The sequence below is a fragment of the Gallinula chloropus genome (genome assembly GCF_964237585.1).
Source record: "Gallinula chloropus genome assembly, chromosome: 25".
Taxonomy (NCBI): domain Eukaryota; kingdom Metazoa; phylum Chordata; class Aves; order Gruiformes; family Rallidae; genus Gallinula; species Gallinula chloropus.
Window position 1 is genome coordinate 5341297 of NC_140110.1, and position 70647 is coordinate 5411943.

The 70647-nt window shown below is 50.8% G+C and overlaps 5 protein-coding genes across 5 annotated transcripts; 1 reads left to right on the forward strand and 4 right to left on the reverse strand.

Annotated features, from left to right (window-relative positions):
• Positions 1 to 398: 398 nt before the first annotated feature.
• LOC311200900 (olfactory receptor 14A16-like) lies at positions 399 to 1322 on the reverse strand (the record flags this gene model as incomplete). Its single annotated transcript, XM_084275203.1, has 1 exon — positions 399 to 1322. The coding sequence occupies one exon, from the start codon at positions 1320 to 1322 to the stop codon at positions 399 to 401; it is 924 nt and encodes a 307-aa protein (XP_084131329.1).
• Positions 1323 to 19018: 17696 nt separating this feature from the next.
• Positions 19019 to 19942, forward strand: LOC311200814 (olfactory receptor 14A16-like; the record flags this gene model as incomplete). The annotated part of the gene is made up of 1 exon (XM_084275119.1): positions 19019 to 19942. The coding sequence occupies one exon, from the start codon at positions 19019 to 19021 to the stop codon at positions 19940 to 19942; it is 924 nt and encodes a 307-aa protein (XP_084131245.1).
• Positions 19943 to 27016: 7074 nt separating this feature from the next.
• On the reverse strand, positions 27017 to 27943 carry LOC311200813 (olfactory receptor 14A16-like; the record flags this gene model as incomplete). The annotated part of the gene is made up of 1 exon (XM_084275118.1): positions 27017 to 27943. One exon carries the CDS (start codon positions 27941 to 27943, stop codon positions 27017 to 27019), a length of 927 nt encoding a protein of 308 aa, XP_084131244.1.
• A 9062-nt stretch (positions 27944 to 37005) lies between these two features.
• LOC311200901 (olfactory receptor 14C36-like) lies at positions 37006 to 37941 on the reverse strand (the record flags this gene model as incomplete). Its single annotated transcript, XM_084275204.1, has 1 exon — positions 37006 to 37941. One exon carries the CDS (start codon positions 37939 to 37941, stop codon positions 37006 to 37008), a length of 936 nt encoding a protein of 311 aa, XP_084131330.1.
• Positions 37942 to 56977: 19036 nt separating this feature from the next.
• On the reverse strand, positions 56978 to 68100 carry LOC311200977 (olfactory receptor 14J1-like; the record flags this gene model as incomplete). Its single annotated transcript, XM_084275276.1, has 2 exons — positions 56978 to 56983; positions 67252 to 68100. 2 exons carry the CDS (start codon positions 68098 to 68100, stop codon positions 56978 to 56980), a joined length of 855 nt encoding a protein of 284 aa, XP_084131402.1.
• Positions 68101 to 70647: the final 2547 nt, after the last annotated feature.

A 70647-nucleotide genomic window follows, 5' to 3' on the forward strand; every position in this document is an offset into this window, starting at 1 on the left:
TGAGTGTTTCTTCTGCTGCCATGGAAAACAATCCTGGAAATTCCCCTTCTGGCATGGTGGGAAAGCACTGCCATTGCAAATAAGTAGTCGACTGAATCAGCTGAAATAAATGTGCTTGTAATTTTTTTCTAAATATAAGGAAAAAATAAAAAGAAGGGGAAAAATGGCCTTTGGAGGCAGACATGATGCAAAGAGAGCACAGTGTCTGGGTCCCACAAGACCAAGGGATACTTCATTAGGAATGGGATGAACATGGATCATGTTATTATAGCTTAGACAAACTTGAAGGCAAAAAAAGAAACCAAATCCTTTCCCTCTCCCAGCTAGAAAACCTTTCTAAATAAGGAGTGGTCGTGATGTGAGTTACATGATCTGTGATATGAGCAGTTTATTATGTTTTAGAAATATCCAGTCATCAGTTTCCACATGGCATCCTTGAGCTCCTGGTTCCTCATACTGTAGATGAGCGGATTCACTGCTGGTGGAACCACCGAGTAAAGAAATGACACTACCAGGTCCAGAAATAAGGAGGAGATGGAGGGGGGCTTCAGGTAGGCAAACACGGCAGTGCTGACAACGAGGGAGACCACGGCCAGGTGAGGGAGGCAGGTGGAAAAGGCTTTGTGTCGTCCCTGCTGCGAGGGGATCCTCAGCACAGCCCTGAAGATCTGCACATAGGACACCACAATGAACACAAAACACCCAAAAAATAAGCAGACAGCGATTACAGTGTGTCCAGTTTCCCTGAGGTAGGCATGTGAGCAGGAGAGCTTGAGTATCTGGGGGATTTCACAGAAGAACTGGTCAACAGCATTGCCATGGCAGAGGGGAAGGGAAAATGTGTTGACTGTGTGCAGAACAGCACTGAGAAACCCACTGGCCCAGGCAGCTGCTGCCATGTGGACACAAGCTCTGCTGCCCAGGAGGGTCCCGTAATGCAGGGGGTGGCAGATGGCAACGTAGCGGTCATAGGCCATGACAGTGAGAAGACAGTACTCTGTGACAATCAAAAATACAAAGAAAAAGAGTTGAGCCACACATCCTGTGTAGGAAATGGACCTGGTGTCCCACAAGGAATTGGCCATGGATTTGGGAACAGTGGTGGAGATGCAGCCAAGATCAGAAACAGAGAGGTTGAGGAGGAAGAAGTACATGGGGGTGTGGAGGTGGTGGTCACAGGCTATGGTGATGATGATGAGGCCATTGCCCAGGAGAGCAGCCAGGTAGATGCCCAGGAAGAGCCAGAAGTGCAGGAGCTGCAGCTCCCGTGTGTCTGCAAAGGGCAGGAGGAGGAACTGGCTGATGAGGCTGCTGTTGGACATACGTTTTTGCTGGCATGGAGACCTGTTCAAATAGGAAAAGGCAGTGAGAATTTAGGGAACTCTTCTCTGAGGAAAAACTGTATTCAGGAAAAGTTTTCCAGGTCAGTTTTGGAAGGGCTTGTTTTGTCCTGGCTCCAGCGTGCCACTGCTGGGAGGAGGGTCAGCTGTGGGCTCATGAGAACTCAGTCCTGCCTGGCAGCAGTCAGTAAATAGAAGGATGGTGTGATCTCAGACTAAATCCCCTGTGGATAGGAATGAGCTTTTCAGCACTGTCACTCATGTTTCACCCGACGGTAGAGCAGAACCTTGGAGTTTTGTTTTTCTCCTGCCTGTACCTAAGGAGTGTTTGTTCTGTCTGCACTCCCTGACATTGCTGCTGCAGTGCCAGTGAAACCTCCTCCTGAGTGCAGAGTGGGGAGAGCTGCTCTGTCCATCAGCCCTGGTCTCAGCTGCCCTGTGCTGGATGCTCTGTGATCACACTCTATTGTTCCCTTCAGTGCATCATGGTCTGCACTGCGGGGAATGTCAGGGAGATCCCACATCCCCACTGCCAGGATATTTCTGTGAGCATCTTGCCTGACAATGTCTCTGCTGCCTGGATCTGTGCCTGCAGCTGCTTCTCTTTGCCCATGTCACCTCCTGCTCTGTCCTCACAGACCTCATCCCACCTGCGTTGTGCTCAGCTCACCTCTGCAGAGCCCTCCTGGCATCAGGGCACTGCCCTGTGGATCTTCTGTGTGTGTAGCAGGGTTCAGGACACAGTCTGACAAGGCCTAATGACAAATGAGTTTGCACTGCTGCCTTCAAAGTTATCAATAAAAGTTCAGTTCCCACTTCCCACCGAGTCCACAAGAGCAGAAAAGTCAAAGCAAAGTCTCTTTACCTGGACTGCAAAAAGCATCCTTGATGTTCTTGAAAAGTCCCCAGGAAAGTACCAGGGATCAGTTGGCGATAGAAAGCACACTGACAGCAAAAGGACCGTACAATGTCCTTCTATGGGTCACACTTTCCACCTACAGCTTTTTTCTGCAGCGATGCTGATGGAAGCCCACCAGGCAGGCTGAGTGCTGACCCTGGCAGCAGTAGAGTCCCTGCCCTGGCAGCTGTGTGCTGGGGAAGGGACCCTGCTCACAAGGACAAACCTGGGCACCTCTGGGTGCACACACTGCTTCACACCTCTGCAGCCATGCCCAGGAGAAGACAGCTGTCCTGCCCTGTCCCTCTGATGGGGCACAAGGGCATCCCTTCCAGGCAGCACTTTCTGGTCCTAAAGAGAACCTGTCCTCCTGACAGACCCCACACACTGCCCCATGTCCCAGCTTTAGGAGATCCCTCCAGGAACAGAACCTGCATTGCCCTGCACCCACAGACATACCAGGCAGAGTGCTGTGGAGATTTCTTCTCCACTGAGCTCTCAGCATCCATCAGCTCTCTCAGCCTCACAGGTCTCCCCTCAGTGCCTACAGGCAGTGTCCCCAGCCCTGTGTGCTTGGCAGAGGAGCTGCTTCTAAGCAGAGCTGTCTCTCTGCAGCGCTGTAATGATTCATGATTTCTCTCTATCCCAGGAGCCCAGCTCACCTCCCAGCAGAGGAGCTGGTGGAGCTGTCACATACTCCATCCCCTCTGGGCTCCTTTGATGTGTCCGTACAGCTTCAGAGAACCACAAGAAAGACACTGAAGTCCTCACTGAAGTTCCCTCCCTCAACTGTCCAGCCATTTTTTCTCCTCAAACCAGAACTGGGAAGGACAATCATTTTTCCTTGTCTCTCCAATGAGACGGGACCTCAGGCAGGGAAAGGAAGGGGAGTCTTTTCCCCATTGAAAGGAAGGGAGTCAGGCGAGTCGCTTCTGGCCCCTCATCCTTGCTTTGCAGTGCTGGGGCTGGAAGAGGATGGAGTTCTGTTCTATGACTGCCAGAATCCCACCAGTTCTGGGAATCCTCTTGCCCCAGTTCTGGTGTGCACAAAATAGGCACCTTCTGCCTGGGAGATGCTGGTCCCAGCTCCCTTTGGAATTACTGGGGGTGGAGGCAAGTTGCCAACATCCCCTTCTCCATGAGAGTGGATCTCATCTGGTGGAAACTGCGTGTCACCCCCATTCACCTCTACCCAAAACTGAAGACCAGGAATGAGTCTTTGGGCGCCCATGGGAGAGGCTTCTGCTCCCCATGCTCACCTGGGTGTTTATGATACAAATCAAGTTTTTAGTTGCCGTTCTGGTTCTTCCTGACGACCCTCCTGGGCAAGACTTTAATGACAATTACTGCAGCCTACGACCACTCACTCCACACGCCCATGTATTCTTTCCTCTTCCACATCATTTTCAATGTGTGGTGCTCACCAAAGCTGCTCTATCACTGCCCTTCCTCAGCTGCATATGGAAGAGAAGATGTAAGAAAAATTCAAGATAAGGAGAGGGAGAGATCCTGCAGCGGTCACTCTCATGGGCAGAACAGACTCGCCACAACAATAAAACCCAACCAATACTCTCCTTCCTCTGACTGAGTGACACAGGGGACGGGCAATGGGGGTTGGGGTCAGTTCGTCAGATATTGTCTCTGATGCTCCTTCCTCCTCAGGGGAGGACACCTCACAGTCTCCCCTTGCTCCAGCATTGGGTCCCACCCATGGGAGACAGTCCTCCCAGAACCCCTCCAACGTGAGTCCTTCCCACATGGCTTCAGATCATCACCAACTGCTCCAGGGTGGGTCACTTGAATCCTTCAGCAACAGACTGCTTCAGCCTGGGTCCTCCACAGCCCTGCCAGCAAACCTGCTCCACCACAGGTTCCTTTGAGGTAGAACCACTGTTCCACATTATCCAGCATGGACTCTGGGGGAGCAGCCTCATTCACCATGGTCTTCTCCAAGGGTTGCTGAGGAATCTCTGATATGAGGCTTGGAAGATCATCTCCCCCTACTTGACTGACCTTGTTGTCTGGAAAGATCCTTCCATTTTCTCACTCCTTTCTCTGGCAGCAAAAAGCAGCTGCTAATTTTTATTTTCCTTTTTAAAAATATTGTCACAGGGTTGCAGTTATCAATGTTCTATTCCACACAGCCAATACATTGTCACTAGAATCACAGAATCACAGAATCACACAAGGTTGGAAAGAGCTTTGAAGATCATCAAGTCCAACCATTCCCATCCTATGCTGAACCATATCCTTAAGTACCTCATCTGCCCTTTTTTTAAACACACCCAGGGATGGTGACTCAGCCCCTCCCTGGGTAGCCTGTTCCAGCCCTGACAACTCTGTCAGTAAAACATTTGTTTCTAATATCCAATCTGTCCCTGCCCTGGCCCAGCTTCATGCCATTGCCCCTTGTTCCATCTCCTGTCACCTGGCTGAAGAGACCATTGCCCACCTCTCTACAACCTCCCTTCAGGTAGTTGTAGGTGGTGATAAGGTCTCCCCTCAGCCTCCTCTTCTCCAGGCTGAACACCCCCAGCTCCCTCAACCGCTCCTCATAGGATTTTCCCTCCAGCCCCCTCACCAGCCTGGTTGCCCTTCTCTGGACTCACTCCAGGACCTCAATGTCCTTCTTATGGTGGGGAGCCCAGAACTGCACACAGTACTCGAGGTGTGGCCTCACCAATGCCCAGTCCAGGGGCACAATTACCTCCTCAGACCTCCTGGCCACACTGTTTTTCATACAAGCCAAGATGCCATTGACCTCCTTGGCCACCTGGGCACACTGCTGGCTCATATTCAGCCTGCAGTCAACCAACACTCCCAGGTCCTTCTCTGCCTGACAGCTCTCCAGCCAGTCTCCCCCAAGCCTGTAGCGCTGCATGGGGTTGTTATATCCCATGTGCATGGGATATAACACTGCACTCTACACTTGGCCTTGTTAAACTTCATCCCATTGGTCTCAGCCCATCGGTCCAGTCTGTTCAGATCCTTCTGAAGAGCCTCCCCACCCTCAGGCAGATCAACACTTCCTCCTAGCTTAGTGTCATCTGCAAACTGACTGAGGGAACATTCAATCCCTTCATCCAGGTCATTGATAAAGATGTTGAACAGAACTGGACCCAGGACTGAGCCCTGGGTGTGCCACTCGTGACTGGCCTCCAGCTGGATTTGGTTCCATTCACCCTTTGGCCCGACCATCCAGCCAATTTTTAACCCAGCTGAGGGTCCCCCTGTCCAGGCCAGTGGCAGCCAGTTTCTCAGTCAGAATGCTGTGAGAAACCGTGCCAAAGACTTTCCTGAAGTCCAGGCAGACACATCCACAGCCTTCCCCGCGTCCATTCAGTGGGTCACCTTGTCATAAAAGGTGATCAGGTTAGTTTGACAGGATCTACCTTTTGTAAACCCATGTTGACTGGGCCTGATCCCCTGGCCATCATGAATGTGCTCCATGATCTTCCCTGGTACTGAGGTCAGGCTGACAGGCCTGTAGTTCCTCACATCCTCCTTCTGGCCCTTCTTATATATGGGTGTCACATCTGCCAGCCTCCAGTAGAGTGGAACTTCCCCAGTCTGCCAGGATTTCTGGTAGATGATGGAAAGGGGTTTGGCAAGCACATCTGCCAGCTCTCTCAGCACCCTCGGGTGAATCCCATCAGGTCCCATTGACTTGTTAGCATCTAACCGGCCAAGGAAGTCACTAATTGTTTCATCCTGAACCATGGGAATTTTGCTATTCCTCCCCTCTCTGTCAGCCAGTTCCTGAGGATGAGTACTCAGGGAATAACCATCTTTACTATAATAGACTACAGTAAAGAAAAAATTAAGGACCTCAGCCTTGTCCTTATCCCTTGTCACTAATGTTCCCTCACCATCCTATAAGGGCTGGAGATTCTCCTTGACCTTCCTCTTACTGTTAATGTACCTACAGAAGGACTTTTTATTATCTTTTACAGAAGTGGCCAGTCTGAGTTCCAGTTCAGCTGGAACCCCTCTGCCCCTCTGCCCCTCTGCCATGGCAATGCTATTGACCTGTTCTTTGAAATGCTCTGTTCACCCACCTTACATGTGTCTCACTGTTGTGAGCAATTGGTTAAAGCTACACAGTCAGGTTATTCCTTTGAAAGGCAGTTGTCAGCATTCTTGCGGTTTCTTTTCTCACAAGCCTGTTTCTCACAAGCTCCTGTTCCTGTTCCGATCTTTGCCAGCTTCCCCAGGCCTGATTATATAAGGGCATTAATGAGTCTGGGTGGGCCACAACCCCACTCTACAAAAGATAAATGCTACAGTCACCTTAATAAATTCTAGGGGTTTTGAATTTAGATTAGAATATAATTTTGATTTTAAAGGAGTTACAGACCAGTGACAGGACAAGAGGCAATGGGCATAAATATGAATATAGGAAGTGCCACCAGAGCATGAGGAGGAACGTCTTTCCTGTGAGGCTGGCAGAGCCCTGGGAAGGGCTGCCCAGAGAGCTTGTGGAATCTCCATCTCTGCAGACATTCAGAACCCGCTTGGACGCTGCCCTGTGCAGCCTGCTCAAGGTCATCCTGCTCTGCCAAGGGGTAGCACTAGATGATCTCCAGAGGTCCCTGCCAACCCCTATCACTGTGACATCATAGGAGTTGGGGTGGGGTGGAACATGGGGAGCCCCCACATTCCCTCCTGGGAGACGCCAGAGAGTCCTTAGCAGCCAAGAGCCAGAACGGACCATGGCGCCGCCACTGAGGCAGCTCCGACCGCACAGCTCCACGGCCCCCCTGGCCCACCAATTCCTGCAGACTTTTGTCCTTCCCCAAACTGTCTACCCCCCAGGTAGGAACCCACCCCGACCCCTGCAGCCGGGGTCACTTGGCTCTCGGGGCGAAGAGCAGAGACGACCACCGGCCATTGCTCCTGCCTCTCTTTCAGGATCAGCCATCACATACCAACTGCCTGGCCAGCAGCAGCCCTTCCCTGCACCCCAGGCACGCTTGGTGACTCTGGCCCCGCAGGGACCCCAGGAACAACTGGCAGGTATGGCATCCTTGTCTTCTCTGGCACCCTGACGCTCTTGGTATCTCCCACCCACGGGCACTGCCAGCATTCCTATCACCCCTGTCTCCAGAGCAGTTTGGCACAGAGCTGGGTGATATCAGCCATCAGGACTGGCTGCCTGTTGGCCTGGAGTGTCCCCCTGTTCAAACACAGCTTCCTCTCCCCCCACACAGGTCTGCAGAGGGGTCCATGCGGCTGCTTGTTCGACCCCCGGTTCATCCAGATCCAGTGGACAATCACAGGGCCGCCTCCCCCTGGGACACTGATGTTTATTCGCAACACTCCCGCGCCGGGTGCTGCCCCGGGAGTCCCGTGGGTCTTCAACACCCTCTCCGAACAGACAGTCTCTCTGACCCGCCAGGGCCAGCCGCAACACGTGACACCCAACAGCCACCAGGGAACAACCAGGATCCTGGTCCCTCCAACACTGCCAACATCCATCCCTGGCTACCACAGTGTCCAGCGGCAGCCCACCAAAACACACATCCCTGGAACAGCCACAGCTCCTGGGACACAGCCCTGCAGCAAGATCTGCCCGGGCAGCAACATCCCACCCTGCCCCTCTGCTGGTGCCAACAACCCAGCTCTTGGGGAGCTGGATGGAGACTTCTCAGTTTCCGAGGAGGGGCTTCTCAAAGAGGCTTTTAGGCTGTTTGGCTGCCCCATGGACACAGCGAGTGGAACCCAAGGCGGTCCCAGAAGCAGCCCCAAGCCTGTGGACTCAGGGTGCACCAGAAGAGAAGGGACAGCACCAGCCCCAGGCCCCTCAGTGCTGCCAACAGACACCACTGGCTACCAGCACGTTGAGGGGCAGCCTGCCCAGCTCAACACCTTGGGAACAGCCAGACCCACGGAGGCACCCCCAGGCACCAACAATCCCCCAGACAGCAATGAGTCCTCTGGAGAATCACTCTTGGACCCAGTATCAGACCTTGCAGTGTTTGATGAGGAGCTTCTCCAGGAGGCCCTAGGGCTCTTGGGATGTGCCCTGGACCCAGAAGAGGCCAGCCAGGACAGTTCTGGGAGGACCCCCATGCTGAGCCAACCTGGAGGTACTGGCAGAGAGGGGAGTTTGCTGGCCCCAGCCTCCCTGGGTCTTCCCACGACCAGCTCCAATGACCAGCCTGTCTTGGGCCAGCATGCCCAAAGCATCGTGTCAGGCACAGCAACCCCTGTGGAAGAACACCCACTGCCCCAGGACCTGCTCAGCCCAACCTACAGCTTCCCCGAGACTGCCAACACCATCCTTACATTTGAAGACACCATGAGGATGGATACCTGGGACCTGTGGGGGGAAGCAGGGATGGACCTGACACCGTCCCAGGCTGTGGACTCACAGACGTGGGGGAGGAAGGGGGACTGAGCGCCTCAGCAAATCCATCCAGCAAGCACAGGGCTCTTGCTGGCAGGACAGGGGTGCCTGAGTGGGAAGTTGAGCCAGAGCTGGAATGAGATGGAAGCAGGGGGCTGGTGATGGAGGAAGAAAGGGAGGGTGTATTTGGGTAGGGGCTGTGGAGTCTCTTTGATGAGATTTCTTTCTCTTCTTGTCCTCCATTAAAATCTCTTTGTTTTGAACTTCTCTGTGTCTCTTTGGGATGGTGAGGGGGCTCAGGAGGTACAGGCCCCACCTGGAGTATTGTGTTCAGTTCTGGGCTCCTTGGTATAAAAAGGACAGGGATCTCCTGGAGAGAGTCCAAAGAAGGGCTACAAAATGATTAAGGGCCTGGAGCATCTCCCCTATGAGAAAAGGCTGAGTAAGGTGGGACTCTTCAGCCTTGAGAAGAGAAGACTAAGGGGGGGCCTAATTAAAGTTTATAATTATCTGAAGCAAGGGATGCAGGGGGAAATGGCCAGCCCCTTTTCAGTGGTCTGTGCGGACAGGACAAGGGGCAGTGGCTGCAAGTTGGAGCACAGGAAGTTCCGCACCAACATGCGGAAGAACTTTTTCACAGTGAGGGTGGCAGAGCCCTGGGACAGGCTGCCCAGGGAGGTGGTGGAGTCTCCTTCACTGGAGATATTCAAGACCCTCGTGGATGCCTATCTGAGTGATATGTCCTAGGGAGCTGCTTTGGCAGGGGAGTTGGACCCGATGATCTCTCGAGGTCCCTTCCAACCCCTACAATTCTATGATTCTATGATTCTATGAAATTCTCCAACGTGAATCGTTTCCCACAGGGCTTTATCTATTCAGCAGCTGCCCTGGCGTGGGTCACTGCTATGGGTGCAGTCATAAATCACAATGTCTCTCAGTCCCAGTCCTCTGTGGGGTCACCAGCCTCCCCCCGCAAACCTGTTCTGGTGCAAATCTCTCTGTCACTCATCTCTGTGTCTCTGATTCTCATCATGGCTGCAAGTGCTGGCAGGGGCTTGTTCCAACGTAGGGTCACAGTGTCTTCTCTATGTCTCCACCTGCTCCATCCAGCGTGGAGCCCCTCCACGGGCTGCAGGTGGGGTCTGGGCCTTTTCCATGGGTTTCTCCATGGGCTGCAGGGGCATCTTTCTCTCCGGCATTTGGGGCTCCTCCTCCCCCGCCCTGTTCTGGCCTTGGTGTCTGCACAGCTCTCACATCTTATCCCTCCCTCCACTACTGGCAAAATGCAGCTGCTTCCGGGTTGTTTTCTCCTCTATGTGATTCTCAGAGGCGCTCGACTATCTTTGGGGCTGCGACTTTGGCCTTCAATTGCTCATTGTTTATAGTTCAGACTGGCAGAAAACTCTAACTGCTGCTTAAAGAAACTGTCTCAGCAGCACAGCCTCACAAAACTGCAACAGGTGGGTTTCCCATGGTCACCTCCTCATGTCTTTGCCATGGTCATGCAGAGAGAACCACAGGATGCCTCATAGTGTGGGATTCTTTCTGGAACAGGGGAAGGCCTGCTTCAGATGGGTGAAATTGTTGTCTGCCCAGGTGGGCAGTAGGACATATCCTCTTTGAGTTGCCACACCTCTCAAAACAACTTATCCACAGCTGAGACAAGGGAGGAACAAAGACTTTCTTCAAATAGATGGAGTTGGCCAGACACCTCAGCCACTGTCAGTGCTCCTTCCTTTCCCCAATCTATTACTGCCAGTCAGATGGCATATGATGCTGATACACTCCACACAGAATTACGCCACATGGGTTAGGAACATTGGACTTCATCAGGATTGGTGGGTAGCTGCAGATCATCAGGATCATAGTAATTCATCTATGATGAGGGGCTAATCCCCTCAAATACTGCATACTCTGCTCTGTGGTCATCCACTTGCCTGGCCAAAACATGACATCTTCACTGAACGGGTACCTTTCCCCCACACTTGACAGAAGGGGCCTCCAGAGGCTGAGGGCTTGAGACTTCTTTCCAATCACCTTGTCAATGACTCCTTCTCTGAACAGGGATCCCAGCTGCTTGGTCTCCCTGCCTTCAAATTCCAGGCTGTGTGCCCCATTGTCTCAGCATCAGAGTAGCCAGGTGATGATGTGCTTCCCTGGAAGGCAGCTGAAACCTTTTCTCATTTCTTCCAGCTCACTTATGTACAAGGATCAGGTTATAATGCTCACTCCTGGAGGAGAAACAGACAGACTCTCTGTGGGCTGGGAGGAGGAGAGTTTACTGACAAAATCACGGTGAAAAAATGATAACAGCACATTGCAAACTACACTCACATCCAGTGATAACACAGAGTACTTTACTAACCAAAGGATCACAAGGTGCTGCACAATGCAAGGATCAACCAAATGCCCCAGCCACATGCAGACTGCCCTGAAGGAACCCAGGAGTGCCCCTCCCCAACCAGCCCCTTTTATCGGGGAGTGATGTCAGGTGGTGTGGAAAACAGCCTGGGCACACTCAGCTCAGCTGTGCTAACTCAGGTCACCACTGCTGGCTGCTTGGGGAAGTTAACTCTTGCCTGTCCAGAAGCAGGACAGCTGTGCATTTAATCTCCTCTGTCTGTCACATATTTCTACCTGTGCAAAGTCAATTGTCCGTGTATGAAATCATCATTCCGACAGTGTGTCTTCACACCAGTGCTTCTGGTTGCTCTCTAGATTTCCCTTCCCCTTCCCCCTGGACCATTCAGACACCTCTCAACCATCCAGCTGCTGCTCTGAGTTTCAGAGAGTTAAACCCTTGCCTTTCTGGCAGTTGTCTGACTCATTCTGTCTTTAGCCAGCTCTTGAGTTGTGGTGATTTCACAGTCTCCTTCCTCACTAGAACATCTCTCACAGGGTTAAGCTTTGTGACACATGAACCTCATTGGTGGCAGATTGCACTTGGCACAGAGTGAGGAGTGTTTGATTTAATGGTGAATCTTGTCAGGTTTCTTGTGTTGGTGGGAAAATAACTCCCTGTGTGCTGCCTGTGTGCAGCCAGTTCTCTAAGGAAAGCAGGGGAGCTGGTACAGAGGGGCTGTAATGCCCCACTGTGGAGTGCAGCAGAGAGACCTGATGTAAGGACAAGGGATGCAAGTCCCAGTTGGCTGGTGAGAGTCATGGTGGGCTTGTGGAGATGTGCAGCAAGGTTGTCCCCACAGAGTCAGTCCTCAAGGGACCCTTTTTCAGACCAGTCCAGACCTCCTTAGGAGGCACCCTGGATCAATCTCAGTCAGAGGTTGTCACCTCTCCTCTAAAGTGAAAATAATAACCTACACCCTTAAAAAGAAATCAATTTTACTCTGAGCTCCCTTTGAAACAGCTTCAATGATCTGTACATCTCTTGAAGACCTGAAGATAATTACATGAAGAGACATAGCTCGTTAGGGCTTGCTTTTTAATTTTAATGAGCCCTGGATTGCATTTGGTGGTGAGTCCTTGAAGCTCAGGTACTGAGAGGAGATTACACAAAAAACTCCATGTCAAAAGCAGAAGCCAAAGTACCCTGAAGTATTAATGAGTCCCACTGAGAGCCATTGCTGGCTGAGCCTCCCCAGGGACTCGTTAGAACAGGTAATTGGAGGCCATGTTGGCTGGTAGGCAAAGGCAATGTACAAGCAGCTGAGATGCTGAGCAAGCCCTGGGTTGGTTTGATGAAACATAAAGGCCAAGCCCTGACCGCCAGCCCCAGGAAAGACAGGTTCTGCCTCTCAGGCATTGCTCAGGGCTCTTCGTGGGGCAGCATGGGGTGTGTAATGCTGAGGGAAGAACAACAGGATGAGAGTTTCTCCTCATTGTTGGTCCAAAGCCCAGCTAGAAATTCATCTGTCCTCCATTTAAATAAAAGAAAGACCAGGGAGACCCTCCATCCCCTTTCAGATTCAGGAGAAAACATTGTTGAAAGATGAGGACATGGCTGAGGTGCTTAATGAAATCTTTGCCACTGTCTTTAGTAATAGGAGCAGTTGAACAGAGAGAATCCAATTCCCTGAGCTAGAAGACAGGGACAGGGAGCAGAATGACCCCTCCTCAGTCCAGGAGGAGATGGCCCTGCTGCACCATAAATATGTGCAGAGATCTGTGGGGCTGAATGGGATGCAGCCAAGGATGCTGAAAGATCTGGCAAGGGGGGTTCACCAAGCCACGTTCCATCAGTCCTGGCTGACTGGATCAGTCAACATAACCCCCTATATAAGAAGGGACAGAAGAATGATCAGGGAAATTACAGGCCTGACAGTTTGACCTCAGTCCCAGAGAAGCTGATGGAGCAGATCGTCCTGAGCAGCATTATCCAGTTCATGAGGAACTCCCAAGTGATCAGGCCCTGTCAGCTTGGGTTCATAAGGGCAGGTCCTGTTTGACCAACCAGATCTCCCTCTATGACAGGGTGACCTGCTTCTTGGACAAGGGAAGGGCTCTGGATGTTGTCTACCTTGACTTTAGCAAGGCCTTGGACACAGTTTTCCAGAACTTTCTCCCAGAGTGTTTCACTGCTTGTGGTTTGGAACCTGTGGTGGTTCAGCCTCAAGCAATGGCTGAGCACCACATGCTGCTCGCTCACTCCCAGAGGACAAACAGACAGAGCCTCTGTGGGTTGGGGTAAGGACAGTTTACTGACAAAAGCACCATAAAATTTGAACAATATCAGCCCAAATTGCACTCACACTCAGTGACAGTACAGAGTACCTTACAAACCCAACAATAACAGAGTGCTGCACCATGCCAGGACCACCCCTCCCCAACCAGCCCCTTTGATGGGGAAGTGATGTCAGTGTCCTGGTTATGGCTGGTAAGGAGTTATTTTCTTTTCTAATAGCAGATGGAATGCCATGTTTGGGAGTTGGGAGGAGAGCAGTGCTGATAACACCCTGATGTTTCTGGTTGTTGCCAAGCAGTCAAGGACTTTTCAGTTGTTCCTATTTCCCTCCTAAGGAGAAGGAAGGGGACACAGCCAGGACAGGTGACCCGAACTGGCCAAAGGTGGTATTCCATATCAATTACATCATGCTCAGCATAAAAGGGGGGCTGTTGGAAGGAGGAGGAGGCAGTTCCAGGACGTGCAGTTCTGGGGATGGTACAGATTTCTGGACACCTCTTGGCTGCACGGCCTGAGTTGTGTGGTTTGGTGACAAATTGCATTGTGTATCACCAGTCTCATATATTTAGCTACAAAGTCCTGTTATCATTGTTATATCTCTTTTTCTGCTATTCTAGTAAAATATTCTTATCCCAACCCATGGGGATTTTTTTACTTGGATTTGGAGTTTTTTTCCCTTTTCCTTCCCTCTCCCTCCACCCCAACTTGTTCCCCAACGGTCTTCCCTTTAAAGAACAAGTGACTGTGAGGTGCTCGGCTCTCAGCTGGGGCAAAACCACATCTACTAAAATCCAAAACAAATCTATTCCTAAAAACATGAAAATTCTTATATTAAAGTTATATTAATTGTCTCTTAAGCTGCATCTCCATCAATCTATTCACCATGATTACATTTCATTGAATCATCAGGGTCAGCAATACAATGAAGAAGATGATCACTTGGTTGCTGCTTAGAAACATCCATCAATTTCCACAGGGCATCCTTGAGCTCCTGGTTCCTCATGCTGTAGATGAGGGGGTTCACTACTGGTGGAACCACTGATTAAAAAATATGTCTAACAGGTTAAGTGGTCTGTGGAGGCTGGACAAGGGGCAATGGCTTCAAGTTGGAGAATAGGAGATTCAACACCAAAATTGGAGAAGATATTTTGACTGTGAGGGCGACAGATCCCTGGGACAGGCTGCCTAGGGGGATTGTGGAATCTCCTTGTCTGGAGATATTCAAGACCTCTCTGGACACCAACCTGTGTGATCTGTCCTGTGGAACCTGCTTTGTCAGGGGGGTTGGACTTGATGATCTCTAGAGATCCCTTCCAACCCCAATTCTGTGAATCTGTGAATCTGTAAATAGGGAGGAGATGGAGGTGGACTTCAGGTAGGCAAACATGGCAGTGCTGACAAACAAGGAGTCCACTCCCAGGTAAGAAAAGCATATGGAAAAGGCTCTGTGCCATCCCTACTCCAAGGGGATCCTCAGCACAGCCCTGAAGATCTGCACAAAAGACACCACAATGAACAAAAAAACCCCACCCAAATGCCAAACAAGCTCAGACCACAATTTCCCTGAGCATGGCCCATGAGCAAGAGAGCTTGAGGATCTGGGTGATTTCACAGAACTGGTCAGCAACATTGCCCAGGCAGAGTGGAAGTGAAAATATATTTGCTGTGACAATATATTTATTAAGGAAATAAAAATTATCTGTTGCTCTTTGCTATCAGATAAAAGAGCAAAAATCTATAAGGGACTTGGCAGACAACACGATCACTGATGTAGGGGGAGAAGGTCCTCCAAGCCCGGCAGTAGAGATTCCCTGCAGTTTGTGGAGAAGACCATGGTGAATGAGGCTGGACCCCCTCAACCCATGCTGGATGATGTGGAACAGTGATTCTACATGCAGCCTGTAGACCTCACCATGCTCAGGCAGGTGCAGACACCTGAGGGAGGCTGTGACCTCATAGGAAGCCTGTGCTGGAGCAGGTTTGCTGGCAGGGCTGTGGAGGACCCAGGCTGGAGCAGTCTGTTGCTGAAGGATGGCACCCCATTAGAGTGACCCACCCTGGAGCAGTTGGTGATGATCTGAATCCATGTGAGAAGGACTTGGAGGGGTTCATGAAGGACTGTCTCCTGTGGGTGGGACCCAATGCTGGAGCAAGGGGAGACTGTGAGGAGTCTTCCCCATGATGAGGAAAGAGCAGCTGAGACAATGTGTGATGACCTGACCCCAACCCCCAATCCCTATCCCCCTGTGCCACTCAATCAGAGGAAGGAGAGAACTGGATGGGTTTACTGTTGTGTCAAGTTTATTCTACCAGCCTCCACCTTCAAAACAGTTAAATGTAGAGAAATACTTCCCAAGCAAAATGTGTGTGGGCTAAGAAAGGTTTTGGGCACCTCCCCAGCGTGGGGATTAGAAGAACCAGTAACCTTGGGCTTCAAGGCTTTTCAGTTGAATGGAGGGGTCCTAGCCTTTCCTGACATCACTTTGCAGCTCTATCAGCATCAAGTTTCACAAATGCTCAATACCCAGCAACAGCACCCAAACAACATCTGTGAGGGATGAAGGATCTTACTGGCCTGAAAACTCCCTCACTAGGAGCACCAGTAACCTTGGGGCTCAGGGCTTTCCTAGCCAAGGGAATGGTCATAACAGTGTCTGACATCATCTTCAAACTCTACCAGCGCTTGACCTTTTGTTACATCTTCTCTTCCCTGTGCAGCTGAGAAGGGGGAGAGATAGAGCATCTTTGGTGAGCACCACACATTCGACAAGGTATGGAAGAGGAACAAATCCATGGGCATGTGGAGTCAATAGTAGTAGGCTGCAGTAATGATCATGACACTCTTGCCCAGGAGGGCAGCCAAGTAGATGCCCAGGAAGAGTCAGAAGTGCAGGAGCTGCAGCTCCCATGTGTCTGCAAAGGCCAGGAGGAGGAACTGGCTGATGGAGCTGCTGTTGGGACATCTGCTGACTCTGGGTATGGAAAAGTGTTGCAGAAGTAAAAGACAGGAGTGAGGAGAGATTTCTAACAAGGAAAACTAAAATCTTGAATTGTCTCACAAACTCCCAGGTGTGCATGAGGAGCAGAAGCCTCTGGCATGGGCTCCCAAAGAGTCACTCCTGGTCTTCAGTTATGAGTACAGATGAATGGGGGTGACATACATTTTCAATCAGATGAAGTCCACTGTCATGGAGGAGGGGACCTTACAAACTTACCTACATCCCCCGTAATTCCCATGGGAGCTGGGACCAGCAGCTCCCAGACAGAAGGTGCCTATTTTGTGCACACCAGAACTGTGGAAAGAAGAATCCCAGATCCAATGGCTTTGAGGCACACACAGGCCAGAGCTGTGTTCCCTTCCAGCCCCAGGGCTGCAAAGCAAGGATGAGGGGTCTGGAGTGAGTCGACTAACTCTCTTTCTTTCACAGGGGGAAAGAGTCCCCTTCCTTTTGCTGCCTGGTGGTCCTGCCTCATGGGGAGACACAAAAAAGATAATTGTCCTGCCCAGCTCTGGTTTGATCAGGAGAAAGGACTCTGCAGGACAGGATTTCTCCCCAGCCAAGGGAGGGAACATCAGAGAGGACTTCAGTGTCTTTCCAAGTAGATTCCCTGGAGCTCCAGGGAGGAGCCCAGAGGCAACAGAGGGTATGATGTCTTCACCTGCTCTTCTCCCGCTGAGCTGGGCTCGGCTCCTGGGACAGTGGGAGCTCAAGAATTATTACAGCGCTGCAGAGAGACAGCTCTGCCCAGGAGCAGCTCCTCTGCCAAGCACACAGGGCTGGGGACACTGCCTGTAGGCACCAAGGGGAGACCTGTGAGGCTGAGAGAGCTGATGGATGCTGAGAGCTCACTGGAGGAGAAATCTCCACAGCACTCTGCCTGGTATGTCTGTGGGTGCAGGGCAATGCAGGTTCTGTTCCTGGAGGCATCTCCTAAAGCTGGGACATGGGGCAGTGTGTGGGGTCTGTCAGGAGGACAGGTTCTCTCTAGGACCAGAAAGTGCTGTCTGGAAGGGATGCCCTTCTGCCCCATCAGAAGGAAAGTGCAGGACATCTGTCTTCTCCTGGACATGGCTGCAGAGGTGTGAAGCAGCGTGTGCACCCTGGGGTGCCCAGGGCTGTCCTTGTGAGCAGGGTCCCTGCACCCCAGGGACTGTGTGCTGGGGCAGGGACTCTGCTGCTGCCAGGGTCAGCAAGAAGCCTGCCTGGTGAGCTACCATCAGCATCGCTGCAGAAAGAAGCTGTGGGTGTAAAGTGTGTAGCACAGTGTAGGGTCCTTCTGCTGTAAGACAGTGCTGCATGGGTCAGCTTTGCTCCCAGCTCCAGCTGATCCTTATAAAAATTCGGAAGGGACTATGAAGAATGACATGAAGGAGGCATTTTCCTTCCTGACAGTGTCTTTACTTTGACATTTCCTCTCTTGTGGACTTTCTGACTGTGGTAAATGAGAAGTTATTTCTCCCAAAGGGGTCTGCAGAGAAGACCTCAGTGCAGGGCAGTTTGGATGAGGTCGGTAAGCACAGAGCTGGAGGTGACATAAGCAAAGAAAAGCAGCTGCAGGGACAGCTCCAGGCAGGAGAGACATGGGCAGGGAGTTGAGAAGGAGCTGCTCCCAGAAATGTCCTGGTAGTGGGGATTTGGTACCTCCCCAACATCCCCCTCAGAGCAGACACTTTCCCACAGTGACCCCCTGGTTTGTGCCACCCAGCTCAGAATCAGAGCCTGGAGTTCCAGGATTTTAGACTGAGTTGTCTCCTTGGCAGCCCCTGAAAACCTCAGAAACCCCTGAGTGCCTGTCTGTCTGTCCTTGTCCTTCCAGTGTTGGCTGGAACATTTGTTGCTGTTTCCCCTCCTGTCCTTGTTGCTTTTGTACCACCATTACCCAGGGGTTCCTGCTGGGCTGCAGCTGCCTCCCAAAATGGCACCGCTCTCCTACAGACTCTTGTGCCTCAGAGAGGAGCCCCATGCTTGGCACTGAGGGCATGGAAATGCTGCTCATCGCCTGTGTTTGGCCAACTGCAATGAGCCCTGTGTGTCCCTGGCTGGGAGAAGGGAGATGAGATCTTCCTTGGGTAGGATGAGACCTCAGGAGGGCTTTGGAGCTCTGCCCTGTGAGACTGGATTCCTCTGCTCTGTATGGGGTCCAGTTTCTTATGCGGGGAACTGCAGGGTGTGATCACAGAGTGTCCAGCACAGGGCAGCTGAGACCAGGGCTGATGGACAGAGCAGCTCTCCCCACTCTACACTCAGGGGAAGGCTTCACTGGCACTGCAGCAGCAATGTCAGGCAGTGCAGACAGAACAAACACTCCTCAGGTACAGGCAGGAGAAAACCAAAGCTGCAAAGCTCTGCTCTGCCATAGGGTGAAACTGGAGTGACAGTGCTGAAACTGCAGCAGCAATGTCAGGCAGTGCAGACAGAACAAACACTCCTCAGGTACAGGCAGGAGAAAACCAAAGCTGCAAAGCTCTGCTCTGCCATAGGGTGAAACTGGAGTGACAGTGCTGAAAAGCTCATTCCTATCCACAGGGGATTTAGTCTGAGATCACACCATCCTTCTATTTACTGACTGCTGCCAGGCAGGACTGAGTTCTCATGAGCCCACAGCTGACCCTCCTCCCAGCAGTGGTACGCTCCAGCCAGCACCAAGCAGACCTCCCAAAAAGGGACCTCCTGAATATAGAGTCAATCTGAGGGCATTCACTATGAATTGGAAGAGGCCTCATATAAGAATTCACGAAGTTCTCACTGCCTTTTCCTCCTTGGACAGGTCTCTACACTTGATGGCAGCAGATGGCCAACAGAAGCTCCATCAGCCAGTTCCTCCTCCTGCCCTTTGCAGACACACGGGAGCTGCAGCTCCTGCACTTCTGCCTCTTCCTGGGCATCTGCCTGGCTGCTCTCCTGGGCAATGGCCTCATCATCATCACCATAGCCTGTGACCACCACCTCCACACCCCCATGTACTTCTTTCTCCTCAACCTCTCTTTTACTGACCTTGGCTGCATCTCCACCACTGTTCCCAAATCCATGGCCAATTCCCTGTGGGACACCAGGGCCATTTCCTACACAGGATGTGTGGCTCAACTCTTTTTCTTTGTATTTTTGATTGTCACAGAGTACTTTCTTCTGACTGTCATGGCCTATGACCGCTACGTTGCCATCTGCCACCCCCTGCACTACGGGACCCTCCTGGGCAGCAGAGCTTGTGTCCACATGGCAGCAGCTGCCTGGGGCAGTGGGTTTCTCAATGCTGTGCTGCACACAGCCAACACATTTTCACTGCCCCTCTGCCATGGCAATGCCCTTGACCAGTTCTTCTGTGAAATCCCCCAGATCCTCAAGCTCTCTTGCTCAGATGCCTACCTCAGGGAAACTGGACTCACTGTGCTCAGTTCCTGTTTAGTTTTGGCATGTTTTGTGTTCATTGTGGTGTCCTATGTGCAGATCTTCAGGGCCGTGCTGAGGATCCCCTCGCAGCAGGGACGGCACAAAGCCTTTTCCACCTGCCTCCCTCACCTGGCCGTGGTCTCCCTCTTTGTCAGCACTGGTGTGTTTTCTTACCTGAAGCCCCCCTCCATCTCCTCCCTATTTCTGGACCTCTTATTGGCATTTCTTTACTCGGTTTTTCCACCAGCAGTGAACCCCCTCATCTACAGCATGAGGAACCAGGAGCTCAAAGACGCCGTGTGGAAACTGATGACTGGATGTTTCTAAGCAGCAATAAACTGCTCATTTTCTTCTGCATATCGCTGGTCATTTAACTCATGTTAGGACCAGTGTTTATTTAGTAGTTTTTAATTGGCTTTTTTCCTTTAATTTTGTCTATGCTGTAATTAAATATTTCTCATTCATCCCATTCCTCCTGCAGTATGTCCAGGTCTTGGTGAACCCAGACATTACAGAAGAAATATGTACTTCCCCTGTACCTGCATTACCATAAGTCTGTCTCTGTTATCTCCCTCATCATTCGTTTTTTTCCATCTCTCCTGATGATATGGCCGTGCCTAAGGACAGCTTTTCAGCAGACTGGTTGGATGTATGAACTTCAATTCCTCACAGGTTACCAACTCTGATCGCTCTTTGGTCATTCAGATGCTGCTCAACTCTCCAGGTTCTGCGTTGTGCTTCAGAGTTGGAAAACATCCCATCTTTCAGAAGTCTAATGAAGTTCTCTGTAATGTCCAGGATAGAGTTAATTTTCCTTCTAGCTGCCAGTGGAATGCAAACTATGGGAGCAGGGATGAGAACAGTGCTGATAGAACATGGATGTTTCTAGTTGTTACCAGGCAATCAAGGACTTTTCAGTTGTTTGTATTTCCCTGCTAAGGAGAAGGTGATCTGAACTGGCTGAAGAGGGGATTCCATTCCAATTACTAGATGCTCGGCATAAAGGCTTGATTGGTGGTGGAAGGAGGAGGCAGCTCCAGGATGCACGGATTTGGGAACGGTCCATTTTTGGGATGACTCTGAGCTGTATGTTCTGAGATTTCCAGTTGGGTGAGAAACCACACTGTGTATCACCAGATTTGTATATTTCATTATGAAGTCCTACTGTTGTTTCTCTCTCTTTGCTGCTCCAGTAAACTGTCCTTTTCCCAATCTCGAGGTTATGGATTCATTGGTTTTCCTTCTCCCTCCCTTTCCCCCTCCCTCAATTCCTCCCTCCCCACACCCTCTTAAAGAATAAGCAGCTGCTTGGTGCCTGGCTCTCAGCTGGGGCAAAACCACGACATGTCAGAAATTCAGTCTGTCAATAGCTAAGGTTATGGGACTGCTGGTGTGCTACCTGCAGAGGTTTCATGCCAGGAACACCTTTTCTTCAGCAGCTATTACAATACGTCTTATAAGTTGGAAGGTGGATCCTGGTAGAGACGGAAAATTATGTCAAGGAATATTAGGGTCATGTCCGTTGTAAGAATCTGCAGCTTCCTGTCCACTCCCTGGGAAGGCTTCAGGCCAGGAACATCCTTCGTCCCTCACACCTTTTGCTTGGGACATACTGCTGGATGTTTAACAGGTTGAAAGGTGGGTGTTGGTATAGCTGGAAAGTGCAGCACCATATTACTGGCCTAAACCTCCCCTTTCCCTCCTCAAATGCCCACATATCCAGTCCCAGCACCTCGCTAACACATCCCCACGCTCACTCCCAGCACCCATGAGTTCCCCTGCAACCCCAGCTCCCTCAGCACCCCCCTAGAACTCCTGGTAGGCCCCCCAGCATGCCATTGTCACCCAGCCCTCCCTTTTTCACTCCCAAAAGTCCCCAAATCACCCCAGAGCCCCCCTACAATCCCCAAATTTCATCTCAGCACCAACTGGTTCCTCCCATCCTCATCCCCACGTTAACTCACCTAGCCCATCTTTTATACCTCCCAGCACCATATTACCCCCACCCCCCCCAAACCTCCCTTTTTCATTTCCAAATCCCTGCATATCTCACGCAAGTGCTCCCATACACCCCCCTCCTTCATCAATCACGGGTACCCCTCCATGCTTTGACCCCCCTCTCAGCCTACCCTTAACCCCACCCAGAACCCTTGGTGGCCCCCCACCTCCCTGGTATGCTTTTCAAACCCCCCTTCCCCTAACAAATCTCACCATGCCCCCCCCAGCACATCCTACGCCACCTCCATGCCATTGCAGCACATATGCTGGAATGCTATGTGCCATGCCTCCTTTATGCACCCCAGCACTCCTTGGTGGCCCCCCAACACCCTCATAAACCCCACAACCTACTCTTTTCACCCTCAAATACCTCGATATCTCCCCCTATCATTCCCGTATGCCCCCATGCCCCCCCCCCCCAGAAACAAAGGGTTCCCCTACAACTACTTAAGACCCCTCAACCAAACCTTAACTCCCCAGCACCATCTATACCCCATATTACTCCCCCAAACCCTCTCCTTTTAACCCCCAAATCCCAACAGATCCACCCACAACAACCCCTATAACCCCTACAAGCCCCTCCCCTGAAAAATTAAGTGATCCCACTCTGTCCCCAGCCTCTTTTTAACTCCCCCCAAAATCTTTTATACCCCTAAACACCATATTATCCCGCCCCAAATCCCACTGTAGTGAGGGAGGTAATATGGTGCTGAGGGTGTATGGAAGTGAGTGGGAGAGAAGGGTCTCTTTTATGTCAGGGCTGAGATCAGCCATGTTCAGAATCGTATTGGCCACCTTGCTTTGCCTCATCCTTCTTACACCGACTTGTTTTGCTCCTGGAAATGAGCTGTTGCTCCTGAGCCTGGCTATCTGCAGACAGGGAAGGGACTGGCATGGATAGACATAAAGCAGGTGTGTTTGGAATAGCAGCTACACACAGAGGAAAGGGGATGAGGAGAAAATGCCTTTGTCCTGCAGTGTAAAAAGCCCAACACCAGCCCCACCCCCCAATAAAGCAAGGAAATGGGAATAGCACTTCTGAAGGTAATGGAGACTTTGCAACAGATGAAGGAAGTACTGTCACAGAATCACAGAATCACAGAACATCCAGACTTGGAAGGGACCTTGAAAGATTGTCTAGTCCAACCCCCTGCTAGCAGGATCACCCAGACTAAATCACAAAGGAACACATCCAGACAGGTTTGAATGTCTCCCGAGGAGGAGACTCCCCAACCTCTCTGGGCAGCCTGTCCCAGGGCTCTGTCACCATTACAGTGAAAGTTTCGCCTTACATTCACATGCAACTTCCTCTGTTCCAGCTTGCACCTCTTGTCCTTTGTCTTATTGCTGACCATCACTGAGAAGAGCCTGGATCCATCCTACTGACACTCACCCTTTATATATTTATAAACCTGAATAAGGTCAGCCCTTAAGTTTCCTCTTCTCCAAGATCAAGAGGCCCAGCTCCCTCAGCCTTTCCTCATAAGGAAGGTTTTCTACTTTTGGAGGCCCTGAGCTGGGCTTTTTCAAGGAGTTCTCTGTCCTTATTGAACTGAGGGGCCGATAACTGGACCCAACATTCCAGGTGCAGTCTCACCATGGTGGAGGAGAGGGAGAGAAGGACATCTCTTGACCTACTAATCACACCCCTTCTAATACACCCCGGGATGCCACTGGCCTTCTTAACCAGGAGGGTACATTGCTGGCTCATGGTCATCCCATTGTCCACCAGGACCCCCAGGTCCCTGTCACCTATGGATCTCTCCAACAGGCTAGTCCCCTACCTATACTGGTGGATCTTCTTGGGGATCTTCTTCCCCTGATGCAAGACCCTACACTTGTCCTTGTGAAATATCATAAACTTCTCCCAGCAAGTAGTAGTGCCAAGAACAACTCCAAATATACAAAAGAGTCGTGGGGCAATCACAGTCCTGCCCTGCTGTCGTGCACTGGGGAGCTGGAACAAGATTCCTCAAGTTTGACCCAAATGAATTTAGCCCTGATGAAGTTTGTGGGGTATACCAAACTCATCAGGGAAAGTAGACACTTGGGAAGGGATTGTTATCTGGCAGGAAGATATGGGCAGGCTGGAAGAGTGGGCAAGGTCAAGTGTGGGGTCTAGGAGCTGGGAAAGTATAATCCAGGAGCACAGCACTGACTGGGATCCACCTGGCTGGAGAAGAGCTCTCTGGAAAGGGACCTGGGGGTTCCTGTGAACAAGCAGCTCACTAGGAAGAAACAGAGTGCTGCTGCAGCAAACAACTCCAAGGTGCCTCAGCATGGGGATCACCAGCAGACATAAAGAAGTCGCTGTCCCACTCTACTCAGCACTTGTCAGGACATGCCTGGAATTCTGGGTGCAGTTTTGGTCGCTCCTGTAAAAAGAAAGAAGTTCTGTCCAGTCTGGAGAAGGTCCAGAGAAGGGCCACAAATGAGTCACAGGAAATAGCTGAGGAATAATGGGTGCAAGTTCCTGCTGGAGAGACTCCCACAGGACATAGGAAGAAACTTTTACCCTGAGAACCAGGGTTTGCACAATGTTCCGTGGGAAGTGATGGATTCCCCAACACCAGACATTTGTAAGAGTCAGTGGGATGGGGTGTGGGGCCAGTTGGTCTGTGTGGTGCTTTTCTTGAGACTGAGCCCTTGCCAAAAATGGTTGGACCAAATAGTCCCTGAGTTCCCTTTCAGCCTGGTACTCTGTGATTGTCTGAGTCTAGTAACATCATCACTGTCCTCCAAAAGCATTCTCATGAGTTGAGCCCTCCTATATTGACCCTCAGACAGCTACAACAGTGGTTCTGTTCCAAGAAGAGGGGGAGCAGACTGTGAGGACATGAGGATTCTTCCAGTGGCCCACTGCAACATCATTTAGAAAGGATCTCTTGGTTTTGTTTCTTATTTCTCACCTTCTATAACATCTGTTGCTGTCCCTTTGTTAGTGGCACCACAAGTTGGGCAGCCATCTGCAAGCACACAGGAACCATTAACAAAGTGGAGCGTCACTTCAAACAAACCTTGAGAAACTCTGGGATTAGATTTGAATAAAAACATCAAGAAGATTCCCATCCAGAAGAGATCTTCTTATTCTGATCTTAATTATCTGGCGTGGAATTAATTTCCATGTGGTCACCCCCATGAGGTGAAACCATGAGAAAAGGTTCCAGCACAACACCCCCACATCAAGGCAGCTCAGACATGACAGGTGGAGAACTGGCTGCAAGGAGAAGAATTTGGTCATTCCAGGGGAAGCCACAGCAGTCTGAGGTGCTGAACAGGAATCTGGCCATGAGCACACGGGGCTGCACTGTCAGGAGTGTGGCCACGCAGACAAGGGCTGTTCTGATCCATCTGGACTCAGCACCAGTGAGGCCAAGTCTGGAGCAGTCAGTCCCAGTGTGGGGCTCCCCGGTCTGGAGGAAGGGGAGGAACTGTCATGTTGTCAGATAAAAGCCTGCCTAGATATGGCATGGGGTCTTGTGTGGAGAGACTGAGAGACCTGGGCTTCTTTAGCCTGGGGAAGGGGAGGCTGAGGGAAGCCCTTTTGTGCTACATTAAAGAACGTAAGAAAGGAAGTCAAGGTGAAACTGCAGCTTTGAAGGTCAGAGTGGACGTGAGGATAAAGGAAAGCCACTCTGAGGGCAGTGCTGTGGTGATAAAAGTCACTCAGAGGAAGTGTGGACGAGCTGGTGGCTTTGTGTTTGTGGGAACAGCTAGTGAGGAGGGAGAGACAGCAGTACAGGCAGGGACATCATGGAGTGAGACCAAGGTGGGGAAGGGTGTTGGGTGCCTGCAGCCTGCAGGGAAACAGCACAGGCGTGGGGCAGTGTGGCATGGGCTGTGGTGCAGATGGCCAAGGGTGGCAGCCAGGCCTTTGACTCCTTGACTAGTGCTGATAGCCCTGCAACAGAGGCCTCAGAGGAGACACATTGTCCTGACAGCCATGGAGTATCATTGCCTCCTTGCACCCACCCCAGGGGAGTACACCATGTATCATACCCCTGTCTGTCCCTTGGCATCACATCCCACATCCCAAGGAAGAGCCCTGAGAACCAGGTGAGGGTGGTGGGGGCCAGGATCTCCCTGCCCAGGGGCTGGGGATCAGCACTTGGCATTTCTGTTTCATCAGACCAAGCCAGGGTGTCCTCAGCATCAGAGCTGCCTGTGCTTTGCCTGGGTTTGTCCTCATGGCCTCCAGTTGTCTGCTCTAACGAGCCCATGGGGAGGCTTTGTCAGTAATGGCTCATACTAGGGCATGTTAATTCTTCAAGGTACTTTGGGCATTACTCCTGACTTCGATAACTGGAGAGGTTTCTTCACTCTCCTCTTGGTATCTCAAGTCTGTGGACTCAGAAGAAAACACACCACGGGGCTCATTAATCACACAGAAATCCCTACAAGCATGGCTCTTCAAGTCATTTCCTTTAAAAAAATAGACCTTGTATAACTAATTGGAGAGGTTTTATTTGAGTGATGAAAATTTCAAAGGAGTTTCACAATGGAGGATTTTTTCACAGGAAAAAATGTTTCTGTCACATCTCAGGTCATTGAAGACAGTTCAGCAGCATGCTGCAATGGGGGCTGGTCCAGAGGTCTCCTGAGGACATCTGGACAGGCAGGAAAAGCAGTCTCTTCAGATCAAAACCTGTCTGGAGAACCTTGCTCTTCCCCAAGCCCAGCAGTTCCCTCCCTGGCCTCCTGGGACTCCCAACACTTTTCCTGGCATCATCTGTGCTCACAGGCACAGACAGATTTCTCTGACAACAAACAGCAGTTACACATGACACAGTTTAATACCCATGAAATCTCTCTCCTCAGCTGCCTGCTACGGCCAAGCAGCGTGTGTAGGGGGTCAGCTTCCAGAGGAGATTCTCTCCCAGAACAGTTTCAATCAGGTACATAGAAAGGTCACTTATCAACACAGTGACTGCCTGACACAACAGTTCGTTGGACTTCTGAGAGATGGGACATTTTCCAACTCACTGAAATTCAAAGCAGAAATCAGAGAGCTGAGCAGCATCTGAATGTCCAAAGAGCAAGTGGAGGTGGAAATCTGTGAGCAAAGTGAAGTTCAGACGTCCCACCAGTCACCAGAAAAGATGTGCCTAGGCATGGCTGTGCCATCAGGAGAGGTGGAAACACCTGAATGACCAGAGAGATGAAGAGGCAGACTGGAGGTGATGCAGGCAGAGGGGAAGGGGAGTGTTTCTTCTGCTGCCATGTCTGAGTTAAACAAGACCAGAGATACTGCATGAGGAATGGGATGAAGGTGTTATTGTATCAGAGACAAAATGGAAGGAAAAAGCCCCACAGCACCTAGAAGTCCCTACTAAATACAGACTGGTCCTAATGTGAGTTACATGGCCAGCGATATGCAGAAGAAGATGAGCAGTTTATTGCTGCTTAGAAACATCCAGTCATCAGTTTCCACACGGCATCCTTGAGCTCCTGGTTCCTCATGCTGTAGATGAGGGGGTTCACTGCTGGTGGAAACACTGAGTAAAGAAATGCCAATACCAGGTCCAAAGATAGGGAGGAGATGGAGGGGGGCTTCACATAGGCAAACACACCAGTGCTGATAAACAGGGAGACCACGGCCAGGTGAGGGAGGCAGGTGGAAAAGGCTTTGTGCCGCCCCTGCTGCGAGGGGATCCTCACCACAGCCCTGAAGATCTGCACATAGGACACCACAATGAACACAAAACACCCAAAAGCTAAACAGGCACTGACCACAATGAGTCCAGTTTCCCTGAGGTAGGCATCTGAGCAGGAGAGCTTGAGGATCTGGGGGATTTCACAGAAGAACTGGTCAAGGGCATTGCCATGGCAGAGGGGCAGTGAAAATGTGTTGGCTGTGTGCAGCACAGCACTGAGAAACCCACTGGCCCAGGCAGCTGCTGCCATGTGGACACAAGCTCTGCTGCCCAGGAGGGTCCCGTAGTGCAGGGGGTGGCAGATGGCAACGTAGCGGTCATAGGCCATGACAGTGAGGAGATAGTACTCTGTTGAGAACAAAAATAAAAGGAAAAAGAGTTGAGCCACACATCCTGTGTAGGAAATGGCCCTGGTGTCCCACAGGGAATTGGCCATGGCTTTGGGAACAGTGGTGGAGATGCAGCTAAAGTCAAGAATAGAGAGGTTGAGGAGGAAGAAGTACATGGGGGTGTGGAGGTGGTGGTCACAGGCTATGGTGATGATGATGAGGCCATTTCCAAGAAAAGCAGCCAGGTAGATGCCCAGGAAGAGGCAGAAGTGCAGGAGCTGCAGCTCCCGTGTGTCTGCAAAGGGCAGGAGGAGGAACTGGCTGATGGAGCTGCTGCTGTTGGACATCTGCTGCTCTCAGGTGGGGGGACCTGTCCAAGGAGGAAAAGGCACAGCGGGAATTTAGGGAACTCTCCTTTCAGGAAAAACACTTCCAATTCTTAGAGAATTTTTCTCAGATTGACTCCCTGTATTCAGGAAGATTTTTGCAGGTCCCTTTTGGGAGGTCTGCTTTGTGCTGGCTTGAGCGTGCCACTGCTGGGAGGAGGGCTGGCTGTGGCTCTCAAGAACTCAGTCCTGCCTGGCAGCAGTCAGTAAATAGAAGGATGGTGTGATCTCAGACTAAATCCCCTGTGGATATGAATGAGCTTTTCAGCACTGTCACTCCAATTTCACCGAGGGCAGAGCAGAGCTTTGGAGCTTTGATTTTCTCCTGACTGAGAGCTGAGGAATCCAGTCTCACAGGGCAGAGCTCCAAAGCCCTCCTGCGGTCTCATCCTACCCAAGGAGGATCTCAGCTCCCCGCTCCCAGCCAGGGACACACAGGGCTCAGTGCAGCTGCCCACACACAGGTGATGAGTGGCATTGCCACGGCCTCTGTGCCGAGATGTCTCCTGCATGGGGCTCCTCTCTGGGCCACAAGAGTCCCTGGGAGAGCGGTGCCATTGTGGGGGGCAGCTGCAGCCCAGCAGGAGCTGCCTGGAAAACCTCAGTCCTAAAGATGGGGGTCCTGAAGTGAGGGTCAGCTCAGTGCCAGCCCCACCAATGGACATGATCAAAGCCCCAGGTAATGGTGGGACAAAGGCAGCAAGGACAGGAGGGGATACAGCAGGAAATGCTGCAGCAAAAGCTTTAGGGTCAGGAACAGACAGACAGGCACTCAGGGGTTTCTCCTCACTGCTGGTTTGGCTGCCAAGGAGAACACTCAGCCTGAAACCCAGTAACTCTGGGTGCAGAGTCTGTGCTGGGTGGCAGAAACCAGGAGGTGGGTGTCGGGAAGTGTCAGAGAGGTCCCAAATCCCCACTGCCAGGGCATTTCTGGGAGCAGGTCCTCCCTCCCTGACAGTGTCACTGCTGCCTGGAGCTGTCCCTGCAGATCCTTCTCTTTGCCCATGTCACCTCCTGCTCTGTGCTCACAGACCTCATCCAACCTGCCCTGTGCTCAGCTCTGCTCTGCAGACCCCTCCTGGCATCAGGGCACTGCCCCAGGGAACCTCTGTGTGTGCAGGGCTCAGCCCAGGCTCCAACAGCTTCATGAGAATCAAGTTTTCACTGCATGTTCTCAAGGGGAGAAATAAGTTCTCATCTACCACACTCAGCACAGCCCACAGGAGAGGAAAAGTCAAAGCAAAGACTCTGCCTTTGGAGAAATATTCTCTTTGGCATTTCTCAAGGATCAGCTCTGGCTGGGAGCAAAGCTGACCCAGGCAGCACTTTCTTACAGCAGAAGGACCTTACGTTGCCCTTCCCTGGGTCACTGCTTTAACCCAGAGGTGCTGTCTATATCCCTGTGGAAAGCCCAGCAGGCAGGCTGAGTGCTGACCCTGGCAGCAGCACAGTCCCTGCCCCAGCACACAGACCCTGGGTCACAAGGACCCTGCTCACAAGGACAGCCCTGGGCATCCCTCAGCCATGCCCAGGAGAAGACAGCTGTCCTGCCCTGTCCCTCTGATGGGGCAGAAGGGCATCCTTTCCAGGAAGAACATTCAGGTCTGTCCTCCTGACAGACCCCACACACTGTTCCATGTCCCAGCTTTAGGAGATCCCTCCAGGAACAGAACCTGCATTGCTCTGCACCCACAGACATACCACGGACATACTCACAGGTAGAGTGCTGAGGATATTTTTCCTCCAGTGACCTCTCAGCATCTGTCAGCTCTCTCAACCTCTCAGGTCTCCCCTTGATGCCTACTGGCAGTGTCCCCAGCCCTGTGCACTTGGCAGAGGAGCTACTCTGTGGCAGAGCTGCCCCTCATCATTGCTGTAATGTTTCATCAGCTCCCACTGTCCCAGGAGTCCAGCCCAGCTACAGCAGAGGAGCAGGTGAAGGTGTCACGTACTCCTCGGCTCCTCTGAGGTATTCCTGAAACTCCAGGGAACCAACTTGGAAAGACACTGAAGTCCTCCCTGCCATCTGCTCTCTAGTCTGGGGAGAAATCCTTCTGTCCAGCAGAGTCCTTTCTCCTCATCAAACACGAGCTGGGCAGAAGAATCACGTTTCCTTGTCTCCACATGAGACAGGACCCCCAGACGTTGACGGGAGGGGGACTCTTTCCCCTTGGGGAGGGGATGCAGCTCAGGCCCATGGCTGCCTCAATCCAACCAAAGCTGGGATTCCTCTTCCCACAGTTCCAGTGGGCACAAAAGAGGCACCTGCTTCCTGGGAGCTGCTGGTCCCAGCACTCATGGGAATTAATGGGGGGGAGGCCAGGAAGGAGGTGTTCAAACACCAAAACCCGATGAAACCTGAAGGGCCAGAGGTGTTCCAAGAGATGTGCAGGGAGATCCAAGGTCAAGGAATCACAGAACATTAGGAGTTGGAAGGGACCTCAAAAGATCATCTAGTCCAACCCCCCTGCCAGAGCAGGATCACCTGGACTAAACCACACAGGAACACATCCAGGTGGGTGTGAATGTCTCCAGAGGAGGAGACTCCACAACCTCTCTGGGCAGTCTGTCCCAGGGCTCTGGCACCCTCACAGTGAAAGAGTTTCTCCTGACATTCACATGGAACTTCCTCTGCTCCAGCTTTTACCCATTGACCTGAATAAGGCCACCCCTCAGCCTCCTCTTCTCCAAGCTAACGAGGCCCAGCTCCCTCAGCTCAGAGGAACTGGCCAGCATTGCCCCTCTGCAGAAAGAGGACCAGCTCAGAGGACATTGGGACAGGCTCCTGGAATGGCTGCATGTGAAACGTGGCCAGGCAGGATCCAAGGATTCCCACAGGGAGGCACATGCCAGGGGGTGGCCTGTCACTGGGAAGCTTGCCCCACCTGGCTCGGGGCCTGTGAACAATGCTGCCTGCGGCTAGAGCGGCACCCCATGGAAGAGACCCCCCTCCAGCTGAGAGAGAAAAAGACCCTTTGGGAGGCCTGGCAAATCGACTCTATTGGAGCTCTTGGGAAGGCAGAGGGGAAACAAGAGTATTAGTGGGAGTGGAAATCATTTCTGGCCTAGTCCAAGCCCAGGCATTTCCAGGAGCAGCAGGAGAACACCCAGGGTGGGCCCTGACCAATTGGTTTCGCTTTCTGCCAACCCCCAGTCTGCTCAGTCAGCCCAGGGCAGTCATTTCACTGCTGCCAAGGGGCAGGAGTGGGCCAAGGAAGGAGGAGTAAGGAGGGGATTTCACACCCCGTGTTACCCCCAAGCTAATGGGATAGTGGGGAGAACTAATGGGCTTTTGAAAGGGTTTTTAAAAGCTCATCTGGGGAAACGTTTGTGCCCCCCTCTTCAGCCTGGGGTGGCAAAATGGATTTATAACTTTAGGCCAGCAGGTGCCCAACGCTTTTAACCTGACAAATGGTTGGGGATGTGGGAGCCCTTCAGGATTTAAAGACTGGCCATGGACCTTGAAACAATATCCCTGAAATGGCTCCAGGGTGATCTAAGTGACATAACCATTGGTCATGATTCATTCTATTGGAATGAGGAAGGAAAACCTTGGAAAACCCCAGTTCCAGAAAAGGGGGAATATTGTCTGAATTGGAATGACAACAATGGAGGTTTTGTGGGTCACAGTGTTTGTGACTGGACCTTCAAGTGTGGAAATCCTTGTGTCTTCCCTGGTTGTTAACCCATTAATTGTACAACTTATAATCACTCTTTTCCTGTCAGAGGTGACATGTTATGGTGCATGTTGAGCAACACCACTGGTGAGCAAAACTCATCTCTCAGTGGCTAAATTGGGCATGGGTCAATGAAATTGGTCATAAGAAATGCTTTGATAGCTTTTGGTCTAATAGGAATCTTATGGGAGTTGAGATATTGAGGGAATCCAACCCTTTGGCTTGTGGCAAAACCCTGTTGGCATAACCAGCCAGGAATTCACCATTCAGTGTAACTATAGCAATTGGGTAGGAGCATGGTGATGCAATCTTTGGATTAATGGAATAAAATCAAATAATAGAATTAAGCATCCTTTGGGTTTAAAAAACACCATTTATTTTGAAACTCCCTGTAGTTCTGATTTAAGTTTCAAAGGGAATGGACCATTTGGCTTTAAATGTCATTACTGGATTGGGGGCCACCATGCTTATTGAAAATGACCAAATAATTGGAGCAGAACACGTTATGTAGGTTATATACACCCCTTCTTTTTGTTGTTGTTGTGTCCAGACCAAAGTGGAAACAGTTTGGGAATTAAGGTCTATGACGACCTCAGTTGGTATCGAGGGTCCCTTGGTGTTTCTACAGCAGGTCATTGCAAAGTGTCTGGGTCACACAGGACCAAGAGATGCTGGATTAGGAAAGGATGGAAGTGAACCATGTTATTACAGCCTAGACAAACTAAGAGGAAAAAAACAACAACTAAAAATGCTACTAAATACACACGGGTCCTCACGTGAGTTACATGGCCAGCTCTGTGCAGAAGAGGATGAGCGGTTTATTGCTGCTTAGAAATATCCAGTGCTCAGTTGACACATGGAATACTTGAGCTCCTGGTTCCTCATGCTGTAGATGAAAGGGGTTGACAGCTGGTGGAAACGCTGGGTACAGAAATGCCATTCCCAGGTGCAGAAGGCAGGCAAACACAGCATTTTGAGGATAGTGCTGTGATGCAAGAAGTCACTGGGAGGGCGTGTGGATGAGCTGGTGGCTTTGTGTTTGTGGGAACAGCTGTCTAGGATGAAGAGACAGCAGTACAGGCAGGGTCATCGTGGGGTGGGAATGAGGTTGGAAAACGTGTTGCATCCCTGCAGCCTAAAGGAAACATGCAGAGGTGTGAGGCAGTGTGGCATGGGCTGTGGTGCAGAAGGCTAAGGGTGCCAGCCAGGGTGAAAGGGCCTGATAGGTCTTTTCCCCCTTGGCTCTTGCTGACGTCCTGACACAGAAGCCTCAGGGAAGACACATTGTCCTTGTGGCCATGGAGCATGGTTGACTCCTTGCAGTCACCCCAGGGGAGGTCACCATGTGTCACAGTCCTGACCTTCCACTTGTGTTACCTCCCCACATCCAAAGGAAGAGCCCTGAGACACAGGTGAGGGTCAGGATCTCCCTGCCCAGGGGCTGGGGGTCAGCACTGGCATTGCTGCTTCATCAGACCAAGCCAGGTTGTCCTCAGCATAAGAGCTGCCTCTGCTTTGCCTGTGTTTGTCCTCATGGCCTCCAGTTGTCTGCTCTAAGGAGCCCCTGGGGAGGCTTTGTCAGGAATGGCTCCCAGTGGGGCCTGTTAATGCTTCAAGGTACTTTGGGCATTACTCCTGACTTAAGTTCTTGAGAGGTTTCATCATTCTCCTCTTCGTGTCTGAGGTCTCTGGACTCGGAAGAAAAGACACCATGGGGCTCATTAATATCCAGAAAGCACTTACAAGCATGGCTCTTCAACTCATTTTCATTAAAGAGCTCAAGACTTCTACTACTCGGATGGTTTTTAGGTCCTTAGTGATGAAGATGTCAAAGGAATTTCCCATGGAGGACGTTTCTCCAGTCACAGGTATTTTCTGTCATGGCTCAGTTGATAGAAGAAGTGACAGCAGCATTCTGTGATGGATATGGGTCTGCTAAGGAGATCTGGACAGGCAGGAAAAGCAGTCCCTTGAGATCCAACCCTGCATGCAGAACCTTGCTCTTCCCCAAGACCAGCAGTTCTCTTGCTGACCTCCTGGGACTCCCAACACTTTTCCTGGCATCATCTGTGCTCACAGGCACAGACAAATTTCTCTGACCACAAACAGCAGTTCAACATGATCCAGTTTAATAACCATGAAATCTCTCTCCTCAGCTGCTGCTACGGCCAAGCAGCACGTGAAGGGGTCAGCTTTTAAAAGGGATTCTCTCCCAGAACACATAGAAAGGTCACTTATCAACACCCTGAACTTCTGACAGAACAGTTCATTAGACTTCTGACAGATGGGACGTTTTCCAACTCTCAGAAGCTCAAAGAAGAAACCAGAGAGTTGAGCAGCAGCTGAATTACCAAAGAGGAAGCAGAGGTGGAAACCTGTGAGCAAAGTGAAGTGCATACATGCAGCTAGTAATGGGGAAAAGGTGTCCTTAGGCATGGCCTTATCATCAGGATAGGTGGAAACACCTGAATGATGAGGGAGATGAAGAGACAGCCTGGTGGTATGGCAGTTACAGGGGAAGGTGAGTATTTCTTCTGCTGCCATGGGTACAGTTCCAGAAAATTCCCCTTCTGTCATGGTTAGAAAGCGTTGCCATTCCAGACAAGTAGCCAAGTGATAGAACACTTCTGGTATGTAATATTCAGAAGGTGCAGTAACAGGTTTGTGGGTCAAGATACAGACAGGGAGAGATCAGGCACAGTTACTCTCACGGGCAAAACAGACTCAACAAAAATTTAATAGTAAAATCTAATTGATTACCCCAGCAAAAGAGAGTGGATATATGAGAAATAAAACCAGATTTTAAAAGACCTACCCCCACATCTCCCTTTTTTCCCAGTGTCAACTTCACTCTCTAATTCTCTCCCTTCTCACCCTGAGCAACACAGGGACCAGGGAATGGCTCTCTTGGACCAAGAGGAAACTTCTGGCAGCTTCTTGCAGAAACCACCCCTGCACACAAATCAGCCACCAAGCCCTTGCCTCACAAACCCAGAACAGGATGTATCACTGTACTGGGTCTGGATGAGATGGGTTTAATTTTCCCCTCGGGAGCCCTCTGAGGACTGTGTATTGGTAGCTGGTGAGGTGCTGGGGACACACCACTGTGTGGCTGTGACTGCGCAGTGCTGGCACACATCAAAGCTGTCACTCCAACACCTCCCCTCCCCTCAGTGGTAGGCTGGGGATGAGTGAGATCCTGGCAGGGGACACAGTCAGGAGAGCTGAGCTATTCCATACCTCTGATGATTCCAGACTCTTCAGTATCTTTGCTGGGGACATGGACAGGGGGATAGTGTGCACCCTCATAGGATTGCCAATGCACTGAGCAGTGTGGTGAGGTTGACACAGGAGGGAAGGGATGCCATCATGAGGGACCTAGACAGGCTGAAGAGATGGCCCCGTGTGAAATGAAGTTCAACAAGGCCAAGAGCAAGGTCCTGCACGTGCGTTGGCACAATCCCATGCACAACTGCTGGCTGGGTGGAGAATGGATTGAGAGCAGTCCTGATGAGATGGATTTAGGGGTGTTGATGGATGACAAGCTCAACATGAGCCAGTAGTGTGTGCCTGCAGCTTAGAAGCCAAGCATGTCCTGGGCTGCATCAAGAACAGCGTGGCCAGTACATCAAGGGAGGTGATATTGCACCTCTACTCCGCTCTTTTGAGACCCCCACCTGGATTACTCCGTCCAGCTCTGGGTTCCCCAGTACAAAAAAGATGTGGACCTGTTAGAACAAGTCCAGAGGAGAGCCATGAGGATGATCAGGGGGCTGGAGCTCCTCTCCTATGAAGACAGGCTGCAGGAGTTGGGCTTCTCCAGCCTGGAGAAGAGAATGCTCCATGGAGACCTATTGCAGCCTTCCAAGACCAAAAGGAGCTACAGGAAAGCTGGACTGGTTACAAGGGGGTGTGGATAGAGGACAGGGAGAATGCTTTTTACCTGAAAGAAGGTGCATTAAGATTAGATACATGGAAATGAGTCTTCACTGTGAGAATGGCGAGGCCCTGGCCCAGGTTTCCCAGAGAAGCTGTGGATAGCTCTGGGTCAAGGACAAGGAGTTTAGGCTGAAAGAGGGTAGGTTTAGATTAGATGTTGAGAAGAAATTCTTTACTATGAGGGTGGTGAGGCACTGGCACAGGTTGCCCAGAGATGTTGTGGAAGCCCCATCCCTGGAAGTGTTTAAGGCCAGACCAGGTGTTCTGATTTAAGCCCAGCTGGACTTTAAGCACCAAGCAGCCACTCATTGACACTCAACCCCCACGAGGATGAAAGGACAAAGTAAAAACCTCCAGGTTTGAGATACAAACTGATTATTACAATAAAGAATGTGATGGTGATGATGACAACAACAATATACAAGAGAAAGAGCAAGACAAGAACAAGACTAAGAACATCCAAATAATAATATTCATCATAGTAATATTTACTTTATCCAAATTGATTGATTTCACATGTGATGGAATCTGCTTAGTGAACTCTCTGCCTTAATCTCCAATCCACGAGACTTTTTTTGCATTTCTCTCTGCCTGTCTAGATGTGGACTTCTCTCCTAGTCCTTTGGTGTCTTTCTGTGGAGGGACAAATAACCTCTCCAAGTGGAGAGAGAGGTCAGTGCTGGAAATGGTGGTCATTTCTGGCAGTTTGGTGATGATCACGTCTGGCTTAAGGCTGACTTGTGGACCTGGATTCTTATTTATTGTCTCTTCTGCCTTCCTCCCCATCCCACACACACATACTCCCACCTTCTGTCAAGAGCGTGAGTGCAAAGATTGGCTGAGGTACTTAGGGGGGTGGTTTAGATAGTAATATAGGTGTAAGGGGGATGGTTGGATTGATGATCTTGGAGGTGTTTTCCAGCCTTAATGATTCCCTGACTCTGTAATCACTCTGGGGCAGCTTCTCCTGGGTGCCCAGAGAAGACGGGAACAGACCTGACCCTGCTCTGCTGGTGTTTCATGCCTCCTTCAGGAAGCCTGGCTGTGTGAGGACACTGCCATGTGCCTCCACAATGCACCCACTTTAGGTTTTCTCACCAGAGCATTTTCCTGGGCACGTCCTTGAGAACAATGTTGCAAGCAGATCTAAGCCTTCAGGAAATTCCAGAGAAGTGCTGAGGGAAAGAATCAAGTCACTTCTGGGTCCTGTATTTTGTTTTAAAACCAGCGAGTGCAGCTCGTATCCTGTGCAGCATCTGGGTCACACAAGACATGGAGATACTGAATTAGGAATGGTGGGAATGTGAACCACATTATTGCCACATAGAAAAGCTAGAAGAAAAAACAGAACCAAATCAAACTACTGTGAGTTCCACAGTCAGTGATATACAGAAAATGATGGGCAGTTTATTGGTGCCTAAAAAATTCTGTCATCAGTTTCCACATGGCATCCTGGAGCTCCTGGTTCCTCATGCTGTAGATGATGGGGTTCACTGCTGGAGGAACCACTGAGTACAAAACTGCAACCCCCAGATCTAGGGATGGGGACGAGCTGGAGGGGGGCTTCAGGTAGGCAAACATGGCAGAGCTGAGGAACAGGGAAACCACAGCCAGGTGAGGGAGGCAGGTGGAAAAGGCTTTGTGCCGTCCCTGCTCTGAGGGGATCCTCAGCACAGCCCTGAAGATCTGTACATAGGACACCACAATGAACACAAAACACCCAAAAGCCAAAGAGAAGCTAAAAGCAATAACTCCAATCTCCTTGTGGTAGGTCTGTGAGCAGGAGAGCTTGAGGATCTGGGGGATTTCACAGAAGAACTGGTCAAGGGCATTGCCATGGCAGAGGGGCAGTGAAAATGTACTGGCTGTGTGCAGCACAGCACTAAGAAACCCACTGCCCCAGGCAGCTGCTGCCATGTGGACACAAGCTCTGCTGCCCAGGAGGGTCCCGTAGTGCAGGGGGTGGCAGATGGCAACGTAGCGGTCATAGGCCATGACTGTGAGAAGAAAAAGGTCTGCTGAAATGAGAAAGACAAACAGAAAGACTTGGGTAACACATCCTGAGTGAGAGATTGCCCTGGTGTCCCATAAGGAGTTGGCCATATTTTTGGGCACAGTGGTGGACATGGAGCCCAGGTCTATGATCGAGAGGTTGAGGAGGAAGAAGTACATGGGGGTGTGGAGGTGGTGGTCACAGGCTATGGTGATGATGATGAGGCCGTTGCCCAGGAGAGCAGCCAGGTAGATGCCCAGGAAGAGCCAGAAGTGCAGGAGCTGCAGCTCCTGTGTGTCTGCAAAGGGCAGGAGGAGGAACTGGCTGATGGAGCTGCTGTTGTTGGACATCTGCTGCCATCCAGTGGAGAGACCTGTCCAAGGAGGAAAAGGCACAGTGAGAAGTTAGGGAACTCTTCTCTGAGGAAAACAGTTTCCAATTCACACTGACTCTCTGTATTCAGAAAGACTTCTGGCAGGTCCCTTTTTTGAGCTCTGCTTTGTGCTGGCTTGAGGGTGCCACTGCTGGGAGGAGGGTTGGCTGTGGGCTCTGGAGAACTCAGTCCTGCCTCGTTTAAGCAGAGATTTCTTAGAGGAAACCCACTCACCATTTCCCATAGTAATCCCCCTCCCTGAGATGAATGAGAAATCTGTCAGATAATTTCTCTCCCTTACCAACTGAATGACATCATGTCTCACAGCTTGTGGACCTAGTTCCCATGTAGACTCTTCCAGGGCAGGACACTCAGCGTTGGTTCCAGAGCAGAAGCTGATCCATACTGACACTCAAATATTAGAGACCAAAAGCACCACGAAGGGCTGGGGGAACAGGAAAGAAAATGGCAATGCTCTAAAAAAACAAATGAAGCAAGAAGGGCATGCTGTGCAGCCTTCTCCTTACCCTGCTGTGCAATCATCTCACAGACAGGGACACTGGAGGGCAGTCGCTTTTGTCTGCTTTGTTCTGTGGCTGTTGTAGGACACAGGCACTTCTCCTAGATTTGAGGTTCCCCTGCTGAGGCTGTGACTCATGGCCAGATCCCATAGCCCTTGGGCAATAGGCTCTGCTGGGTGGGAGAGGAGACCTGGTTTGGCTCCGCAGAAGGCACCCTTTGATTGCAGGAAGGTGACCAACTTGTCCCTCCCATGGAGTTTGCAGTAGTTCATTCCCTGCCCAAGTCTGTCTCTGCTGCCAGGAGCTGTCCCTGCCAGGAGCTGGGCCTCTGTCCCCATGTGTCCTCCATGGAATGGCTCACAGACCCCATCTCATCTCTGACATGCAGACCCCTCCTGGTAGCTGGGCACTGCCCAGCCCAATCCCTGTTCCTGAAGCAGCTAAGGAGAAGATCAGAGATGTAGTAACAAGAACTGGGGTCTCCATTCCTTCTCCACAAAGGAGAAAGAAATTGCCATTCCACACTACCCACCCAGCCTCCTTCTCTTTCAGGTCAATGCTGCCTTGATGCTTTTCCTCCAAAGGACCCTCGGCCAATGTCTTGGGCTTGATCTGGAGCTGGGAGCAGCCCTGGCTCATACATCACCCTCTGTAAGCAGGAGGAGTTTGACACAAATTTCTCCTGCATGCCAGCTATAGGATGGACCAGGTCTGGCAGATCCCTCCAGGATGTGCCCTGCGACCAAAGACTTACTGTGGACAGGATGTGGAGATTTCTCCTCCAGTGAACTCGGTGCCTTTTCCCACTCCTGGCTGTCGGTAACTTCTCTCTGCACTGCTTGTCTGCCCTCGCTGCCTGCAGGCAGAGCTCTCTGCCCTGTGGTGTTCTGACAGGAGCTGCTCCTGGGCAGAGATGTCTCTGTGCAGCACAGCCTGTTTGCCATGAGCTCCCTCCATCCCAGGTGCCAGCTCAGTGCAGCAGCAGAGGAGGAGCCCAAGGCAGCCCTTTCTCTGCACCTGCCACTCCCTGGAGATGTCTCTGGCTCTTCAGGGCTGACAGATCTGGAAAGGCAGCAGGATCCTGCATGGGGAAAACAATCTGAAGCCTTCTGAAGTCACCCCTGAAAGTTCCTCCCTGTGCACTGAGCAGGGTCTACGGGAGGTTTCAGTGCTCCCCTCAGGAAACTGCTACGCCTGTCCCACTGTCAGGCAGACAGGTGGCAGTGACAGGCAGGGCATCATTTGATGGTTGTGGGGCAGGGATTCAGTGGAGTCAGTGCAGGCATCTTGGCTTTCATCTATGACCCTGAAGCTGTAGGGGGATTGAGCTCCTGTGCCCCCCCAAACCCCACAGGAGGTGGGATTCCTCTTGCCTCAGCTCATCATGCACAAAATCATCTCAGAACATTTCAAGTTGGAAGAGACCCACAAGGATCATAGAGTCCAACTCCTGGCTCTCTTCAGGGCTACATAGAACTAATTCATAGGTTTAAGAGCACTTTCCAGATGTTCCTTCAACTCTGACAGTCCAGGAGCTCTTCGTCTCAGCTGCCAAGCTAGTGAATGGAGATGGAGGCCAGGAGCTGGTCCTTCAGGTGAAGGTGATGCCCTTTGAGGTACACAAGTGGTCAAAGGCACATGCAGGTGACTGAGAACTGTAATGGAGCCATTGTGAGGGAGAGAGTTGTGTCTGGGGACCTTCAGGAGGGATCTCATGACCAGGAGTACTGCTGGGAATCAGAGGCCACATCAGCTGGTCTCTGTGATGCCCATGCAGGGAGGTTTCCAGGTCTCAGCTCCAAAAAGTGTCACACCCCTGGGCACAGTGTAGGTGGTAGTTTCACTTTGGGCAGGAGGTCAGGCTGCAAATCCCCAGCAGTCCCCTTGCCACCCACACCTCCAGCAGCCTGTGCCCTGAAATGTGCCCTAGAAGAAGAGATCCAGCTGAAGGAGAAGGTGTTTTGATCGTAGGCTTATGGGAAACGTCAGAGAGGAAAGCACCTCCAGAGAGCTCTAGTCCATCATGCACCTCAAAGCAAGGCCATATCTGAGGCCAGACCAGGTTGGCCAATAAAGGACAGTACTCACTCCAAGCAGGAGCCTGGAATCTACACCACTGTAACAGAGACAAGGCATGTCACCAGCTCCCAGAAGACAAGCATTGGGAAGACATCACCATTTGGTCCAGCACTGGTTTCCACTGGGACAGTTCTTTCTGGTTCTCACTCTGCCCCACCAGTGAGACCTAAGGGTGAGCAAGAAGTGGGGACGGGGACACAGCCAAGACAGCTGACCCCAGCTGACTCAAGGGATATCCCACACCACACAACATCATGCTCATCAAAAAGATGGGAAAGAAGGAGAAAGAAGGAGAAAGTGAACTGCCCTGGAACAGGCCTGAGCATCTCACCAAGGTTCACCCAAGGTTCAGAGAAGCATGGCTCTTCTTCCCCTGTCCTGGCATGTTCTCCTGAGCCACCCAGGAGTTTTGTGTGCCAAGAGAATCAAAGCAAAGCCTTGGGACTTGGGGGAATCCCAATTTCCCTGCTGAAAGGCAGGTTCTCAGTGCCAGATTCAAGCCTTCAGAGAGAGGATCCATAAAATAACATCCCCTTGCCTTTGGTCTCCTCTCAAACCTGACTAAGTGATGGGAAGAAGAAGGAGAAAGCAGGTCAAGGCCACTTCTTCAGCCCCCATCCAGCTGAATTCCAGGGGTGTAAATGGAAATTAACTTGGTTTAATTGACATCTGATGGATTGACATCTGGAGCCACAATACAGGTAGGACATGGAGCTGTGGGAGTGAGTCCCGAGTAGGTCCACAAAGCTGATCTGAGGGCTGGAAAACCTCTCCTATGAGGACAGGCTGAGAGAGTAGGGCTTGTTCAGCCTGCAGAGAAAAGGCTCTGGGGAAACCTATTGCAGCTTCCAGTACCTGGAAAAGCTTGATACCCAGAGAAGGTTGCCCAGAGAAGGCTGTTGTCAAGAGAAGGTTACCAAGAGAAGGTTGCCCAGAGAACCTTGCCCAGAGAAGGTTGCCCAGAGGATGTTGTTGCCCAGAGAATGCGGTTGCCCAGAGATTGTTGCCCAGAGAAGGTTGCTGCCCAGAGAAGGTTGTGCAGAGGAGGCTGTTGCCAAGAGGAGGTAGCCCAGAGAAGGTGGTTGCCCAGAGAAGGTGGTTGCCCAGTGATTCAGTGAAATGTAATAATGCTGAATAGATTGATGTAGATGTACCTTGAGATAATGAATATAACTTTGTGTATTTTAAGAATATATTTGTTTTGGATTTCAGTAGAATTTGGCTGTAACTGTGTGAGCTGTTTGGTGAAAGCGGCTACAAAACTGAACCAGAACAGTGCAACAGCCTTGAAACTAGAGAAAGTGGAGATAGGGGAGTGATAAATAATGTGACTAACGACCAATTCAGAGACAGAGGATATGTTGTTTTCAGCAAAAAGGGGTTCCTAACTAGTTGGTGCAGGAATGTGTTTTTGAGCTCAGGCAACCATGGAGAAACTGAAAAAGCATGTGCTAAGAGCGAGGAAGACTTCCAGCCTTCATCCTTGAAGACCACCAGAAGACCCTCTAAGTGTCCCTGAGCGTGCTCTACCTGGGAGGAGTGAATGTAAATCTGCATAACCCTGCCTTTTCCTAGAAATGATAATGAGTATGTGTAACTAATCTGTATCAAGATGAGAAATTTGGCTTTAAATGGCACACACACTCGGAGGATCGATCCCCTGTGTGCCCAGAGCTGCCATAAAGAATCCCTGCTGAGCAGTCACCAAGGCTGGTGAGTTTGGCTTCCAGCTTTCCGAGGCATCAGGAGGTGCTGCTGTACGTTTAACAGGTTGAAAGCTGGACGCTGGGAGAGCTGGAATATTTAGCACCATATTACTCCCCTAAACCTCCATTCCCATATAACTTCCCCAAAGCCCCGACTTTTCCCCTCCAAATCCCACCATATTTCCCCTCAGGCACCCCCACTACACCTCTCACACCCTCTTACTACAATAAGTGCCTCCCCTCCCTCTCCAACCCCTTCTTAACCCCCCAGAACATTTTATACCCTCCCAGCACCATATTACCCCCCAGATCCCACTCTAGTGGGGGGTTATTATGGTGCTGAGGGGGTCTGCAAGTAAGTGCTTGGCAGGAGAAAGGTCTCTTTCATGCCAGTGCTGAGACCAGGCATGTTCCATCTCGTATTGGCCACCTTGCTTTGCCTCCTAATTCCACTGACTCGTTTTGCTCCTGGGAATGAGCCTGTTTATCCACAGACAGTGAAGGGACTGGCATGGATAGAAACAAAGCCTGTGTGTTTGGAACAGCAGCCACAGAGGGGAAAGGGGATCAGGAGAAAATGGTTTTATCCTTACCAATGAAAAGCCCAACACCAGCCCACCTTTGCAGCCTGTCAGGATCCCTCTGGATGGCTCCTTTCCTTCTGTTGTGTCACCCACACCACTCAGCTTGGTGTCATCCGCAAACTTGCTGAGGGTGCACTCAATTCCATCATCCATGTCACTGATAAAGATGTTAAAGAGCACCGGTCCCAAGACAGACCCCTGGGGGACACCGCTTGTCACCGGCCTCCACCTGGACACAGACCCATTGACCACCACCCTTTGGCTACGGTCTGTTAACCAGTTTCTTATCCACTGGATGGTCCACCCATCAAATCCACTTCTCTCCAATTTAGAGATAAGGATGTGGTGGGGGACTGTGTAACAGGCCTTGCACAAGTCCAGGCAGATGACATCGGTTCCTTCCCTCTATCCCCCAATGCTGTCACTCCATCAGAGAAGGTCACCAGACTGGTGAGGCACGACCTTCCCTTGGTGAAGCCGTGCTGGCTGTCCCGGATCACATGCTCTTCCCTCATGTGCTCCAACATGTCATCCAGTAGGATCTGTTCCATGATCTTCCCAGGCACAGAGGTGAGGCTCACCAGCCTGTAAATCCCTGGCTCTTCCTTGCTCCCTTTCTTATAAATGGGAGTGACGTGACCCTTTCTCCAGTCCCCAGGGACCTCTCCTGACAGCCACGACTTTCAAGTATGATGGAGAGCGGCTCAGCAACCACATCAGCAGCTCCTTCAGGACCCTGGGTCTCGGACTTGCTCTGCTGTTACAGTGAGGGGGGATTTAATCCCCTCAGTTCCCACCTAGAGGTGCAGAGATGCAAGGTTCTGGGAGTTGAGAATGATGAGAATCCTGGCTTCCAGAGAAAACCGAGGCAAAGAACTCATTCAGAACCTCAGCCTTCTCCACATCAGTTGCAAGCATTTCTCCTTTCTCATTCACCAAAGGGGGTAACGCTCTCTTTGGCCTGTCTCTTCTGGCCAATGTACCTGTCAAATCCCTTCTTGTTGTTTTGAACATCCCTCATCAAGTTCAGTTCCATCTGCGCCTTGGCTTTCCTAATCCCAGCTCTGCAATTGCCAACAGCATCCCTGGATTCTTCCCAGGCAACACACCCTTGTTTCCAGAGCTTGTATTTGCCTTTCTTTTCCCTCAGTTTTGGTCCTTGCTTAGCCATGCTGGCCTCCTTCGCCTCCTGCCGACTTTCTTATTCAGTGGGACAGAGAGCCCTTGAGCTCTCAGAAAGGCATCCTTAAAGAGTCGCCAGCTGTCCTCAACATTTCTGTCTCTAAGGACCACCTCCCAGGAGATCTTGGCCAACTAGTCCTTAAACAGCCTCAAGTTCGTTCTTCTGAAGTTCAGGGTCCTGATCCTACTCTTTGCCAGGCCCACATTCCTCTCTCCTCAGCTGCCTGCTACGGCCAAGCAGCGTGTGAAGGGGGTCGGCTTTCAGAGGAGATTCTCTCCCAGAAAAGTTTTAACCAGAGATATAGAAAGTTTACTTATCAACACATAGACAATCTGACAGAACAGTTTATTAGACTTCTGAAAGATGGGAAGCTTTCCAACTCTCTGAAGCTCAAAGACAACACCAGAGAGCTGAGCACCATCTGAATGACCAAAGAGCAAGCAGAGGTGGGAAGCTGCGATCAAAGGGAAGTGCACACGTCCAGCCAGGCTGCTGAAAAGATGCCCTTAGGCATGGCCATGTTATCAGGAGAGGTGGAAACACCTGAATGACGAGGGAGATGAAAGAGACAGACTAATGGTAATGCAGGTAGAGGGGAAGGTGAGTATTTCTTCTGCTGTCAACAGTGCACTTCCTGGAAGTCATGATGGGAAAGCATTGCCATTTCGGACGAGTAGTCACGTGATTCAGAAGATGAAAATGTGCTTGCAAAATTTTTATAAGTGTAAGCGAAATATTAAATGAAAGAATTTTTTTTCACCTTTTCTTTGGGAGCCTTTGCTGGACATTTAGCAGTTTCAAAGGTGGTTAAGGGAGTTAAATCCATCTGGTGATGGATTTACAAAGGTGGTGTTACCCAGGGCTAAGTGCTAGGACCAATCCTCATTAATATCTTTATTAATGATCTCGATGATATGGTCAAGTGAACCCTCAGTAAATTGGCAGATGACACCAAATTGTGTGGGAGTGTTGATCTGCTGGAAGGCAGGAAGGCTCTGCAGAGCAACCTGGACAGGCTGAATCGATGGGCAGAAGGCAGATTTATGGGGTTGACAAGGCCAAGTGCCAGGTCCTTCACTTTGGTCACAATAACCCCTGGCAACCCTACAGGCCTGAGTTGCTGGAGAGCTGCCTGGAGGAAAAGGATTTGGGGGTGTTAGTGCAGAGCTGGCTGAACATGAGCCAGAAGTGTGCCCAGGTGGCCAAGTAGGCAAGCAATATCCTTGACTGTTTCAGGAATAGTGTGACTAGCAGGAGTAGGGAAGTGATAGTTCCATTATTCTCAGCTCTGGTAAGGCTGAACCTCAAGTACTGGGTGCAGTTTTGGGCGCCTCACTACAAGAAAGATGTGGCAATACTGGAGAGTGTCCAGAGAAGGGCATGTATTGGAAAAGGCTGCCCAGGGAAGTGGTACAATCACCACGCCTGGACCTATTTAAAGGGCATGTAGACTTTGTGCTTGAGGACATGGGCTAAAGGTGGATAAGGTGGGGTTAGGCTGTGCTTGAACTTGATGATCTTAAAGGTCTATTCCATCCTAAGTGATTCTATAGTACCCTTCCAGGAAATCCTTGTTCTGTCTTGGTGGGAAAGTATTGTCATTTCAGACAGGTAGTCGAGTGATTCAGGTGATCAAAATGTGTTTGCAAATATTTTATAAAAGGCAGGAGAAAAATAAAGAAAATGTTGTGCACATTTCAAGGCAGACATCCAGCTCAACATTACACAGTGTCTGGATCACACAAGACCAGGAGATACTGCATTAGGAATGGGATGAACAGGGAACATGTTATTATGGCTTAGACAAAATAGAATGAACAAAAAAAATTCAAAACCAAACTGAACAAAAAACTACAGAACCTAGTAAATAAGGACTGCTCCTAATGTGAGCGAGATGGCCACCAACACACAGAATAAGATGGTCAGCTGGTTGCTGCTTATAAATATTGAGTCATCAGTTTCCACAGGGCATCCTTGAGCTCCTGGTTCCTCATGCTGTAGATGAGGGGGTTCACTGCTGGTGGAAACATTGAGTAAAGAAATGACACTAACAGGTCCAAAAACAGGGAGGAGATGGAGGGGGGCTTCAGGTAGGCAAACATGGCAGTACTGAGAAACAGGGAGACCACAGCCAGATGAGGGAGGCAGGTGGAAAAGGCTTTGTGCCGCCCCTGCTGCGAGGGGATCCTCAGCACAACCCTGAAGATCTGCACATAGGACACCACAATGAACACAAAACACCCAAAAGCAAAACAGACACCAACCACAATGAGAGCAATTTCCCTGAGGTAGGCATCTGAGCAGGAGAGCTTGAGGATCTGGGGGATTTCACAGAAGAACTGGTCAAGGGCATTGCCATGGCACAGGGGGAGTGAAAATGTATTGGCTGTGTGCAGCACAGCACAGAGAAACCCACTGCCCCAGGCAGCTGCTGCCATGTGGACACAAGCTCTGCTGCCCAGGAGGGTCCCGTAGTGCAGGGGGTGGCAGATGGCAACGTAGCGGTCATAGGCCATGACTGTGAGGAGATAGTACTCTGTTGAGAACAAAAATAAAAGGAAAAAGAGTTGAGCCAGACATCCTGTGTAGGAAATGGCCCTGGTGTCCGACAAGGAATTGGCCATGGATTTGGGAACAGTGGTGGAGATGCAGCTAAAGTCAAGAATAGAGAGGTTGAGGAGGAAGAAGTACATGGGGGTGTGGAGGTGGTGGTCACAGGCTATGGTGATGATGATGAGGCCATTTCCAAGAAAAGCAGCCAGGTAGATGCCCAGGAAGAGGCAGAAGTGCAGGAGCTGCAGCTCCCGTGTGTCTGCAAAGGGCAGGAGGAGGAACTGGCTGATGGAGCTGCTGCTGTTGGACATCTGCTGCTCTCAAGTGGGGGGGACCTGTCCAAGGAGGAAAAGGCACAGCGGGAATTTAGGGAACTCTCCTTTCAGGAAAAACACTTCCAATTCTTAGAGAATTTTTCTCAGATCGACTCTCTGTACTCAGGAAGATTTTTGCAGGTCCCTTTTGGGAGGTCTGCTTTGTGCTGGCTTGAGTGTGCCACTGCAGGGAGGAGGGTTGGCTGTGGGCTCTGGAGAACTCAGTCCTGCCTGGCAGCAGTCAGTAAATAGAAGGATGGTCCGATCTCAGACTAAATCCCCTGTGGATAGCAATGAGCTTTTCAGCACAGTCACTCTAATCTGACCTGATGGCAGAGCAGAGCTTTGGAGCTTTGGTTTTCTCCTGCCTGTAGCTGAGGAGTGTTTCTCCTGTCAGAACTCCCTGACATTGCTGCTGCAGTGCCAGTGAAACCTTCCCCTGAGTGCAGCGTGGGGAGAGCTGCTCTGTCCATCAGTTCTGCTCTCAGCTGCCCTGTGCTGGACTCTCTGTGATCACACCCTGCTGATCCCTGCAGAAGAAACTGGACCCCACAGAGAGCTGAGGAATCCAGTCTCACAGGGCAGAGCTCCAAAGCCCTCCTGCGGTCTCATCCTACCCAAGGAGGATCTCAGCTCCCCGCTCCCAGCCAGGGACACACAGGGCTCAGTGCAGCTGCCCACACACAGGTGATGAGTGGCATTGCCACGGCCTCTGTGCCGAGATGTCTCCTGCATGGGGCTCCTCTCTGGGGCACCAGAGTCCCAGGGAGAGCGGTGCCATTGTGGGAGGCAGCTGCAGCCCAGCAGGAGCCCCCTGGAAGTTCAAGTCCTACAGATGGGGGTCCTGAAGTGAGGGTCAGTACAGTGCCCAGAGCCCCAACAATGGAAATGCCCAAAGCCGCAGTAATGGTGGGACAAAGGCAGCAAGGACAGGAGGGGAAACAGTGAGAAATAGTCCAGGCAAGGCTGGAAGGACAGGGACAGACAGACAGACAGGCACTCAGGGGTTTTTAGTCACTGGGGTTTGGGTTGCCAAGGAGAAAACTCAGCCTGTAACACTGGAACTCTGAGTGCAGAGTTTGTTCTGAATGGCAGAAACCAGGGGATCAGTTTGAGAAAGTGTAAGCACTGCTGGGGATGTCAGGGAGGTCCCAAATCCTCACTGCCAGGGCATTTCTGGGAGCAGCTCCTTCTCCCTCCCTGACAATGTCTCTGCTGCCTGGAGCTGTCCCTGCAGCTGCGTCTCTTTGCCCATGTCACCTCCTGCTCTGTGCTCTCAGAACTCATCCAGCCTGCCCTGTGCTCAGCTCTGCTCTGCAGACCCCTCCTGGTATCAGGGCACTGCCCCAGGGAACCTCTGTGTGTGCAGGGCTCAGGAGATGCTCTGACAAGTCCTAATGACCAATGAGTTTGCACTGCCTGCTGCAAAGTTACCAAGAAAAGCTCAGCTCCCACTTCCCACCCAGCCCACACTACCCAAAAATTCAAAGCAAAATCTCTTTACCTGGAGTGGAAAATGCATCCCTGGTGTTAATGAAAACTCACTGGGAAATTCCCAGGGATCAGCTGCAGCTGGGATCAAACCTGTCCTACACAGCTCACTTGGACAGCAGAAGAACCTTATACTGTCCTTCCATGGGTTACAATTTCCACCCACAGCTTCTGTCTGCAGCGTTGCTGCTGGAAGCCCAGCAGGCAGGCTGAGTGCTGACCCTGGCAGCAGCAGAGACCCTGCCCCAGCACACAGTTTTTGGGTTGCAGGGACCCTGCTTGCAAGGACAGCCCTGGGCCCAGGAGAAGACAGCTGTCCTGCCCTGTCCCTCTGATGGGGCACAAGGGCATCCCTTCCAGGCAGCACTTTCTGGTCCTAGAGAGAACCTGTCCTCCTGACAGACCCCACACACTGTCCCATGTCCCAGCTTTAGGAGATCCCTCCAAGAACAGAACCTGCATTGCCCTGCACCCACAGACATACCAGGCAGAGGCTGTGCAGATTTCTCCTCCAGTGAGCAATCAGCATCCATCAGCTCTCTCAGCCTCACAGGTCTCCCCTTGGTGCCTACAGGCAGTGTCCCCAGCCCTGTGTGCTTGGCAGAGGAGCTGCTCCTGGGCAGAGCTGTCTCTCTGCAGTGCTGCTGGGTTGCCATGAGCTCCCTCCATCCCAGGAGCCTGGCCCAGCTCAGCAGGAGAAGACCAGTTCTTCTAGGCTCCCTCTGGTGCCTCAGGCCTCATGGGGATCATTCTGTGTTCTCATCTCTGATGTTGCCTCCCTCAGCTGGGGAGAAATCCTTGTGTCCATCAGAGTAATTTCTCCTGATCGAACCAGAGCTGGGCAGGAGAATCACCTTTCTGTGTCTCCCCATGAGACAGGACCCCCAGGCCTGGAGCAGGCACGGAGTGATCTCTTTCCACCTGTGAAAGGAAGGGGTTTAGGTGAGCATTTGGGCATTTCTCAGGGTTTCCAGAGAACAAAATCAGGGGAAAGAAATCCACAAAGCTTTGCTCTGCAGGTGGGGGAAGTGGAAACCACAATCCAGAAATGATCATAGATATTAATAAAGATAGACCTGCTGCTGCAAGGACAAACTGACATCTGGAGAGCTCACAACAGAGCCCTATGCAGCCAGTGAAGAGTGCCCCAAGTTCTCACTGCCTTGTTCTTCTTCCACAGGGCTTCCTGCAAAGAGGCAGAAAATGGGCCATGGTAGCTTCATTTCCAACTTCCTCCTCCTGCCCTTGGCAGACACAGGGGAGCTGCAGCAGGTTTCTCCATGCTGTGCTGCTCACAACTAATACATTTTCCCTCCCCCTCTGTAAGGGCAATGCTGCTGACCAGTTCTTCTGTGAAATCCCCCAGATCCTCAGCCTCACATGCTCAGATGCCTACCCCAGGGAGATCGGTCTTCTTGTATCCAGTACCTGTTTGGTTTTGGGGTGTTTTGTGGGATACCTGGCAAGGTTACCTTAAGGTTTCTCATGCTGCTAGTAGGTTATCTACGGAGATTTCAGGCCAGGATTGTGTTTTGCCCTCATCCCTTTTTTGGGGACCTATGTCTGGACGTACAGATCTTTCAAAGTTGGACACTGGGAGAGCCTGAAAATGATGTCAGGCACTGTTAGAACATTGTCTTGGTAAGGAGAGACCTGAGCCCCAAGATTTCTGGGGCTGCTAGTGGGCTAACCAGGGAGATTTCAAGCCAGGAACATCTTTCAGCCCTCACCCCTTTTCCTTAGGAGCTATTGCTGGACATGTAGGAGTTTCAACTGTGGACACTGGTGGAGCCCAAAAACATCAGGCAATCTTAGGACCTCTCCCTTGGTTAGCAATGCCCTGATCCTAAAGGTTACTGGGGCTGCTTGTCCACTCCCTGAGGAGCATTCAGGGCAATAACATCTTTAAACTCTTGCTGTTTTGTTTGGGAGGTGTTGCTGGAAGGTTAGGAGTTTCGAAGGTGGATGCTGGTAGAGCCTGAGGAGGCGTCAGGCAATGTTAGGAGAGTTCCCTTGGCAAGGAACGATCTGAGCACCAAGATTCCTTGTGTTTCACATCTGAACACTGATGAGGGTTCATGCCAGGAAAATCCTTCAGCCCTCGCTCCTCTTGTTAGAGACCTGTTGCTGGAGGTTTAGCACTGCCGAAGGTGATTGCTGGTAGACGGAAAAATGACATCAGGCACTCTAAAGGCTGTTGCCTTGGCTAGGAATGCCCTGAGCCTCAAGGTTTGCTGTACTGCTATTCTACTACCTGGGGAGGTTTCAGGCCACAAACCTTTTTCAGCCCTGACACCAATTTGTTTGGGAGCTATTCCTGGACGTTTCTCAGTTTCAAAGGTGGGCTCTTGTAGAATTTGGAAATGAAGTCAGGCAATCTTAGGGCTGCTCCCTCTTCTAGGAAAGCCCTGAGCCCCAATGTTCCAAGGGCTGCTAGTGGGCTACCTGGGGAGGTTTCAGCCCAGGAACATCATTCATCCTTCATAGATTTATTTGGGAGCTATTGCTGTATGTTTAGAATTTTTAAAGGGGGACACTAGTAGAGCCACAAAATGACACCAGGGACTCTTCAGACCATTCCAGAGGTTAGGAAAGTCCTGACCCCCAAGGTTACTGGGGCTGCTAGTGGGCTACCTTGGAGGGTTTCTGGCTAGGAAACTTTTTCAGCCCTTGCTAATTTTTTTTGGTGATCTACAATAAAGATTTTGGATTCTCCCTGTCCCTCCTTTTCTTAATAGTTCTATAAATACATGAATAACAATATTACTGGTACAAATAATAGTTCTTTTATATATTAATTAATATTAAGTATAAATATTAATACCAATGTTAATATTATTATCAATATCAATATTGATAATTCATAATAATTATATAAATATATTAATGACAAATGGAGTGACAGTGAGAATCTCGAATGTTTATTCGACTCAGGGGGACCAATGTAATAGAGGGTGAAGAAAAGGCTGAGGAACTTAGTGCCTTTTTTCCCACAGTCTTTAGCAGTAAGACCAGTTGTGTCCTGATTCCCAGACCCCTGCGTGGAAAAATGGAGATGTGAATCGGACCGAAGCTCTCATAATCCCAGGGGAATTGGTTAGTGACCTGCTCAGCCACTTAGATCTGTACAAGTCAATGGGTCCGGATAGGATACACCCGAGGGCACTGAGGGAGCTGGTGGAAGTGCTCCCCAAGCCACTTTCCCTTATTTACCAGCAGTCCTGGCTGACCAGGGTGGCTCTACCCGACTGGAAGCTGGCACATGTGACACCCATCTACAAGAAGGGACAGTAGGAGGTTCCCAGGGAACAAAATGCCTGTCAGCCTGACCTCGGTGCTGGGAAAGGTGATGGAACAAATCATCTTGAGTCCCATCACGTAACACATGCAGGCACCCAGGGGATCAGGCCCAGTCAGACTGGGTTTAGGAAAGGCAGATCGTGCTTGACCAAACTGATGTTTTTCTGTGACAAGGTGACCTGCTCTTTGGATGTGGATGTGATCTACCTGGACTTCAGTGACACCTTCATCACTGTCTCCCACAGCATCCTGCTGGAAGAACTAGCTGCCCATGGATTAGATGTGTATACTCTGTGCTGGGTTAGAAGCTGGCTGTACAGCCAGACCCAAACAGTTGTGGTGAAGGGAGTTAAATCCAGTTGGCAGCAGGTCACACGTGGTGTTCCCCGGGGGTCAGTGCTGGGGCCAGTTCTCTTTAGTATCTTCATTAATGATCTGGCTGAGGGGATCAATTGGACCCTCAGTAAATTTGCAGATGACATCAAAGTGTGTGAGTGTTGATCTGCTGGAAGGCAGGAAGGCTCTGCAGAATGACTTGGACAGGCTGAAAAAATGTCCTCCATTGGGAAATTCCTTTGAAATCCAAGGAATCACTAAGGACCCAACTAAAATCCAAGTAGTTGTAGAAGTGCAGTTTTATAATGAATGTTACTTGAAGAGACATGTTTGTAAGGGCCTTCTGGATATTAATGAACCCCATGGTGTCTTTTCTTATGAGTCCACAGACCTCAGATACCAAGAGGAGAGTGAAGGAATGTCTCCAGAAGTTCAAGTCAGGAGTAATGCCCAAAGCACCTTGAAGCATTAACAGGCCCCACTGGGAGCCATTGCTGGCAGAAACTCTCCATGGGCTCAATAGAATAGACAACTATAGACAAACACAGGCAAAGCACAGGCAGCTCTGATGCTGAGGACACCCTGGCTTGGTCTGATGAAACAGAAATGCGAAGTGCTGACCCCCAGCCCCTGGGCAGGGAGATCCTGACCCTCACCTGTGTCTCAGGGCTCTTCCATGGGATGTGGGGAGTGTGACACCAAGGGAAGCATAGGGTTATTACACATGGTGGCCTCTCTTTAGGTGGGTGCAAGGAGGCAATGATGCTTTATGGCCATGAGGACAATGTGTCTCCTCTGAAGCCTCTGTGGCAGGGACATCAGCTATAGCCAAGGGGTTAAGACCTCATTTCTATCAGACCATTTCAGCCTGCCCAGCACCCATGGCCATCTGCACCACAGCCCATCCCACACTTCCCCTTGCCTTGTCTAGTTCACCTACAGACTGCAGGCAACCACACCCCGTTCCCCACTTTGATTTCACTCCCTGATGTCCCTGCCTGTACTGCTGTCTTTCCCTCCTCACCAGCTGATGCTGGAAACACAAAGCTGCCAACTCATCCACACTTCCTCTGAGTGACTTCTAGCACCACAGCACTACCCTTAGAGTGACATTTCTTTATCCTCATGTCCACTCTGACCTTCAAAGTCACAGTTTTACATAGACTTTCTTATGTTCTTTCCACACAGAACGAAGTGGGCTTTCCCTCAGCCTCTATTCCCCAGGCTAAAGATGCCCTGGGTCTCTCAGCCTCTGACCTTCAAAGCTGCAGATTTGCTGTTGTGCTGGAACCTGTTGTGGTTTCACTCCAGCCAAGCACCACACAGGTGTTCCCTCTCTAAGAGGATGTGTTTGGAAATTGAGGAAGGGGAAAGGGAGTGAAAAGGAAACCAAAACAACCCAATCCTTTTGAATTGGGATAAGGACAGTTTACTGGGACAGCAGAGAGAGAGAAACAACAGTAGGACTTTGTAGCAAAATATACAAAACTGGTGATGCACAATGCAGTTTCTTGCTGAACCGCACAGCTCAGACCTCACAGCTCAGAGCTGTCCTGAAACTAGACAGTGCCCAATCCACGTGTCCTGGAGGGGTAGCCTCTTCCTCCCACCAGCCTCTCGTCATCTGCTGAGCATGATGTAATTGACATGGAACACCCTCTCTGACCAGGTTGGGTCACCTGTCCTGGCTGTGTTCCTTCCCAGTTCCCTGGGTGCCCACCACCCTCTCGTTAGCAGAGCAGCATGAAGAACTGAAAAGTCCTTGATTCTTTGGACACAACAAAATCATCCCTGTATTATCAGCACTGCTGTCATCTGAACTCCTAAACACAGCATTCCACCCGCTGCTAGAAAGAAACCAGCCCACCTTTGTAGACAACAAGTGCAACACAACGGTGGGCTCACTCCTGCAGTCGTACAGTATGGATGATCCTGTTGGTCAGCTATGGTCAGCTGGGCCTGTTCTGTCCCCTCCCAGGTACTTGTGCACTCCCAGTTGACTCATTTCTGGAGCAGAATTAGAAAAAAGGCCTTGATGCTGTGCAAGCCCTGCTCAGCAAGGAACTAGCACATTAATATAGACTTTTTTGCTTATAAATCAAATCCACAGAACTACAGTGACACCAATATGAAAATTAATTCTATTCCAGCAAATATAACACCAGGAATAGAAGATCTGGCAGAGGAGCTGGCAGATGTGCTTGCCAAACCCCTTTCCATCATCTATCAGCAATCCTGGCAGACTGGGCAAGTTGCACTGGACTGGAGCCTGGCAAATGTGACACCCATATATAAGAACGGCCAGAAGGAGGATATGGGGAACTACAGGCCTGTCAGCCTGACCTCAGTCCCGGGGAAGATCATGGAGAGGGTCATCTTGGGAGCTGTCATGCAGCACGTGTGTGATGGCCAGGGGATCAGGCACAGTCAACATGGGTTTACAAAAGGTAGATCCTGTCAAACTAACCTGATCACCTTCTATGACAAGGTGACCCACTTAATGGACAAGGGGAAGGCGGTGGATGTGTCTGCAAGGACTTCAGGAAAGCCTTTGACAGGGTTTCTCCCAGCATTCTGACTGAGAAACTGGCTGCCACTGGCCTGGACAGGTGGACCCTCAGCTGGGTTCAAAACTGGCTGGATGGCTGGGCCCAAAGGGTGGTGGTGAATGGAACCAAATCCAGCTGGAGGCTGATCACGAGTGGCACCCCCAGGGCTCAGACCTGGGTCCAGTTCTATTCAACAGCTTTATCAATGACCTGGATGAAGGGATTGAATGCTCCCTAAGTAAGTTTGCAGATGACACTAAGCTAGGAGGAAGTGTTGATCTGCCTGAGGGGAGGGAGGCTCTTCAGAGGGATCTGAACAGGCTGGACCGATGGGCTGAGACCAACGGGATGAAGTTTAACATGGCCAAGTGCAGAGTCCTGCACATGGGACAGAACAACCCCATGCAGCGCTACAGGCTGGGGGGAATTCTGGCTGGAGAGCTGTCAGGAAGAGAAGGACCTGGGGGTGTTGGGTGACAGCAGGCTGAATATGAGCCAGCAGTGTGCCCAGGCAGCCAGGAAGGCCAATGGCATCTTGGCTTGTATCAAAAACAGTGTAGCCAGTAGGTCTGGGGAAGTGATTGTGCCCCTGGACTGGGCATTGGTGAGGCCACACCTTGAGTACTGTGTGCAGTTCTGGGCTCCTCACCATAAGAAGGACATTGAGGTCCTTGAGCAAGTGCAGAGAAGGGCAACCAGGCTGGGGAAGGGGCTGGAGGGCAAATCCTATGAGGAACGGCTGAGGGACCTGGGGATGTTTAGCCTGGAGAAGAGGAGGCTGAGGGGAGACCTTGTCACCACCTACCACTACTTGAAAGGATGATGTAGAGAGGTGGGCGATGGTCTCTGCAGCCAGGTGACAAAAGATAAAACAAGGGGCAATGGCATGAAGATGGGCCAGGGCAGGTTTAGATTGGAGATTAGAAAAAAAAAAAAATACTGAAAGAGTTGTCAGGGTCTGGAACAGGCTGCCCAGGGAGGGGGTTCAGTCACAATCCCTGGATGTGTTCAAGAAAAGGGTAGATGAGGTACTTAGGGATCTGGTTTAGCTTAGGATGGGAATGGTTGGACTTGATGATCTTCCAAGGTCTCTTCCAACCTTGTGATTCTGTGATTCTGTGACTCAGAAGAAAAGACACCATGGTGCACATTAACATCCAGAAAGCCCTTTCAAGCATGGCTCTTCAAGCCATTTTCATTAAAGAACTCAAGACTTCTGCAACTACTGGGATTTCGGTAGGTCCTTAGTGATGAAGGTTTCAAAGGAATGTTCCTGAAGGACCTTTTTTCAGTCAAGGATACTTTCTGTCATGGCTCAGTTGATAGAAGAAGTGACAGCAGCATTCTGTGATGGATATGGGTCTCCTAAAGTGATCTGGACAGGCAGGAAAAGCAGTCTCTGGAGATCCAACCCTGTCTGGAGAACCTTGCTCTTCCCCAACCCCAGCAGTTCCCTCACTGGCCTCCTGAGACTCCCAAGACTTTTCCTGGCATCATCTGTGCTCACAGGAAGGGACAGATTTCTCTGACAACAAACAGCAGTTCAACATGATCCAGTTTAATACCCATGAAATCTCTCCCCTCAGCTGCTGCTACGGCCAAGCAGCGTGTGCAGGGGTTCAGCTTTCAGAGGAGATTCTCTCACAGAGCAGTTTGAATCAGATACATAGAAAGGTCACTTATCAACACACTGACCTTCTGACAGAACACTTCATTAGACTGCTGAAAGATGGGATGTCTTCCAGCTCTCTGTAGCTCAAATCAGACAACAGAGCGATTATCGGCATCTGCAGGACCAAAGACGAAACGGAGTTGGAATCCATTGATCAAAGTGAAATGCATACATCCAGCTAGTCTGCTGAAAAGATGTCCTTAGACATGGATGTATCATCAGGAGAAGAGGAAACACTTGAATGATGAGGGAGGTGAAAGAGACCACAAACAATAAAGCAGGTAAAGGGAAAAGTGAATATTTCATCTACTGCCATTGGTATATTACCTGGAAATTCCCAGGTAGTCAAATGATTAAGCTGATAAAGACAGTAAATATTTTTCAAATATGAGAAAAAATAAAAGAATGAAAAAGTATGGCACTTTCCAGGCAGACATGATACCAAGTAAGCACAGCTTTTCATTACACATTCTCTGTGTCACACAGGACCTAGAGATCCTGCATTAGTAATGGGTGAACGTGAACAATGTAATTACAGCTTAGAGAACCAGGCAGGTGAAAAAAAGCAAACCCAGAACTAAAAAAAAACTAAAAAAAGGGAGTGGTGATAAGGTGAGTTACATGGTTGGTGATACGAGCAGCTGCTGCTGCTTAGAAACATCCAGTCGTCAGTTTCCACACGGCATCCTTGAGCTCCTGGTTCCTCATGCTGTAGATGAGGGGGTTCACTGCTGGTGGAAACACTGAGTAAAGAAATGAAACTAACAGGTCCAGAAAAAGGGAGTGGATGGAGGGGGGCTTAAGATTGGAAAACATACCAGTGCTGAGAAATACGCAGACCACAACCAAGTGAGGGACACATGTGGAAAAGGCTTTGTGCCGCCCCTGCTGCGAGGGGATCCTCAGCACAGCCCTGAAGATCTGCACATAGGACACCACAATGAACACAAAACACCCAAAAGCAAAACAGACACCAACCACAATGAGAGCAATTTCCCTGAGGTAGGCATCTGAGCAGGAGAGCCTGAGGATCTGTGGGATTTCACAGAAGAACTGGTCAAGGGCATTGCCATGGCACAGGGGGAGTGAAAATGTACTGACTGTGTGCATCACAGCATTGAGAAACCCACTGCCCCAGGCAGCTGCTGCCATGTGGACACAAGCTCTGTTGCCCAACAGGGTCCCGTAGTGCAGGGGGTGGCAGATGGCAACGTAGCGGTCATAGGCCATGACAGTGAGAAGACAGTACTCTGTGACAATCAAAAATACAAAGAAAAAGAGTTGAGCCACACATCCTGTGTAGGAAATGGCCCTGGAATCCCACAAGGAATTGGACATGGATTTGGGAACAGTGGTGGAGATGCAGCCAAGGTCAAGAAGAGAGAGATTGAGGAGGAAGAAGTACATGGGGGTGTGGAGGTGGTGGTCACAGGCTATGGTGATGATGATGAGGCCATTGCCCAGGAGAGCAGCCAGATAGATGCCCAGGAAGAGCCAGAAGTGCAGGAGCTGCAGCTCCCTTGTGTCTGCAAAGGCCAGGAGGAGGAACTGGCTGATGGAGCTGCTGCTGTTGGACATCTGCTGCTGTCAAATGTGGAGACCTGCCAGAGGACGAAAAGATAATGAGAATTTAGGGAACTTTTCTTTCAGGAAAACCTCTTCCAGTTCTCAGGGAATAGCCTCAGATTGACTCTCTATATTCAGGAAGACTTTTGTCAGGTCCCTTTTGGGAGGTCTGCTTTGTGCTGGCTTGAGTGTGCCACTGCTGGGAGGAGGGTCAGCTGTGGCTCTGGAGAACTCAGTCCTGCCTGGCAGCAGTCAGTAAATAGAAGGATGATGTGATCTCAGACTAAATCCCCTGTGGATAGCAATGAGCTTTTCAGCACTGTCACTCTAATCTGACCTGATGGCAGAGCAGAGCTTTGGAGCTTTGGTTTTCTCCTGCCTGTAGCTGAGGAGTGTTTCTCCTGTCAGAACTCCCTGACATTGCTGCTGCAGTGCCAGTGAAACCTTCCCCTGAGTGCAGCGTGGGGAGAGCTGCTCTGTCCATCAGCCCTGCTCTCAGCTGCCCTGTGCTGGATGCTCTCTGATCACACCCTGCTGATCCCTGCAGAAGAAACTGGACCCCACAGAGAGCTGAGGAATCCAGTCTCACAGGGCAGAGCTCCAAAGCCCTCCTGCGGTCTCATCCTACCCAAGGAGGATCTCAGCTCCCCGCTCCCAGCCAGGGACACACAGGGCTCAGTGCAGCTGCCCACACACAGGTGATGAGTGGCATTGCCACGGCCTCTGTGCCGAGATGTCTCCTGCATGGGGCTCCTCTCTGGGGCACAAGAGTCCCTGGGAGAGCGGTGCCATTGTGGGGGGCAGCTGCAGCCCAGCAGGAGCTGCCTGGAAAACCTCAGTCCTACAGATGGGGGTCCTGAAGTGAGGGTCAGCTCAGTGCCAGCCCCACCAATGGACATGATCAAAGCCCCAGGTAATGGTGGGACAAAGGCAGCAAGGACAGGAGGGGATACAGCAGGAAATGCTGCAGCAAAAGCTTTAGGGTCAGGAACAGACAGACAGGCACTCAGGGGTTTCTCCTCACTGCTGGTTTGGCTGCCAAGGAGAACACTCAGCCTGAAACCCAGTAACTCTGGGTGCAGAGTCTGTGCTGGGTGGCAGAAACTAGGAGGTGGGTGTCGGGAAGTGTCAGGGAGGTTCCAAATCCCCACTGCCAGGGCATTTCTGGGAGCAGGTCCTCCCTCCCTGACAGTGTCACTGCTGCCTGGAGCTGTCCCTGCAGATCCTTCTTTTTGCCCATCTCACCTCCTGCTCTGTGCTCACAGACCTCATCCAACCTGCCCTGTGCTCAGCTCTGCTCTGCAGACCCCTCCTGGCATCAGGGCACTGCCCCAGGGAACCTCTGTGTGTGCAGGGCTCAGCCCAGGCTCCAACAGCTTCATGAGAATCAAGTTTTCACTGCATATTCTCAAGGGGAGAAATAAGTTCTCATCTACCACACTCAGCACAGCCCCCAGGAGAGGAAAAGTCAAAGCAAACACTCTGCCTTTGGAGAAATATTCTCTTTGGCATTTCTCAAGGATCAGCTCTGGCTGGGAGCAAAGCTGACCCAGGCAGCACTTTGTTACAGCAGAAGGACCTTACATTGCCCTTCCCTGGGTCACTGCTTTAACCCAGAGGTGCTGTCTATATCCCTGTGGAAAGCCCAGCAGGCAGGCTGAGTGCTGACCCTGGCAGCAGCAGAGTCCCTGCCCCAGCACACAGACCCTGGGACACAAGGACCCTGCTCACAAGGACAGCCCTGGGCACCCCTCATCATGCCCAGGAGAAGACAGCTGTCCTGCCCTGTGCCTCTGATGGGGCAGAAGGGCATCACTTCCAGGCAGCACTTTCTTGTCCTATAGAGAATCTGTCCTCCTGACAGACCCCACACACTGACCCATGTCCCTGCTTTAGGAGATCCCTCCAGGAACAGAACCTGCATTGCTCTGCACCCACAGACATACCACTGACATACTCACAGGTAGAGTGCTGAGGATATTTCTCCTCCAGTGACTTCTCAGCATCTGTCAGCTCTCTCACCCTCTCAGGTCTCCCCTTGATGCCTACTGGCAGTGTCCCCAGCCCTGTGCGCTTGGCAGAGGAGCTACTCTGTGGCAGAGCTGTCCCTCATCATTGCTGTAATGTTTCATCAGCTCCCACTGTCCCAGGAGTCCAGCCCAGCTAGAGCAGAGGAGCAGGTGAAGGTGTCACATACTCCTCGGCTCCTCTGAGGTATTCCTGAAGCTCCAGGGAACCAACTTGGAAAGACACTGAAGTTCTCCCTGCCATCTGCTCTCTAGGCTGGGGAGAAATCCTTCTGTCCAGCAGAGTCCTTTCTCCTCATCAAACACGAGCTGGGCAGAAGAATCACTTTTTCTTGTCTCCACATGAGACAGGACCCACAGAAGATGACGGGAAGGGGACTCTTTCCCCTTGGGGAGGGTAAAATGTATGACAAGTGACTAGATGCACCTCATCCTTGCTTTGCAGTCCTGGGGCTGAAAGGGGATGCAGCTTGGGCACATGGCTGCCCCAATCCAACCAAAGCTGGGATTCTTCTTGCCACAGTTCCAGTGGGCACAAAAGAGGCACCTGCTTCCTGGGAGCTGCTGGTCCCAGCTCTCATGGGAATTAATGGAGGGTGGAGGCCAAGAAGGAGGTGTTCAAACACCAACACCTGGTGAAACCTGAGGGGCCAGAGGTGCTCCAAGAGACGTGCAGGGAGATCCAAGAACAGAACGTTAGGAGTTGGAAGGGACCTCAAAAGATCATCTAGTCCAACCCCCCTAACAGAGCAGGATCACCTGGACTAAACCACACAGGAACACATCCAGGTGGGTGTGAATTCTCCAGAGGAGGAGACTCCACAACCTCTCTGGGCAGTCTGTCCCAGGGCTCTGGCACCCTCACAGTGAAAGAGTTTCTCCTGACATTCACATGGAACTTCCTCTGCTCCAGCTTTTACCCATTGACCTGAATAAGGCCACCCCTCAGTCTCCTCTTCTCCAAGCTAACGAGGCCCAGCTCCCTCAGCTCAGAGGAACTGGCCAGCATTGCCCCTCTGCAGCAAGAGGACCAGCTCAGAGGACATTGGGACAGGCTCCTGGAATGGCTGCATGTGAAACGTGGCCAGGCAGGATCCAAGGATTCCCACAGGGAGGCACATGCCAGGGGGTGACCTGTCACTGGGAAGCTTGCCCCACCTGGCTCTGGGCCTGTGAACAATGCTGCCTGCGGCTAGAGCGGCACCCCATGGAAGAGACCCCCCTGCAGCTGAGAGAGAAAAAGACCCTTTGGGAGGCCTGGCAAATTGACTCTATTGGAGCCCTTGGGAAGGCGGAGGGGAAACAATAGTATTAGTGGGGGTGGAAATCATTTCTGGCCTAGTCCAAGCCCAGGCATTTCCAGGAGCAGCAGGAGAACATCCAGGGCGGGCCCTGACCAATTGGTTTCGCTTTCTGCCAACCCCCAGTCTGCTCAGTCAGCCCAGGGCAGTCATTTCACTGCTGCCAAGGGGCAGGAGTGGGCCAAGGAAGGAGGAGTCAGGTGGGGATTTCACCCCCCGTGTTGCCCCCAAGCTAATGAGATAATGGGGAGAACTAATGGGCTTTTGAAAGGGTTTTTAAAAGCTCATCTGGGGAAACGTTTGTGCCCCCTTCTTCAGCCTGGGGTGGCAAATGGATTTATAACTTTAGGCCAGCAGGTGCCCAACGCTTTTAACCTGAGAAATTTTTGGGGATGTGGGAGCCATTCAGGATTTAAAGACTGGCCATGGACGTTGAAACAATATCCCCAGAATGGCTCCTGAGTGATCTAAGTGACATAACCATTGGTCATGATTCATTCTATTGGAATGAGGAAGGAAAACCTTGGAAAACCCCAGTTCCAGAAAAGGGGGAATATTGTCTGAATTGGAATGACAACAATGGAGGTTTTGTGGGTCACAGTGTTTGTGACTGGACCTTCAGGTGTGGAAATCCTTGTGTCTTCCCTGGTTGTTAACCCATTAATTGTACAACTTATAATCACTCTTTTCCTGTCAGAGGTGACATGTTATGGTGCATGTTGAGCAACACCACTGGTGAGAAAAACTCATCTCTCAGTGGCTAAGTTGGGCATGGGTCAATGAAATTGGTCATAAGAAATGATTTGATAGCTTTGGGTCTAATAGGAATCTTACAGGAGTTGAGATATTGAGGGAATCCAACCCTTTGGCTTGTGGTAGAACCTGGTTGGCATAACCAACCAGGAAGTTACCATTCAGTGTAACTATAGCAATCAGGTAGGAGCATGGAGAGGCATCCTTTGGATTAATGGAATAAAATCAAATAATTGAATTAAGCATCCTTTGGGTTTAAAAAACACCACATATTTTGAAACTCCCTGTAGTTCTGATTTAAGACTCAAAGTGAAATGACCATTTGGCTTTAAATGTCATTACTGGATTTGTGGCCACCATGCTTATTGAAAATGACCAAATAATTGGAGCAGAACATGTTATGTAGGTTATATACACCCCTTCTTTTTGTTGTTGTTGTGTCCAGACCAAAGTGGAAACAGTTTGGGAATTAAGGTCTATGACGACCTCAGTTGGTATCGAGGGTCCCTTGGTGTTTCTACAGCAGGTCATTGCAAAGTGTCTGGGTCACACAGGACCAAGAGCTCCTGGATTAGGAAAGGATGGAAGTGAACCATGTTATTACAGCCTAGACAAGCTAAGAGGAAAAAAACAACAACTAAAAATGCTACTAAATACACACGGGTTCTCACGTGAGTTACATGGCCAGCTCTGTGCAGAAGAGGATGAGCAGTTTATTGCTGCTTAGAAATATCCAGTGCTCAGTTGACACATGGAATACTTGAGCTCCGTGTTCCTCATGCTGTACATGAAAGGGGTTGACAGCTGGTGGAAACGCTGGGTACAGAAATGCCATTACCAGGTGCAGAAGGTAGGCAAACACATCATTTTGAGGATAGTGCTGTGATGCAAGAAGTCACTGGGAGGACATGTGGATGAGCTGGTGGCTTTGTGTTTGTGGGAACAGCTGTCTAGGATGAAGAGACAGCAGTATGGGCAGGGTCATCGTGGGGTGGGAATGAGGTTGGAAAACGTGTTGCATCCCTGCAGCCTAAAGGAAACATGCAGAGGTGTGAGGCAGTGTGGCATGGGCTGTGGTGCAGAAGGCTAAGGGTGCCAGCCAGGGTGAAAGGGCCTGATAGGTCTTTTCCCCCTTGGCTCTTGCTGATGTCCTGACACAGAAGCCTCAGGGAAGACACATTGTCCTTGTGGCCATGGAGCATGGTTGACTCCTTGCAGTCACCCCAGGGGAGGTCACCATGTGTCACAGTCCTGACCTTCCACTTGTGTTACCTCCCCACATCCAAAGGAAGAGCCCTGAGACACAGGTGAGGGTCAGGATCTCCCTGCCCAGGGGCTGGGGGTCAGCACTGGCATTGCTGCTTCATCAGACCAAGCCAGGTTGTCCTCAGCATAAGAGCTGCCTCTGCTTTGCCTGTGTTTGTCCTCATGGCCTCCAGTTGTCTGCTCTAACGAGCCCATGGGGAGGCTTTGTCAGGAATGGCTCCCAGTGGGGCCTGTTAGTGCTTCAAGGTACTTTGGGCATTACTCCTGACTTAAGTTCTTGAGAGGTTTCATCATTCTCCTCTTCGTGTCTGAGGTCTCTGGACTCGGAAGAAAAGACACCATGGGGCTCATTAATATCCAGAAAGCACTTACAAGCATGGCTCTTCAACTCATTTTCATTAAAGAGCTCAAGACTTCTACTACTCGGATGTTTTTTAGGTCCTTAGTGATGAAGATGTCAAAGGAATTTCCCATGGAGGACGTTTCTCCAGTCACAGGTATTTTCTGCCATGGCTCAGTTGATAGAAGAAGTGACAGCAGCATTCTGTGATGGACATGGGTCTGCTAAGGAGATCTGGACAGGCAGGAAAAGCAGTCCCTTGAGATCCAACCCTGCATGCAGAACCTTGCTCTTCCCCAAGACCAGCAGTTCTCTTGCTGACCTCCTGGGACTCCCAACACTTTTCCTGGCATCATCTGTGCTCACAGGCACAGACAAATTTCTCTGACCACAAACAGCAGTTAACAATGATCCAGTTTAATAACCATGAAATCTCTCTCCTCAGCTGCTGCTACGGCCAAGCAGCACGTGAAGGGGTCAGCTTTTAAAAGGGATTCTCTCCCAGAACAGTTTCAATCAGATACATAGAAAGGTCACTTATCAACACCCTGAACTTCTGACAGAACAGTTCATTAGACTTCTGACAGATGGGACGTTTTCCAACTCTCAGAAGCTCAAAGAAGAAACCAGAGAGTTGAGCAGCAGCTGAATTACCAAAGAGGAAGCAGAGGTGGAAACCTGTGAGCAAAGTGAAGTGCATACATGCAGCTAGTAATGGGGAAAAGGTGTCCTTAGGCATGGCCTTATCATCAGGATAGGTGGAAACACCTGAATGATGAGGGAGATGAAGAGACAGCCTGGTGGTATGGCAGTTACAGGGGAAGGTGAGTATTTCTTCTGCTGCCATGGGTACAGTTCCAGAAAATTCCCCTTCTGTCATGGTTAGAAAGCGTTGCCATTCCAGACAAGTAGCCAAGTGATAGAACACTTCTGGTATGTAATATTCAGAAGGTGCAGTAACAGGTTTGTGGGTCAAGATACGGACAGGGAGAGATCAGGCACAGTTACTCTCACGGGCAAAACAGACTCAACAAAAATTTAATAGTAAAATCTAATTGATTACCCCAGCAAAAGAGAGTGGATATATGAGAAATAAAACCAGATTTTAAAAGACCTACCCCCACATCTCCCTTTTTTCCCAGTGTCAACTTCACTCTCTAATTCTCTCCCTTCTCACCCTGAGCAACACAGGGACCAGGGAATGGCTCTCTTGGACCAAGAGGAAACTTCTGGCAGCTTCTTGCAGAAACCACCCCTGCACACAAATCAGCCACCAAGCCCTTGCCTCACAAACCCAGAACAGGATGTATCACTGTACTGGGTCTGGATGAGATGGGTTTAATTTTCCCCTCGGGAGCCCTCTGAGGACTGTGTATTGGTAGCTGGTGAGGTGCTGGGGACACACCACTGTGTGGCTGTGACTGCGCAGTGCTGGCACACATCAAGGCTGTCACTCCAACACCTCCCCTCCCCTCAGTGGTAGGCTGGGGATGAGTGAGATCCTGGCAGGGGACACAGTCAGGAGAGCTGAGCTACTCCATACCACTGATGAGTCCAGACTCTTCAGTATCTTTGCTGGGGACATGGACAGGGGGATAGTGTGCACCCTCATAGGATTGCTGATGCACTGAGCAGTGTGGTGAGGTTGACACAGGAGGGAAGGGACATCATGAGGGACCTAGACAGGCTGAAGAGATGGCCCCATGTGAAATGAAGTTCAACAAGGCCAAGAGCAAGGTCCTGCACGTGCGTTGGCACAATCCCATGCACAACTGCAGGCTGGGTGGAGAATGGATTGAGAGCAGCCCTGGTGGGATGGACTTAGGGGAGTTGATGGATGACAAGCTCAACATGAGCCAGTAGTGTGTGCCTGCAGCTTAGCAGGCCAACCATGTCCTGGGCTGCATCAAGAACAGCGTGGCCAGTACATCAAGGGAGGTGATATTGCACCTCTACTCCGCTCTTTTGAGACCCCCACCTGGATTACTCCGTCCAGCTCTGGGTTCCCCAGTACAAAAAAGATGTGGACCTGTTAGAACAAGTCCAGAGGAGAGCCATGAGGATGATCAGGGGGCTGGAGCTCCTCTCCTATGAAGACAGGCTGCAGGAGTTGGGCTTCTCCAGCCTGGAGAAGAGAATGCTCCATGGAGACCTATTGCAGCCTTCCAAGACCAAAAGGAGCTACAGGAAAGCTGGACTGGTTACAAGGGGGTGTGGATAGAGGACAGGGAGAATGCTTTTTACCTGAAAGAAGGTGCATTAAGATTAGATACATGGAAATGAGTCTTCACTGTGAGAATGGCGAGGCCCTGGCCCAGGTTTCCCAGAGAAGCTGTGGATGGCTCTGGGTCAAGGACAAGGAGTTTAGGCTGAAAGAGGGTAGGTTTAGATTAGATGTTGAGAAGAAATTCTATACTGTGAGGGTGGTGAGGCACTGGCACAGGTTGCCCAGAGATGGTGTGGAAGCCCCATCCCTGGAAGTGTTTAAGGCCAGACCAGGTGTTCTGATTTAAGCCCAGCTGGACTTTAAGCACCAAGCAGCCACTCATTGACACTCAGCCCCCACGAGGATGAAAGGACAAAGTAAAAACCTCCAGGTTTGAGATACAAACTGATTATTACAATAAAGAATGTGATGGTGATGATGACAACAACAATATACAAGAGAAACAGCAAGACAAGAACAAGACTAAGAACATCCAAATAATAATATTCACCATAGTAATATTTACTTTATCCAAATTGATTGATTTCACATGTGATGGAATCTGCTCTAGTGAACTCTCTGCCTTAATCTCCAATCCATGAGACTTTTTTTGCATTTCTCTCTGCCTGTCTAGATGTGGACTTCTCTCCTAGTCCTTTGGTGTCTTTCTGTGGAGGGACAAATAACCTCTCCAAGTGGAGAGAGAGGTCAGTGCTGGAAATGGTGGTCATTTCTGGCAGTTTGGTGATGATCACCTTGTGGTCTGGCTTAAGGCTGACTTGTGGACCTGGATTCTTATTTATTGTCTCTTCTGCCTTCCTCCCCATCCCACACACACATACTCCCACCTTCTGTCAAGAGCGTGAGTGCAAAGATTGGCTGAGGTACTTAGGGGGGTGGTTTAGATAGTAATATAGGTGTAAGGGGGATGGTTGGATTGATGATCTTGGAGGTGTTTTCCAGCCTTAATGATTCCCTGACTCTGTGATCACTCTGGGGCAGCTTCTCCTGGGTGCCCAGAGAAGACGGGAACAGACCTGACCCTGCTCTGCTGGTCTTTCGTGCCTCCTTCAGGAAGCCTGGCTGTGTGAGGACACTGCCATGTGCCTCTACACTGCACCCACTTTAGGTTTTCTCTCCAGAGCATTTTCCTGGGCACGTCCTTGAGAACAATGTTGCAAGCAGATCTAAGCCTTCAGGAAGTTCCAGAGAAGTGCTGAGAGAAAGAATCAAGTCACTTCTGGGTCCTGTATTTTGTTTTAAAACCAGCGAGTGCAGCTCGTATCCTGTGCAGCATCTGGGTCACACAAGACATGGAGATACTGAATTAGGAATGGTGGGAATGTGAACCACATTATTGCCACATAGAAAAGCTAGAAGAAAAAACTGAACCAAATCAAACTAACTACTGTGAGTTCCACAGTCAGTGATATACAGAAAATGATGGGCAGTTTATTGGTGCCTAAAAAATTCTGTCATCAGTTTCCACATGGCATCTTTGAGCTCCTGGTTCCTCATGCTGTAGATGAGGGGGGTTCACTGCTGGAGGAACCACTGAGTACAAAACTGCAACCCCCAGATCTAGGGATGGGGACAAGCTGGAGGGGGGCTTCAGGTAGGCAAACATGGCAGAGCTGAGGAACAGGGAAACCACAGCCAGGTGAGGGAGGCAGGTGGAAAAGGCTTTGTGCCGTCCCTGCTCTGAGGGGATCCTCAGCACAGCCCTGAAGATCTGTACATAGGACACCACAATGAACACAAAACACCCAAAAGCCAAAGAGAAGCTAAAAGCAATAACTCTAATCTCCTTGTGGTAGGTCTGTGAGCAGGAGAGCTTGAGGATCTGGGGGATTTCACAGAAGAACTGGTCAAGGGCATTGCCATGGCAGAGGGGCAGTGAAAATGTATTGGCTGTGTGCAGCACAGCACTAAGAAACCCACTGCCCCAGGCAGCTGCTGCCATGTGGACACAAGCTCTGCTGCCCAGGAGGGTCCCGTAATGCAGGGGGTGGCAGATGGCAACGTAGCGGTCATAGGCCATGACTGTGAGAAGAAAAAGGTCTGCTGAAATGAGAAAGACAAACAGAAAGACTTGGGTAACACATCCTGAGTGAGAGATTGCCCTGGTGTCCCATAAGGAGTTGGCCATCGATTTGGGAACAGTGGTGGACATGGAGCCCAGGTCTATGACCGAGAGGTTGAGGAGGAGGAAGTACATGGGGGTGTGGAGGTGGTGGTCACAGGCTATGGTGATGATGATGAGGCCATTGCCCAGGAGAGCAGCCAGGTAGATGGCCAGGAAGAGGCAGAAGTGCAGGAGCTGCAGCTCCCGTGTGTCTGCAAAGGGCAGGAGGAGGAACTGGCTGATGGAGCTGCTGCTGTTGGACATCTGCTGCCATCCAGTGGAGAGACCTGTCCAAGGAGGAAAAGGAACAGTGAGAAGTTAGGGAACTCTTCTCTGAGGAAAACAGTTTCCAATTCACACTGACTCTCTGTATTCAGAAAGACTTCTGGCAGGTCCCTTTTTTGAGCTCTGCTTTGTGCTGGCTTGAGGGTGCCACTGCTGGGAGGAGGGTTGGCTGTGGGCTCTGGAGAACTCAGTCCTGCCTCGTTTAAGCAGAGATTTCTTAGAGGAAACCCCCTCACCATTTCCCATAGTAATCCCCCTCCCTGAGATGAATGAGAAATCTGTCAGATAATTTCTCTCCCTTACCAACTGAATGACATCATGTCTCACAGCTTGTGGACCTAGTTCCCATGTAGACTCTTCCAGGGCAGGACACTCAGCGTTGGTTCCAGAGCAGAAGCTGATCCATACTGACACTCAAATATTAGAGACCAAAAGCACCACGAAGGGCTGGGGGAACAGGAAAGAAAATGGCAATGCTCTAAAAAAAGAAATGAAGCAAGAAGGGCATGCTGTGCAGCCTTCTCCTTACCCTGCTGTGCAATCATCTCACAGACAGGGACACTGGAGGGCAGTCGCTTTTGTCTGCTTTGTTCTGTGGCTGTTGTAGGACACAGGCACTTCTCCTAGATTTGAGGTTCCCCTGCTGAGGCTGTGACTCATGGCCAGATCCCATAGCCCTTGGGCAATAGGCTCTGCTGGGTGGGAGAGGAGACCTGGTTTGGCTCCGCAGAAGGCACCCTTTGATTGCAGGAAGGTGACCAACTTGTCCCTCCCATGGAGTTTGCAGTAGTTCATTCCCTGCCCAAGTCTGTCTCTGCTGCCAGGAGCTGTCCCTGCCAGCAGCTGGGCCTCTGTCCCCATGTGTCCTCCATGGAATGGCTCACAGACCCCATCTCATCTCTGACATGCAGACCCCTCCTGGTAGCTGGGCACTGCCCAGCCCAATCCCTGTTCCTGAAGCAGCTAAGGAGAAGATCAGAGATGTAGTAACAAGAACTGGGGTCTCCATCCCTTCTCCACAAAGGAGAAAGAAATTGCCATTCTACACTACCCACCCAGCCTCCTTCTCTTTCAGGTCAATGCTGCCTTGATGCTTTTCCTCCAAAGGACCCTCGGCCAATGTCTTGGGCTTGATCTGGAGCTGGGAGCAGCCCTGGCTCATACATCACCCTCTGTAAGCAGGAGGAGTTTGACACAAATTTCTCCTGCATGCCAGCTATAGGATGGACCAGGTCTGGCAGATCCCTCCAGGATGTGCCCTGCGACCAAAGACTTACTGTGGACAGGATGTGGAGATTTCTCCTCCAGTGAACTCGGTGCCTTTTCCCACTCCTGGCTGTCGTTAACTTCTCTCTGCACTGCTTGTCTGCCCTCGCTGCCTGCAGGCAGAGCTCTCTGCCCTGTGGTGTTCTGACAGGAGCTGCTCCTGGGCAGAGATGTCTCTGTGCAGCACAGCCTGTTTGCCATGAGCTCCCTCCATCCCAGGTGCCAGCTCAGTGCAGCAGCAGAGGAGGAGCCCAAGGCAGCCCTTTCTCTGCACCTGCCACTCCCTGGAGATGTCTCTGGCTCTCCAGGGCTGACAGATCTGGAAAGGCAGCAGGATCCTGCATGGGGAAAACAATCTGAAGCCTTCTGAAGTCACCCCTGAAAGTTCCTCCCTGTGCACTGAGCAGGGTCTACGGGAGGTTTCAGTGCTCCCCTCAGGAAACTGCTATGCCTGTCCCACTGTCAGGCAGACAGGTGGCAGTGACAGGCAGGGCATCATTTGATGGTTGTGGGGCAGGGATTCAGTGGAGTCAGTGCAGGCATCTTGGCTTTCATCTATGACCCTGAAGCTGTAGGGGAATTGAGCTCCTGTGCCCCCCCAAACCCCACAGGAGGTGGGATTCCTCTTGCCTCAGCTCATCATGCACAAAATCATCTCAGAACATTTCAAGTTGGAAGAGACCCACAAGGATCATAGAGTCCAACTCCTGGCTCTCTTCAGGGCTACATAGAACTTTCAGATGTTCCTTCAACTCTGACAGTCCAGGAGCTCTTCGTCTCAGCTGCCAAGCTAGTGACTGGAGATGGAGGCCAGGAGCTGGTCCTTCAGGTGAAGGTGATGCCCTTTGAGGTACACAAGTGGTCAAAGGCACATGCAGGTGACTGAGAACTGTAATGGAGCCATTGTGAGGGAGAGAGTTGTGTCTGGGGACCTTCAGGAGGGATCTCATGACCAGGAGTACTGCTGGGAATCAGAGGCCACATCAGCTGGTCTCTGTGATGCCCATGCAGGGAGGTTTCCAGGTCTCAGCTCCAAAAAGTGTCACACCCCTGGGCACAGTGTAGGTGGTAGTTTCACTTTGGGCAGGAGGTCAGGCTGCAAATCCCCAGCAGTCCCCTTGCCACCCACACCTCCAGCAGCCTGTGCCCTGAAATGTGCCCTAGAAGAAGAGATCCAGCTGAAGGAGAAGGTGTTTTGATCGTAGGCTTATGGGAAACGTCAGAGAGGAAAGCACCTCCAGAGAGCTCTAGTCCATCATG